Raw genomic sequence first — 72,089 nt, forward strand, 5'->3', positions numbered from 1 at the left:
ATTTACATGATTTACAAGCTAATTTCATAAATTCACAATTTATATGATGTACAAATTAATTACAATACCATAATTTACATTACAATTAATAACTAATTATAAATACATAAAATAACTTTTGTGAGCCCTATCTACATGTATTGCTGAGGAGGTGACAACCTTAAGCACTTATAACACTTTTGCAAATCTGAACTCCAAAATTCCCAGTCAAATGTCCACTGGATTTTAGCTTCAGTACCTCCATGAAGGAAATAATCTATCGCGCTAAGCATTGCTGCTTAGTGGTACAATAATATAACAAAGAAATAATGTATACAAATAAAGAAAGAATCAAGCATTCTAAATATTCAAGTATTAATTTGATTTAAAATGATATTTCTAGTATTAACTATCTTATATGCTAATTTGTTCCTCTTTGGAAGTACTAAGTTTATACAGTAATAATATTCGATATACAGATTAATTCTAGGAGTATTGTATTTTCGGTTCTTACAATTCTGAAAATTTCATTTGTACTACTTGATTCAGTTATGTTTCCATTGCCAATCTTTTTCCTCATTTCATTCAACACTTTTTAACATTTTTAATTACTAATGTTCTTAAATAATTTCAAAAATTTACACTGCCCAGGTAACCTATGACAGGTTGACTAAACTGGATAACGGGTCGTTGGCACTGGACACTGCAGTGCCTTGGGCCGTCAAGCCATGGGACGCGAAACGTCAACCACGTATGCAGTCAGTATCGCTAAAAAGCCATGATAACATATAATCGGGTATAAAAGCCATGAGTGCAAGCATAAAGCCATGAATATAGGCATAAAGCCTTACGCAGTACTGCTAAAATAATACCCTATTGGCATGCCAATCTATCTAATATGACACACGTGTCTAGGCAATACGTGGGCACATTAGTACCATTAAATGTTAATATATTGTGTTTTATGACTTCATTATTTTATGACAAATTTCAATTATAATTTATAACATTTCAATTCTATTCCTAACAGAAGTATAAATTTTTAAAATACATTTCTACATAAATTTTACCTTCATCATAATTCATATATTTATTCATTATATCATTTGTGTTGATCACAATTCACAACAATAGTTTTCATATACCATTATACTCAAAGTACTTTTCCTTTCCATAATAATGAGAACTTATGTCTCATTCATACATTAACATGATTCATTTATTCATTCATTATGTCATTCATATGATCACAATTTATAACAATTATTTCATTATATATTCCATTATGTGTATATATATTTCTTGTAACATTCTAAACTTTATTTCCTAGTGGAAGTACAAAATCTAGACTCATTTTCATTTGATGTATATATTCATGAATATCATTTATATAATTCACAATTTATCAATTATATCATCTATTTTTCCTTTCTAATTCCTTATCTAATTTATTACATCATTTTGCATGTCCCTAGGTTCAACATTTTTATTTATGTTGATTTCCAAACCACATTTCAAAATATATTAACAATGTCTCCTAAGTTCTATTTGTGATGAGAATACAATTCCCATCTACCTATTCTCATAATTTAGGTATACATTGAGTCCTTTAAGTGGGGTACCATTGACCCCATTAGCAACTTAAGTTTTTAGTAGTTACTATTCACTTGACCATTTCCCTTCAAAGGTTGACTTTTTAATTCATAATATGTACATAAATGTTTGATACATATTTATGCCACATTTTGGATTCTAAGTTTGTTGGCATTGATTGCCAACTGCAATTCAAAGCCTCCTAAAAGTATTTTCAAAAATTCAGTTTTTGTGTCCTATGTTTACTATTCCATTGGTCTAAGCTACAGTGAGAATTTGGCAAACTTTTCTTCATCAAAGTTGTTCCTTTATGTGTCTTCTATAATTTCCTTTTTGAATCACTCAATTTGCAGTTTTTTACCTCAGGTTATGGCTATTTTATCATAACTGGCTAGATTGACCTGTATCCAAAATTTCTGGGCAATTTGGTTCTGCCAGATTTGGTGTCCTAGCTTAGAATAACAATTTGAATTGGTTAGGTTCAGAATTTGAGTTTGTATTCTTCATGAAAGTTATTTTAAATTGTCTAATCTTTCTATTGATGTAAAATTTAGGTCATTTGGATATTTCTACACTGAGTTATGGCCAAATGAATAAATACTATTCATTTGGTCACTTTTACCAGGTCTAAAATTGATTACCCAGATTTGGTCAATTTTTAGGGTATTCTAAATTTGTTTTCTGGAAAAGGTTTCTTCATTAAAGTTGTGCCATTATGTGTCTAGTTTTATTTTCAATTGGCCTTGTACCAATTAAACCTACACCTCTCAAGATACCGCTGCCCAAACTTATTGGACTCACATCCGACCTTGCAGGTCCTATGAGGCAACATACCCAACCTCAAATCCAAAGCCACAATTCACTTCAATTCCTTATCAAACACATCCAAATGGTCACTAATTGACCATTAGGACTTCCATTCACCAACACATGAGCAAAACTCAAATTTGTCACAAACCCTAATTGGTCATAATTTCCATCTCTTACAAACTCATCAAATTTCAACTCTACTTTTACATATACACATCAATTGACTTTAATATACAAATTTAATTGCATTCTAACCATCAAAACCATGAAAATCCCATACCATCAAGGCTGATCAAATTTTCCATGCCTTCATATATACCTCAATTCCATAAATATTCATGTAAGCTCATCATAATTCAACTAAATTTTAACTAAAGAAGAAGGAAGGAAACTAGTTTATGCACTAACCTTGTGAGCAAAATTTTCTGTCACCCAATCTTCAATTTTCCTTCACTTTATTTGGTTTTCTTGGCTGCCAAACACCTTCCCAAGATGTAAGAATAATTTTTAGTGAAGGTAGCTATGGGTTTTAGGGTGAAATTAGGTGGGATTTGGAGCTTTAATGGAAAAAATCAATGGAGAGAAATGGGAATGGGTTTCGGCTGGATGGTAGAAGGAAGAAGATGGCAGATTTAGCTTTTATTTTTCATCCCCTTTTATGTGTTTTAAATGAATTTGTTGAATGGTGATTGGTGGGTAGACTTTAAATGACATCATCCTATGTCATAATTCCAATTTTTATTCATTTTCTTTTCTTTTCTTTCCTACTCATTTTCAATTTAATTTTTAGTAATATTTATTTATATTTTATGTCATAATAATTATTTATTTAACTGGACAAGTTGGCCAAAAATCATCTCTGAAAGATGAAATGACCAAAATGCCCTTTTTTTACTTAACAGACTAAAATTGTCTGTACCGATTTAAAAATTGTTCTAAGCATTTTCTTTGTATTCTAATGCCATCAAAACCTGAATGACTCTTCTCTGGAGTCTCAAAAATTATTTCATGAATTTTTCCCTGAGTTTAGGGCTTCTAGCTGTGAAAACAGTAACTTCCCGTTATGGTTACCCATCACTGGGGCACTTGCTCATTTAACTTCATTGTATTTTATTTCTAAAAGTTTTTCTTAATTTTTCTTATGCTTATTTGAATTATTTATGACTCCTCATTCTAGTCTAAATATAGTTCCAAACATTCTAGTTGTCCAGTTAGACATTGGTCACCGAAACAGTAAAACGTACGGACTATCTAAAGTGAGGGCGTTACAACTCTTCCCCTCTAACAAAACTTTTGTCCTCGAAATTTACCTGATGTCAGTAGTCAAGGAACTGCTACCTCCTTGCTTCTCCACTTTCTCGTGTTGCCTCTTCATTGTCTGGACCTGACTCCTCTCGAGCCTCAATAGCATATAGCCTCCTCTGAGGGCAATTCTTCATAAAATGGTCTGTGGGCTCACATCTATAATAGGCTCCAGTCAATCCCCTACATTCACCTTTATGCCACTTATTACAATGGCCACATTTTCTTGCTAGTCTTGGTGCACTCACTACTAGTATCTCTGGTTGACCTCTTTTGGGTATAGGCCTGGGTCTAGGTCTCCTACTTTGATCAGATGTTTGACTTAATTGTTCTCTCGGCCTCTTATTATTAGATTGCCCAAATTTCCCTTTTTACTGATCACCACTTCTCTTCTATTCCTCTTCATGAACACAGCTAATATATTTCTTTCAAAATTCTATCAGAAAGAATTCCCAAGTCACGTCAGCTGTTGGCACTACCTTGGTTATGACATCCCACCATCGATATGCAGCTTCTTGTAGCAATGAAACTGCACACTCCAAATTCTGTTCTGGTATGTAATGGAGCTGCTGTAAGACTCTTTCAGTCCTTTCTAACCAATACTCAGCCACTGAAGAACCGTCTTCCTTTCTATCTACAGCTCCATACTTTTTAATTTTTCCTAAAGGTGATTTCTGCAGAGGCGGTGGTGGAATAACCCAAATCATCTGTCGAATGAATTCAGTCATCTGCTCAAACAAGGCCTATTGTGGTTGTACAAGCACCTCTTGCACTGGTGGAATAGGATCTCCCCGATTTCCAACATCACTCCTAGTCAGGATACGGCTTACTACTTCTTCCTCTATTGCCCTCTGCGATTCTGAGTCCATACCTTAACCTAAAATAACCAAAGAAAACAGATCTGCATTAGTGTTATCTCGACTCTTATGAATGCAATGCATGTTATGCACATGATCTTATTCTATCTATTGATACCTAGGAACACCTAAACCGTGCTCTGATACCAATAAATATAACACCCCTCACCCGACTATAGTGTAGCCGAGCAAGGCATGCTACATTCGGTGCCGGAGCACCCTATTTTATCTTACTTTATTCCTTTAAAAATTTTATTCTCATTATATTTTAATATCAATTATTTTTCTATGGAGAAACCAGCGGAGTTTCCCCTATTTCTATTACTATTTGGCGTATTTCAGTATTAACCTGCTTGAAATTTCAACAATATTTTCACAATAATATCTCATCAGTTATTTTCATAATCATCTCATTACACATTCAATTCTTGCAACTCATTTACATATATATCCATTCATACTCAGTTTATGTATCAAAATTCTCATACTTCATAATTTACATGATTTACAAGCTAATTTCATAAATTCACAATTTACATGATGTATAAATTAATTACAATACCATAATTTACATTACAATTAATAACTAATTATAAATACATAAAATAACTTTTGTGAGCCCTATCTACATGCATTGCTGAGGAGGTGACAACCTTGAGCACTTATAACACTTCTACAGATCTGGACTCCAAAAATCCCAGTCAAATGTCCACTGGGTTTTAGCTTCAGTACCTGCGTGAAGGAAACAATCCATCGCGCTAAGCATTGCTGCTTAGTGGTGCAATAATATAACAAAGAAATAATGTATGCAAATAAAGAAAGAATCAAGCATTCTAAATATTCAAGTTTCAATTTGATTTAAAATGATATTTCTAGTATTAACTATCTTATATGCTAATTCATTCCCCTTTGGAAGTACTGAGTTTATACAGTAATAATATTCGATATACAGATTAATTTTAGGAGTATTGTATTTTCGGTTCCTATAATTTTGAAAATTTCATTTGTACTACTTGATTCGTTTATGTTTCCAATGCTAATCTTTTTCCTCATTTCAATCAATACTTTCTAATGTTTTTAATTACTAATATTCTTAAATAATTTCAATAATTTACACTGCCCAGGTAACCTATGATAGGCTGACTAAACTGGATAACGGGTCGTTGGTACTGGACACCATGGTGCCTCGGCCCACCATCCCATGGGACACGGAACGTCAACCATGTATGCAGTCAGTATGGCTTAAAAGCCATGATAACATAAAATTGGGCATAAAAGCCATGAATGCAAGTATAAAGCCATGAGTGCAGGCATAAAGCCTTGAATACAAGCATAAAGCCTTACGCAGTACTGCTAAAATAATACCCTATTGGCATGCCAATCTATCCAATCTGACACACATGTCTAGGCAATACGTGGGCACGTTAGTACCATTAAATGTTAATATATTGCATTTTATGACTTCATTATTTCATGACAAATTTCAATTATAATTTATAACATTTCAATTATATTCCTAACAGAAGTATAAATTTTTAAAATACATTTCTACATAAATTTTACCTTCATCATAATTCATATATTTATTCATTATATCATTTGTGTCGATCACAATTCACAACAATGGTTCTCATATACCATTATACTCAAATTACTTTTTCTTTCTACAATAATGAGAATTAATGTCTTATTCATATATTAACATGATTCATTTATTCATTCATTATGTCATTCATATGATCACAATTTATAACAATTATTTCATTGTATATTCCATTTTATATATATTTGTTGTAACACTCTAAACTTTATTTCCTAGTTGAAGTACAAAATCTAGACTCATTTTCATTTAATGCATATATTCATGAATATCATTTATATAATTCACAATTTATTAATTATATCATCTATTTTTCCTTTCTAATTCCTTATCTAATTTATTACATCATTTTACATGTCCCTAGGTTCAACATTTTCATTTATGTTTATTTCCAAACCACATTTCAAAATATATTAACAATGTCTCCTAAATTCTATTTGTGATTAGAATACAATTTCTATCTACCTATTTTCATAATTTAGGTATACATTAAGTCCTTTAAGTGGGGTACCATTGACCCCATTAGCAACTTAAGTTTTTGATAGTTACTATTCACTTGACCATTTCCCTTCAAAGGTTGACTTTTAATTCATAATATGTACACAAATATTTGATACATATTTATACCACATTTTGGGTTCTAAGTTTGTTGGCATTGATTGCCAATTGCAATTCAAAGCCTCTTAAAAGTATTTTCAAAAATTTATTTTTTGTGTCTTATGTTTACTGTTCTATTGGTCTAAGCTAGAGTGAGAATTTGGCAAACTTTTCTCCATCAAAGTTGTTCCTTTATGTGTCTTCTTTAATTCACTTTTTGAATCACTCTATTTGAAGTTTTTTAGCTCAAGTTATGGCCATTTTACCAAAACTGGCTGGATTGACTTGTACCCATAATTTCTTGGCAATTTGGTTCTGCCAGATATGGTGTCCTAATTTGGACTAACAATTTGAATTGGTTAGGCTCTGAATATGAGTTTGTGTTCTTCATGAAAGTTGTTCTAAATTTTCTAATCTTTCCATTGATGTAAAATTTAGATCATTTGGATATTTCTACACTGAGTTATGGCCAAATGAACAAACACTGTTCATTTAGTCAATTTTACCAGGTCCAGAGTTGGTTACCCGGATTTGGTCAATTTTTAGGGTATTCTAAGTTTGTTTTCTGAGCATTGTCTCTTCATCAAAGTTGTGCCATTATGTGTCTAGTTTCATGTTCAATTGGCCTTGCACCAATTGAACTTACACCTCTCAACATACAGCTGGCCAAACTTGCGGGACTCACATCTAGCCTTGCAGGTCCTATGAGGCAGCATACCCAACCTCAAATCCAAAGCCACAATTCACTTCAATTCCTCATCAAACATAGTCAAATGGTCACTAATTGACCATTAGGACTTCCATTCACCAACACATGAGCAAAACCCAAATTTGTCACAATCCCTAATTGGTCATAATTTCCAACTCTTACAAACTCATCAAATTTCAACTCTACTTTATATATATATATATATATATATATATATACATCAATTGACTTTAATACACAAATTTAATTGCATTCTAACCATTAAAACCATGAAAATCCCATACCATCAAGGCTGACCAAATTTTCCATGCTTTCATATATACCTCAATTCCATAAATATTCATGTAAGCTCATCATAATTCAACTAAATTTTAACTAAAGAAGAAGGAAGGAAACTAGTTTATGCACTAACCTTGTAAGCAGAATTTCTCCTCACCCAAATTTTAATTTTCCTTCACTTTCTTTGGTTTTCTTGGCTACCAAACACCTTCCCAAGATGTAAGAATAATTTTTAGTGAAGGTAGCTATGGGTTTTAGGGTGAAATTAGGTGGGATTTGGAGCTTTAACGGAAGAAATCAATGGAGAGAAATGGGAATGGGTTTCGACTGGATGGTAGAAGGAAGAAGATGGCAGATTTAGCTTTTATTTTGCATCCCCTTTTATGTGTTTTAAATGAATTTGTTGAATGATGATTGGTGGGTAGACTTTAAATGACATCATCCTATGTCATAGTTCCAATTTTTATTCATTTTCTTTTCTTTTCTTTTCTTTCTTACTCATTTTCAATTTGATTTTTAGCAACATTTATTCATATATTATGTTATAATAATTATTTATTTAACTGGACAAGTTGGCCAAAAATCATCTCTGAAAGACGAAATGACCAAAATGCCCTTCGTTTTGCTTAACAGACTAAAATTATCTATACCGATTTAAAAATTTTTCTAAGCATTTTCTTAGCATTTTAATGCCATTGAAACCTCAATGACTCTTCTCTGGAGTCCCAAAAATTATTTCATGAATTTTTCCTCGGGTTTAGGGCTTCTAGCTATGAAAACAGCAACTTTCCGTTAGGGTTACCCATAATCGGGGTACGAGCTCATTTAACTTCATTGTATTTTATTTCTAAAATTTTTCATTAATTTTTCTTACACTTATTTGAATTATTTATGACTCCTCACTCTAGTATAAATATAGCTCCAAACATTCTAGTTGTTCGGTCAGACATTGATCATCGAAATAGTAGAACATACGGACTATCTAAAGTGAAGGCGTTATACACTGTTAGTCTTTAAATAGTTATGTGTGTTGTTTTCTGATGTCTCTCTTATATTTCCATGTAGCCTCATAGTCGGAATGATGGTCCATAACACTTTAGCAAATAATATTTACATATCACTTGCTCACCTCGTGTGCCAAGTTCCTTATGAGCTTTTATCATAAGTCAAATTTGAATTCATTTCAATTCTAGAGGTAAGCAAATCTGTGTGCTAACGGATCTACTTTTTCTAGGATTCTATGATCCTATCAAGTGAGAACTTAGTTTTTCTCCTTTTTATATAATCTTATAATATTCTTTTCTTTAAGTCTATATAAGACTTCTAAAAATCTAATACAACATTTAATTTATTTATATAACACTAATCTTCTTTTACTATTATTCTATTGAATATTTCGATTCATGTTTCCTTATAAGGAAATTCCACCGATCATATGAGAAATGCTTATCTCATAATTGGCCATAGGTCTATAACCGTTATCTTTCATCTTTATTTATGACCTAGGCTTATGTGTCATTTTACACCATCTTGTTTGCTTTTGTTTAACTCATTTCTTACTGTTCTATTTGTTTCTTTTTCCATTCCACAACTTAACTTTAATTATTTTATTGCTCAATCTTATTTTCTTCCTTAACTTGACTGTTGAGTTAAGATTTAGCACCTCTTATCATCCCTAATATATTACTTTGATTTGGTCCTCTGACCATTTTAGTTAATACTTTTACTAATATTCGTAACATTTCTTTGTTATATTTGAGCCAATTATTCCAATTTTCATTTACACCTTTCTTTTATCTATCGATATTCTATAGCTCATTTTTCACTGATTTACAATCATTACTTCCTCTTGTACTAAACTATAACCTATCCTTTAATACCTTAAGAAGGGAGCCTACCGATCTATCCTTTTTCTCTTGTCCTGTACCAATCATAATCTATTCATTACGGTCCACACAATAGAATTGTGCTCTTTCTAAGAAATCCCTGGCCAATTATTCTTATCTTATCCTTGTCTTAATTAGAACATCATTTTACAAGCTATGATGATCATCCATAGCATCCTACCCCATTCAAGGGAACAAAATTTTTCTTTGTGCCTTGCTGTTATACTATTATAATACTATTTTTTGCTAAACTTTAGGTGAAAAATCCATAACAATACCAAAATAATTATAACCCCATATTTGAGACTGGATGACCTTGCCCTATCAATGTTATCTTTAATTTATGACTATACTGAAATCTTTAGTCTTATAGCAATTCCTGACATATCATAGTTAGGGTTAGATAACTGAGTCAATGACTGTAGCTATTTTATACCTATAACTTTTAGATATTCTAACTTTAGAGTTTTAAATCCTTAAGTAGGAATTTCAAACTCATTTCCAATAATAAAATTATGTCCAAGCAAAACTCTATGAAAATAGATGTCGTTTGCAACCATCCTTATCTTAGTGCACTATCGGGTAGTACGTAGCTTTACACAATAATCTTAAGTCAGTACTGTAATGTCACACCCTACCCCTCTGTAAGGCATAACATGATCCCGTAGTATACCTAATGAATTACCAACTTTGTCTACTGATAACCCATTAAATACACTATAAGGGATTTTAAAACTTTTCTTACTTTTTTTTTACAGTGGTGAGCACTATTTACAGGAGTTAAAAACCTTTTTCAACTGAAGTGATAGAACTAACACATTTAAATTATTTGGAATTTCTATAAAAATTTTGGCAGAGTGCCATCTGTATTTTGGATAAAACAGTTCTTCAGAAAACCTGTAAAAGACACTTCAATATATTTCCAAATCTCAACTCCAACATATTTCTCAACACAACATATTTCTCAACTCAAATCCACAGTGATTTTTCAAAGACTGAGATACAAGAAATATAATACAATTTTTACAAGTCAAAATAACTCATAATTTACTTTACAACTTCAATGTACAATTTTAATTTACAACTGCTCAAAACCAAAAACAATATATACATACAGTGTATATACATTATAGTACAAAATGCAAAATGAGGTATACTCATTATACCCGATAATCTCTCGCTGGATGTACTAGCAGCCTAGTTTGCTGCCCTGTCTACCTGCGACAGCAATGAAAAGCTATCGCTGAGACAATGTCTCAATGGTGCACAACATTAACCAAATACAACTTTAAATCACAAATCACAATTTATATAAATAGTGGATACTGAAAACCATAATTAAATTCAAGACAATGAATGTCATAAAGCATTTAAATTCCATTTCACTATTTATCAAAGCTCATACTAAAATAATTTAAGAATACAGTGTTGCCAATTCATACACAACTTAAGCCATGACACAATTTTCCGATCAATGCCGCATTGTACACCATGACAAAGCAATCACAACCCCACTAATCGAAATCAATGAGGAAGGGAGCTAGCTATATAATGAGTACTCATTCAATCACCTCAACTGGTAAACCAGAGAGGGAGAAAAATAAACGATCACGACTCCATAAATGGAGAAGGAAAATAAACGATCACAACCCCATAAATGGAGAAGGAATGGTATGATACTGTCATGCTAAGTGTGAACACAAAATCAATTCCAAACATTTTATTCAAATGATTCGTGAGAATCCAATAAATTTCTAAAGTCATAAATTCATTCACAAAATGGCAACACAATTCATAATTAACTTCAAATTTTCACAATCACACTAAATCAATTTTTCCATAGTTTCAAACCATTTACAATGCTTTTCAAGCAATAAGTATCCATTCAAACACATTTCCATAATTGAAAATAATAATATACAAATAGTCATAATTTATTTCAATTGAAAAATTCAAAAGAAATAACTGTTGTGCACAAACCTCTGATAACTATCTCTTGGACTTGACTCAGTGTTTCTTTCCCTTTCCCTGAGTCTTTGCTAACTGAGAAACACAATTTGAAGTGTTTCAGTACTCATTTAAACTATCTCTAACGATAATGCTTAATAATTAATTCACTGAATTCTAATATTTGCTTAGTCAACCTAAGATGTCGACCCTCGATGCATTCTAGGTAAATTAGTTTTTAATGTTATGAATATGTCATATTCAATAGTATTTTAGAGTTGGTACATGCTACCAAGTTTATTTCCGTGTATACTGCATTTTCTTGCAATTTGCTGGATTCTGGGATACTAGTTTGACCTAGCCGGACGACCTAGTTCCCTCGGTTTTTGGGTTTTGGTCAAAACCAAAAACTTGTAGACCTATGTCTTATGGAACGCGGGGCAAAATTTCAGATCATTCTGAGTTATGTAGACCAAGTTATGGTCATTTTACTATTGCTGGTCAAATTGCATCAAAATTGGTCACTTTAGTTCACTTTAGGTCATTTTATTTTCAGCCAGTTTTTGGACCCGAACTTGTGCAAGCTGTTTGACTTGCTTATGGTCATTTCTGGGCTTTGGTGTCTTCATAAGACTTGTAGATATGGGTCTTAAATATTCATGGTTAAAATTTCAGGTCGATTGGACCTGTTTTGAGTGAGTTATGGCCTAAACACTAACTGCTGCCCAAATGGTCAATTTTCAGGCCTTATTTGCACTTAATCCGGATTTGGTCATTTTTCAAGCTACCTTGCAAGCAGAATTTTGGAAAGCTTTCTTCATGAAAGTTGGCACATTTTGTGCCTAGTTTCACCTCCAATTGGTCTCATACCAATTGGAGCCACACACTTAAAGTTATAGGCCTAAAACACAAACTGCCTTATTGCATTTTTTTGCATACACATCAAGGATCACTTTTAACACTTACCAAACTCGACATTCAAACCAATTCTGGTTGTGCCACAACCTAAACATAATTTACAACATATTATAGGTCATTTTGGCAGCTTTATTATAGGTCATTTTGGCAGCTTACAATTGCATTCAATGTGCACCAACAAGTGCAGAATTTGTCCAACTCAATTTACAACAATTCATTCACCTATTCATGCTCATTTACATGTCCAACTACACACTGTCATACATGCACTCAAACTGCCATAACAACCAACACATTTTAACATCATTATTCCATAAACCAAGCATGAATTCCAGCATTCTTCAAGAGTTAGCAAACCGCCACAATGGTACACTTACATTCCATTACTTTCCAAGCTTTAAATTTCATTTTACATTTACATATACTAAGTATACATCACCCAAACAATTTCCTACACAATATACATTTAATCAATCATTTAATTCACCATTTACAAGCACAAATAAACTGCCTTCAAAGTGTTTCCATGGCTGCCAAAAGTACACATCCCCATTCAACATCAAACCTCAAAATTTTCTCCATAAATCAAACACCCATAACATCCTTACAAACTTTAACAAAGCAACAATCAAAAACTCAAACTTACCTATTGTTGGGACTTGCTAAATCTTCACCAAAACTTCTTGAAATTGCTATCAAACTCTTCCTTGTGAGGTGGGGATCAAGATTAATGAAGGAACCTTAGTGTTTGGAGGTGAAATGGAGGAGATGATGAAGCTCTTCAAATTTCGGCCATGGAGGTTTTTAGGGAGTTCATTTCGGCATGGATGAAAGAAATGAAGAAGATGATGTGTGAGTGGGAGTAATCTGCCCACTTATGATTAAATTTAATCCATAGTGCTCCACTCACCAATTATAAACTATATTATATGTTTAAATGTGTTAATTACTCCATTTACACTCCATTTTTGCTATTTACATTAGGTACCACTAAATTAATTTTTCATTATATTTTCCAAGTGTAATATTATTTATTTTTAATGGACATTTAGGTCAAAAGACAACTCGGGATGTCAAATGACCACAATGCCCCTGTTCGGGTTGCATTCCCGATTTTTCGGTAACACCGGGTTTTGTCCGTTTTTTGATTTCTCACTTTTCTTTGTACTAATTTTTTATATTTTTCTTTGATATTTCTAATGATATTTATACTTCAATAGGGGTCTATTTAAGTCCTAAAAATATTTTCCAGGGTTCCCCGCAGTCCACGGCTAGTCAACGGTCCACGCTGTGACTTCCCGGTGCTGTCACCCATCGCTAGGGTTCTCGGCTCGCTTAACTTGGTTACATTTCTTTGCTATTATTTTTCCTTTGTTTTTCTTGTATTTTCTTTTCTTCTATTTCATTATTTTATGTCTCCTCACTCATATCGAAGTGTAGTTCTAGGCATCCTAGCTGTCCAGACAATACTTGTCACTGGACAGTAGAACGCACTACCGAACTTAGAGGTGTTACAATTCTCCCCCCCTTAAATAAATTTCGTCTCGAAATTTTACTAGGCATTAGTCTCTGAACAGCTGTGGGTACTGTCTCCTCATATCCTCTTCACATTCCCAAGTAGCCTCCTGGCCTGAATGATGGTTCCACAACACTTTAACCAAGTGTATCTGTTTGTTCCTCAGCTGCTTCACCTCATAAGCCAGAATTTCTATGGGTTCTCCCTCATATGAGAGGTCTGGATTTACCTCAATCTCTTTAACTGATAGTACATGAGGTGGGTCTGATATGTACCTCCTTAACATGGACACATGGAAGACACTGTGTATCCTTGCTAGCTCTGGAGGTAATGCCAATCGATATGCCAAAGGACCCACTCTTTCCAGAACTTCATATGGTCCGATGAAATGAGGACTCAGTTTCCCTTTTCTGCCAAATCTCATAATCCTCTTCCAAGGAGAAACTTTGAGGAATACTTTATCACCCACTGCATACTCAATATCTCTTCTCTTCATATCAACATATGACTTCTGACAGTCTGATGCAGCCTTAAGTCTATCTCTGATCAATCTGATATTTTCCTCTGTCTACTGAACAATCTCTGGCCCAATCATCTTCCTTTCACCTACTTCATCCCAACATAAGGGAGTTCTGCACTTTCTGCCATACAAAGCTTCATATGGAGGCATCCCAATGCTTGATTGGTAGCTGTTGTTATAAGCAAACTCAATCAAGGAAAGTGTGTATCCCAACTACCTTTAAACTCAATCACACAAGCCCGTAGCATATCCTCCAATATCTGAATAACCCTCTCAGATTGGCCATCTTTCTGTGGGTGGAATGCTGTGCTGAAGTTCAATCTAGTTCCTAGGGCTCTCTAAAGACTACCCCAGAATCTAGAAGTGAACCTAGGATCTCTGTCAGATACAATTGATACTAGCACTCCATGCAATTTTACAATCTCATATATGTACAATCTGGCCAATCTTTCCAGGCTATAATCCATCTGAACTGGCAAAAAGTGAGCAGACTTGGTCAATCTATCAACTATAACCCATACTGCATCATGACTACTCTGTGTCCTTGGAAGTCCTGTAACAAAATCCATAGTTATTCGTTCCCATTTCCACTCTGGTACTGACAAAGGATGTAACAAACCAACTGGAACTTGATGTTCTGCCTTTACTTGCTGGCAAGTTAGGCATTTGGAAACAAACTCAGCTATATCTCTCTTCATACCCATCCACCAGTAATGCTCTTTCAGCCCTCTGTACATTTTAGTTCCACCAGGGTGCACAGCAAATGGAGACTCATGTGCCTCCTTCATAATGATCTGTCTCAATTCCACATCACTAGGAACGCACATTCTGCCCTGATGTAGCAATAAACCATCATCTCTCACAGAAAATTCAGGTTTCTTGCCTTGCTGGACTTCTTTCAGTAGCTTCTGATATTTTTCATCACTCTGAGCAGCCATTTTGATCTAATCAATCAACACTGGCTGTACATGCCATGCAACTACTATCTGTCCCTCATCATCAATCTCTAAACTGGCATGCTGTGCTTTCAATTCATATACGATGGACAAAGGAGAAACTCTGAGACTTGCCATAGTCTTGCGACTTAAGGCGTCAGCCACCACATTTTCTTTCCCTGGCTGATAGTCTATTAAACAATCATAGTCTTTAATCAGTTCTAACCATCTCCTCTGCCTCAAATTCAATTCCTTCTGGGTGCCTAAGTACTTCAAGCTCTTGTGATCTGTGTAAATGTAGCATTTCTCCCCATACAAATAGTGTCTCTAGATCTTCAGAGCAAAAACAATAGCTGCTAGCTCTACATCATGTGTTGGGTAGTTCCTCTCATGCGGTTTCAGCTGGCGTGATGCATAAGCAATGACATTCCGATCTTGCATCAGTACACAGCCTAATCCATTGTGAGAAGCATCACTATAAACTGTGTTTTCTTTACCCGGAATAGGTAAAGTGAGGACTGGAGCTTCAGTCAAACACCTCTTCAACTCATCAAAACTCTGCTGGCATTTATCAGTCCACTGAAATTTCACATCTTTCCGAAGCAGTTTGGTCAGTGGAGAAGATAACATAGAAAACCCTTTCACAAATCGGCGGTAATATCCAGCTAAACCCAGAAAACTGCGAATTTCTGTGATATTCCTAGGTGGCTTCTAATTAAGGATAGCTTCTACCTTGCTGGAATCTAACTTGATCCCTTCAGCTGACATAACATGTCCCAAAAAGGAGATTTCTTTCAGCCAAAATTCACACTTCGACAATTTGGCGTATAGCTATTTCTCCCTTAAAGTCTGCAGTACAATCCGCAGATGTCTGTCATGCTCCTCTACATTCCTCGAATATCAAAATGTCATCAATAAACACCACCACAAATTGGTCGAGATATGGTCTGAAGATAGTGTTCATCAGATCCATAAAAGCAGCTGGAGCATTTGTTAACCCGAATGGCATTACTAGAAACTCATAGTGGCCATACTGAGTTCTGAAAGAAGTTTTTGGAATACTCTGCTCTTGCACCTTCAACTGATAATAACCAGATCGCAAATCAATTTTGGAGAATACAGCTGCACCCTTCAACTGATCAAACAAATCATCAATGCGAGGCAATGGATATCTGTTCTTTATTGTCACCTTATTCAACTACCAGTAGTCAATGCATAAGCGGAGAGTACCATCCTTCTTCTTAATAAACAACACTGGTGCTCCCCATGGTGACACACTAGGGCGGATGAAGCCCTTTTCAATTAATTCTTGCAATTGTATCTTCAACTCCTTCAACTCTGCTGGTGCCATTCTGTATGGCGTTATGGAGATTGGATCCACACCAGGCATAACATTAATTTCAAACTGCACTTCTCTTTCCGGAGGTAGTCCTGGCAATTCATCAGGAAACACATCTAGAAAGTCATATACTGTAGGGATGTCCTTCAATGTTGGACTCCCCACTTGGGTGTCTACCACATGTGCCAAGTATGCTTCACACCCCTTTCTGATCATTTTTCTGGCTAGTGCAGCCGAAATGATGTTTGATGGCAATAACTGCCTCTCCCCATGTATTACCACATCACTGTACTGAGGGAGACCAAAAGTGACTGTCTTCAGCCTACAGTCAATCATGGCATGATGCCTAGCTAACCAATCCATGCCCAAGATGATATCATAATCTCTGAAGGGCATTTCAATGAAATCGGACAGAAAAGTGTGTCCTTGGATCACCAAAGGACAATCCCTATATATTTTATTAACCCTGACCTCCTGTCCTAGCGGACTTGTTACTAGCACCTCAAAGTCCATTTGTGTACATGGAATAGCAATGCAATCAATGATGCTAGCACTCACATAAGAATGGGTAGAACCCGGATCAAATAACACAAACACATCTTGGTTAAAAGTTGAGAAGGTACCAGCCACAACATCAGATGTCTCGGCCTCTTCCCTCTGTCTCATTGCATAGACTCGACTGCAGCACCGCCTTGCTCAATGTTTCATCGTGCCTTGGTCACTGCTAGGCTACCTCTACCCCTACCTCTACCTCTGCTGGGTGGTTGTGAACTTCTAGTGACAGGGCTCTGAACTAACCCTTCTGCAGTAGTAGGAGATGGTCCAACTCTGCGACTACTGGTGCAGTCCTTGGCAAAGTGTCCTATGCCTCCACAGTTATAACAGGCTCCAATAGCCTTATAGCATATCCCAGCATGATATCTTCCACAAGTTTCACATTGGCGGGAAGCGTAGGAACCTCTGGTACTCTGCTGACCAGATAGAGGAGGTTTCTGTCCTGAATATCTTCCCCTACCCCACTTCTTGCCACCTCTACCATATCCCCCATGATTCTTCCTCTTTCCAGTAGGACCACTGGAACTCTATTCTACTGATTTTCCCTCTTTTTCTGTCTTCTCTGATTTCTTTTTCTCAGGAGCTGCTTCAGACTCAATTCTTTCCAACTCTAAGGCTTGAGAAACAAGTTCAGAGAAGTTAGTGTGTTTGAATCCGACCACTTGTCATCTGATACTGGGCTTCAAGCCGATTTCAAACCTCTTGCATCTCTCCCTACTGGTAGCAAGTAAACTTACTGCATAATGGCTCAGGCGGGAAAATTCCCTTTCATACTCAGCCACTGATCTGCTCCCCTGTTTCAAACTTAGGAATTCTTGTAGCTTCTGGTCTACATAAGTATCGGGGACATATTTCTGTCTGAATTCCCTGAGAAAGTCATTCCATGTTAGCACTGCAGGTTCTACCAGACTGTGAGGAGTGGTTTTCCACCAGTCATAAGCATCCCCCTGTAGCAAAGATACTAAGTATTCAAATCTGAGCTCCTCTGTGCAGTGCAATTTCTTGAATACCCTATCCATCCTCTCTAACCACTGTTCAGCCTCTAGAGGATCTACTGTCCCCTTGAACTCTGTAGCCCCATACTTCATCAATTTGTCATACTGCATAGTAGGAGACTGTGGTTGTACCACTGGTGTCTGTATTGGGACTTGAGTAGGCACATTACCAGCCATTTGTTGGAACATTGCAGCCATCTGCTGAGCGAACTGAGCAGGGAACTGCGGTACTGTAGGGGCTGGTGCTGCTGAACCACTGACATTGTGTAGGCCTGGGCATCCCCTTGCACCTCAGCCTCAATAGATTGATCGACTGAACGATCACCCTCTTCCATAGTCAATGTGAGGATCTTAGACCTCCTGAACAAACAACACAAGGAGATTTCCTCCCGTTAGTGCATATTTATAATGTAATGTACTGTATGTATCAAACAATGATATTGAGCAATTGTACTATGAAGAAAGAATATTCAAGAAACAGGTGAAAACAGAATTTAAAAACTAGCTCTGATACCACTAAAACATGTCACACCCTACCCCTCTGTAAGGCATAACATGATCCCGTAGTATACCTAATGAATTACCAACTTCGTCTACTGATAACCCATTAAATACACTACAAGGGATTTTAAAACTTTTCTTACTTCTTTTACAGTGGTGAGCACTATTTACAGGTGTTAAAAACCTTTTTGAACTGAAGTGATAGAACTAACGCATTTAAATTATTTGGAATTTCTGTAAAAATTTTGGCAGAGTGCCATCTATATTTTGGATAAAACAGTTCTTCAAAAAACCTGTAAAAGACACTTCAATATATTTCCAAATCTCAACTCCAACATATTTCTCAATACAACATATTTCTCAACTCAAATCCACAGCGATTTTTCAAAGACTGAGATACAAGAAATATAATACAATTTTTACAAGTCAAAATAACTCATAATTTACTTTACAACTTCAATGTACAATTTTAATTTACGACTGCTCAAAACCAAAAATAATATATACATACAGTGTATATACATTATAGTACAAAATGTAAAATGGGGTATACTCATTATACCCGATAATCCCTCACTGGATGTACTAGTAGCCTAGTCTGCTGCCCTATTCGTCTGTCTACCTGCGACAGCAATGAAAAGTTATCGCTGAGACAATGTCTCAGTGGTGCACAATGTGACACCCCTTACCCGTGTACAGTATATCCGAGTAAGCAATGTCACACGGTGTTTCGGCACCTTCTATTTTAACTTAATTAATTTTTGTCATAGTTTTGAATATAGTTTATGAAATATAATTTATTTAAGCCATTTATCAAAATTATTATTTATTTGAGGTTCCGAAAATTTTAAGGAAAATCTGGCAGAGTACCGGCTAAAAATGGAGAAAACAGTTCTTCGGAACCTGTGAAAAACACTTCCAATAACCATATTCAATCATCTCAAACTCCAAATCATCACAAACTCAATATTTTTCAACATCATGTTCTCAATCATCATTTCTCAGGGTACTCATATATAAATAACAAATAAATACTCAAATTACTTCCATACATAACCATAAATCTTCATTATTTACATGAACCTCAAAATACATTACATAAATTCATTTACATATGAGAAAATAGAAATTTAGTTACAAAATACCAAAATGACACCTAGTGTCCTACCAATGCACTGCAGAAGTTGAGGTGACACGGACACTGTGCAGAACTGCAGGATGGACTCACCCAGTCTGCGGTCTACTGGGCTCACGATCTGTATCTCCAGAACCTACGCGTGGCAAAAGCAACGCGCTAAGCAATAATGCTTAGTGGTGCAATAATAAAATAAAAGAAATAGCAAGAAAACAAATATGTAGTGAATGTATATGTTTTATTCGTTTTGAATTTGTACATCATTACTTTGTCCACTTTCATTCATTTGGTTGCCCAAGTAACCTACACTAGACGACTGGACTGGATAAACGGTTAAACTGGCACTGGGTATCAAGTACCTCGGGCCGTCACACCATCGGTCACATATGCATCTCCCGGCAGCAATGTAATACTAACAAGTCAGAATAATATCAGGCACAAGGCCAAATCTCAATGCAAGGTCAGAATGGCTAAAAGCCATAAAATCACAGAATGGCATATTGCCATGTGCAGTACTGCTAACTGAACCCTATTGGCATGCCAAACTATCCAAATCAATCTTGTTAGGTATACTAGGGCATTTGAAACTTTTAAATTCTTTAATTTGTGAATTTCAAGTTTTGGTGTTACTATTCACCTCATTGGTCAACAAAAATGTTGACTTTTGGATAGAAAATAAGTACATTGACTTTGGCACTCCCAACATACCACATTTGGCATTTAAGACTTGTTGGAATTGGTCACCATTACCATTTCTCAACTTAAATCTAAGAGGGCAGAAATTTCAGTTTTTGTGACCCAACTTTATGGTTCCATTGGGCCCTGTTGCAGTGGGAATTTGAGAAAATGGTAAACATGAAAGTTGTTCCTTATTTTGTCTAGTTGAATTTTCTTTTTTGAATCACTCCATTTGGAGTTTTGAAGCTCCAGATATGGTCCAAAAACCACAGCTGGCCGGATTGTCAAAACTGCAGAGTTACCAAATCTACAGTACCATGAACAGTGACTGTGACTGCCATTTGGGTTAGGTTCTGGTCATAATTTAGGGTAGGTTTCTTCATGAAAGTTGTTTGTCTATGTATTAACTTGTTGCTGTAAAATTTCAGGTCAATTGACCATAGCTACAGTGAGTTATGGCTAAATGGACAGTTACTGTTCATTTGGTCATTTCTGCAGGTGCTGTTGCAGGGTATCCGGATTAGGACCAACTTTTGGTCCTCTTGCTTTGGTCTTTTGGGCATGGTTTCTTCAGCAAAAATGTGCCATTATATACCTAGTTTCATGTCCAATTGGCCAAACACCAATTGGACCTACACAGCCAAAGTTATGGCTGTGTAAGTGGGCTGGAATCTCAGCCACCATGCTGCTGCCTTTAGGCAGCCTACCATTCCACTTTGCCATGCCATTTTTCAATCCAATTTATTGTCAACATACCTCAAATGGTCACTAATTGACCATTAAAATGTTCTTTAACCATTTCATAAGCCAAGTCAAATTTTCATTCCTAAACCCTAGCTAAATTTCAAAGTTTTCACAATTTCCCTAATTAACTCTTTCATTATCTATATATATATGTATACACTTTAAACCTAAGCTCTAGTTCACTCTAAGTCCATCAAACACTCCATTTCTATTCCTTCAATAGGGCTGCCGAAATGCATGGCATACATACACATAATTTTTTTCATTTTAGTTACAATTCCTTACCTATTTTAAGTCCCTTAGCATAGAAATAAAGAGTTTTAGGTGTGTATATGCACTAACCTTTAAGTGGCACTTCTTGGACTTGTATTTTCCTTAGAATTTCTCCTCTTTGTGGCTGCCTAGAGCTTCCTTAGGATGTGTAGATTAATTTTAGTGAAGTGACTTAGGATTTTATGGTTGGATGTTGGGAGATTTCAAGCTCAATTTCAGCAACAATGGAGGGAGGAAGAATGGGCAAGGGTTTCGACTGGTTTGGGGAAAGAGGTGGCTGCTGGTTTTTTTTTTTTATTTCTTTGTCTCAATTATCTCTTTTATTAGTTAGTCAAATGGTTGCTTAATTGTGATCGGTTATAGTTTTCTTAATAACATCACCATGATGTCATAAATAAGCCTTTTCCTCATTTTCTTTTCTTTTCTTCACTACTCATTTTCAATTTAATTTCTAGTAATGTTTATTCATATTTTATGTCATATTAATTATTTACTCAACTGGACAAGTCGGCCAAAAATCACCTCTGAAGGCGAAATGACCAAAATGCCCTCCGTTTGGCTTAACGAATCAAAAATGTCTGTACTGATTGAAAAATTTTTCTAGGTATTTTCTTGGCATTCTAATGCCATAGGAACCTCAATAACCCTTCTCTGGAGTCCCAAAAATTATTTTATAATTTTTCCCCCGGGTCTAGGGCTCCTAGTTGCGAGAACCGCAACTTCCCTCTGGGTTACCCCTCGCTAGGGCACCGGCTCGTTTAACTTGGTTGTATTTTATTTCTAAAATTTTTACTAAATTTTTCTTATTAGTATTTGAGTTAATTTTGGTTCCTCACTTTAGTTTAAATATTTTTCCGGACGTTTTAGCTGTCTGGACCGACACTGGTCACCGGAACAGTATAATGTACGGAATTGCTACCGGGAGGGTGTTACAACTCTTCCCCTCTAATTTAAATTTCGTCCTCGAAATTTACCTGATGCAAACAGTTGAGGGAACTGTTGCCTCATCGTCTCTTCACTTTCCCAAGTTGCCTCTTCGGTGTTGTGGTGCCTCCATAGCACTTTCACCAGTGGAATCTGCTTGTTCCTCAATTCTTTTACTTCTCGAGCTAGGATCCATAGAGGTTCTTCTTCATATGTCAAATCCGGTTGTATTTCAATTTCTTCCCTGGAGATGACATGTGAAGGATCTGAGCGGTATCTTCTAAGCATGGACACGTGGAATACATTGTGGATCTTGTCCAGCTCTGGTGGTAAAGCTAGCCTATAGGCCACTGGACCCACACGTTCAATGACTTTATATGGGCCAATGAACCTAGGGCTTAACTTACCTTTCCTTCCAAACCTCAATACTTTCTTCCACGGTGACACCTTGAGGAATACTTTGTCGCCAACCACATATTCTATTTCTTTTCTCTTCAAGTCGGCATAGGATTTCTGTCTATCTGAGGCAACCTTCAGATTAGCTTTGATTAGTTTTACCTTCTCCTCAGTCTGTTTCACCAGGTCTGGCCCTACCAGTTTGTCTTCGCCCAATTCAGTCCAGCACACTGGAGTTCTACATTTCCTCCCATACAGTGCTTCATATGGGGCCATTTGGATGCTAGCTTGGTAGCTATTATTGTATGCAAATTCTGCCAGTGGGAGATATCTATCCCAACTTCCCTCAAACTCAATGACACAACTCCTCAGCATATCCTCAAGAACCTGACATATATTTCATGTTATTGTTATCATTTCAATTCAATATTTGTATCAATTCCATTGGTTTTAATTGTTTACCTTGATTACTCTTTCTGATTGCCCATCCATCTGAGGATGGAAAGCTGTGCTGAAGTGGAGTTGTGTACCCAAGCACTCATGCAACTTCTTCCAAAATCTCGATGTAAACCTTGGGTCTCGATCAGATATAATGGAAAGTGGGATTCCATGCAGTCTAACTATCTCACTGATATACAATTCTGCTAACTTCTCCAGTGAGTAGTCAGTCCTAACTGGCAGAAAGTGTGCTGACTTTGTCAATCTATCAACTATCACCCATACTGCATCATGTTTCTTTCGGGTGAGAGGTAGACCACTAACAAAATCCATGGTGACCCGATCCCATTTCCATTCAGGTATGCGTATAGGCTGTAGCAAACCCGATGGAACTTGATGTTCTGCCTTGACTTGCTGACATGTCAAGCATTTAGTCACGTAGTCAGCTATGTCCTTTTTCATACCAAGCCACCAATACTGAAGCTTCAAATCATGATACATTTTTGTACTTCCTGGGTGCATAGCATATGCACTGGTGTGTGCCTCTTTTAGAATACTGGCCTTCAATTCCCCATCATCTGGTACACACAGTCTTCCTTTGTAATACAGACACCCATCTGCCTTCGCCTCATAGTCAGTTGCTTTTCCTTCTGGGATTTTGCTCATAATAGCCATTAACTTTTTATCTGCCTTTTGCCCATCTAAAATCTGCTGTAGCAGGTTTGGCCTCAATTGCAACTCAGCCAAAATAGCTCCATCTCGAATCAAAGATAGACGGGCATTCAATGATCTCAAAGCTATCATGGATTTTCTGCTCAAAGCATCAGCAACTACATTTGCCTTCCTAGGATGGTAGTCAATCACACAATCATAATCCTTCAGGAACTCAATCCATCGTCTCTGTCTAAGGTTGAGCTCCTTCAGGGTTGGCAAGTATTTTAGGCTTTTGTGGTCCGTGTAAATGTAGCACTTTTCACCATACAAGTAATGCCTCCATATCTTCAGTGTGAAGATAATTGCTGCAAGCTCTAGATCATGGGTAGGGTAATTTTGTTCATGTGGCCTTAGCTGTCTGGAAGCATAGGCGACCACCTTCCCCTCTTGCATCAATACACACCCTAACCCATTATGTGAGGCATCACTGTAGACCACGAAGTCCTTTCCTGACACTGGCTGTGTTAACACTGGTGCCTCTGTCAACATAGCTTTCAACTTCTCAAAACTAGTTTGACACTTGTCATTCCAGTCAAATCTGACATTCTTGTGTAACAACTTAGTCATTGGAGCAGCTATTAAGGAAAATCCCTTCACAAATCTCCTGTAATACCCAGCTAGCCCTAAGAAGCTTCTAACCTCAGTTGTATTCCTGGGAGGCTTCCATTCCATCACTGCTTCTATTTTCTTGGGATCCACCCTAATCCCATCAGCTGACACTATGTGTCCAAGGAATGCAATCTCATTCAACCAAAAGTCACACTTGGACAACTTAGCGTACAGCTTCTTTTCTCTCAGGGTTTGCAGAACAATCCTCAAATGCTCATCATGTTCTTCCCTGGTCTTGGAATACACCAAAATATCATTAATAAAGACCACTACGAACCGATCTAGGTATGGATGGAAGATACGGTTCATAAGGTCCATAAATGCTACTGGTGCATTTGTTAGGCCAAAGGGCATCACCAGAAACTCATAATGCCCATATCAGGTCCTGAATGCAGTCTTGGGCACATTTACATCCTTCACCCTCAACTGATGATACCCTGATCTGAGATCAATCTTAGAAAATACTCCTGCTCCCTTCAACTGATCAAATAGATCATCAATTCTAAGCAACGGATATTTGTTCTTCACAGTCACTTTATTCAATTGCCGGTAATCGATACATAGCCTCAAAGTCCCATCCGTCTTATTTACAAACAGCACTGGAGCTCCCCATGGTGACACACTGGGGTGTATGAACCCCTTATCAAGCAACTCTTGCAACTGAGTTTTCAACTCCCTCAATTCCGTGGGTGCCATCCTATAAGGAGCAATGGAAATGGGTGCTGTACCCGGCAGTGTCTCAATAGCAAATTCAACTTCCCTTTCTGGTGGCAAACCAGGCAATTCTTCAGGAAATACCTCCGGGAAGTCTCTCACTGTGGGTATATCACTCAGGTTTGGCTTAGCCTGCCTAGTATCCATCACATGTGCTAGGTAGGCTTCACAGCCTTTTCTCATCATTCTTCTTGCAACTGTGGCTGAGATGACATTGGACAAGAAATCTGTCCTTTCCCCCACAACTGTGATCTCATTACCCTCAGAAGTTTTCAAAGAAATTCTCTTCAATTTGCAATCAACTATTGCCTGATGACGTGACAACCAGTCCATTCCCAAAATCACGTCAAACTTATGGAAGGGCAACTCAATTAGGTCTGCCAAGAATTCATACCCCTGAATCCTTAACGGGCAACCCTTGTACACTTTGTTCACCACTACACTGTGGCCCAATGGATTTGTGACCAGAATGTCTTGGTCACTCTCCCCTACTAGTATCCCCCTTTCTACGGGTAGGTTGATGCAAATGTAGGAATGAGTGGATCCTGGATCCACCAATGCATGCACAGGTGTATTGTAGAGGGAGAACGTACCCCTGATGACGTCCGGGGCATCTTGCTCCTCTTGAGCTCTAATAGCATAAGCTCTTGTAGGTGGTCAGCTGTCAGGCCTCTCTGCTGGCTCAGATGCAGGCCTTTGTGATGGTCCTACAGCCTCAGATTTGCCAGATTTTCTACCCCTCTGTGGTGCAGGGCGGTGCATGCGCTTGTGTTGGAGCAGCTGTAGTAGTTCTGCGTGGACAGTTTCTCAATTGATGCTCTGTCGACCCACATCTTAAGCAGGCACCAGTTACTCTCCAACATTCCCCCTTGTGCCATTTCAGGCAATGCGGACATGCAGAAGATGTTGGGGCTGGTCCCCTGAACCCCATCCCTGGAGAGCTGCCCACTGATGGTGTGGACTGACCTCTCCTAGGGGTGAACTGTGGCCTGGGCCCCTGAGACTGACATTGACCTTGTAGCTGACCCGAACTTTGTGCAGATGGACCTCTGAACTTCTTCCCAGGTGCAGGAGATGAGCTAGACTGACCCGGTCCCCTCTTCTGCTGTCTCTCCCTTCTGGTCTGCTCACTTATTCTTACTTTTTCAACCCTTATTGCAGCTTCCACTAACTTACTAAATTCTGTGATTCCCAAGGCAGTGAGCTGAATCTTTATGTTGTCATTTAGTCCCTCTTCAAATCTCTTACATCTTTCAGCTTCATTAGGGACTATCTCCCTTCCATAGCGGCTTAATCGGACGAATTCCTTCTCATACTCGGCCACTGATAGCTGTCTCTGCCTCAGATTAATGAACTCTCTTCTTCTCTCTTCCAGGTATACAGTACCCACATATTTCTTCTTGAATTCTGAGAGAAAGAAGTCCCAAGTTATAGCTTCTGGCTGCACTTCACTGGACACAGTATCCCACCATGCGTAGGCATCATCTTGCAACAAGGATATGGCAGCTTCCAGGTTTTGCTCTGGAGTGCAGTGGAGTTGTTTTAGAACTCTGCCTGTTCTGTTCAACCAATTCTCGGCTGCAACAGAGTCATCTTCTCTCTTACCGAAAAAGTCCACTGCTCCAAACTTTCTTAGCCTTTCCATGTGTGATTTCTGCTGTGGAGGTGAAGGTGGTGGTGGTGCTGGCATTACTCCGGCCATTTGTCTAAAGAAATCGGCCATTTGCTAGAACATGGCCTGTGGAGGCTGAGCAGGCTCTGCTTGAGCTCACGGAGTAGGTTCTCCCATGCCCCCAGTCTCAGCTGCTGCAGGTGGAGCATGACTCTCCACTTCCTCCTCAACTGCCCTCTGGGATGTAGGGTCCATATCCTATTCAAAATAAGAAAGACAAACAGATCTGCATTAGTGTCACCTCGACTATTACAAAAGCAATGCATGGTATGCACTCAATCTAGGCCCAGAAATGCCTAAACCGTGCTCTGCTACCACTAAATGTGACACCCCTTACCCGTGTACAGTATATCCGAGTAAGCAATGTCACACGGTGTATCGGCACCCTTTATTTTAACTTAATTAATTTTGTCATAGTTTTGAATATAGTTTATGAAATATAATTTATTTAAGCCATTTATCAAAATTATTATTTATTTGAGGTTCTGAAAATTTTAAGGAAAATCCGGCAGAGTACCGGCTAAAAATGGAGAAAACAGTTCTTCGAAACCTGTGAAAAACACTTCCAATAACCATATTCAATCATCTCAAACTCCAATATCATCACAAACTCAATATTTTTCAACATCATGTTCTCAATCATCGTTTCTCAAGGTACTCATATATAAACAACAAATAAATACTCAAATTACTTCCATACATAACCATAAATCTTCATTATTTACATGAACCTCAAAATACATTACATAAATTCATTTACATATGAGAAAATAGAAATTTAGTTACAAAATACCAAAATGACACCTAGTGTCCTACCAATGCACTGCAGAAGTTGAGGTGACACGGACACTGTGCAGAACTGCAGGATGGACTCACCCAGTCTGCGGTCTACTGGGCTCACGATCTGTATCTCTAGAACCTACGCGTGGCAAAAGCAACGCGCTAAGCAATAATGCTTAGTGGTGCAATTATAAAATAAAAGAAATAGCAAGAAAACAAATATGTAGTGAATGTATATGTTTTATTCGTTTTGAATTTGTACATCATTACTTTGTCCACTTTCATTCATTTGGTTGCCCAAGTAACCTACACTAGACGACTGGACTGGATAAACGGGTAAACTGGCACTGGGTATCAAGTACCTCGGGCCGTCACACCATCGGTCACATATGCATCTCCCGGTGTGCAACAGAACAGCTAACAAGCTGTAAATAATATCAGGCACAAGGCTAAATCTCAATGCAAGGTCAGAATGGCTAAAAGCCATAAAATCACAGAATGGCATATTGCCATGTGCGATCGCTAACTGAACCCTATTGGCATGCCAAACTATCCAAACCAATGTTGTTAGGTATACTAGGGCATTTGAAACTTTTAAATTCTTCAATTTGTGAATTTCAAGTTTTGGTGTTACTATTCACCTCATTGATCAACAAAAATGTTGACTTTTGGATAGAAAATATGTACATTGACTTTGGCACTCCCAACATACCACATTTGGCATTTAAGACTTGTTGGAATTGGTCACCATTACCATTTCTCAACTTAAATCTAAGAGGGCAGAAATTTCAGTTTTTGTGACCCAACTTTACTGTTCCATTGGGCCCTGTTGCAGTGGGAATTTGAGAAAATGGTAAACATGAAAGTTGTTCCTTATTTTGTCTAGTTGAATTTCCTTTTTTGAATCACTCCATTTGGAGTTTTGAAGCTCTAGATATGGTCCAAAAACCACAGCTGGCCGGACTGCCAAAACTGCAGAGTTACCAAATCTACAGTACCATGAACAGTGACTGTGACTGCCATTTGGGTTAGGTTCTGGTCATAATTTGGGGTAGGTTTCTTCATGAAAGTTGTTTTTATATGTCTTCACTTGTTGCTGTAAAAATTTCAGGTCAATTGACCATAGCTACAGTGAGTTATGGCCAAATGAACAGTTACTGTTCATTTGGTCATTTCTGCAGGTGCTATTGCAGGGTATCCTGATTGGGACCAACTTTTGGTCCTCTTGCTTTGGTCTTTTGGACATGGTTTCTTCAGTAAAAATGTGCCATTATATACCTAGTTTCATGTTCAATTGGCCAAACACCAATTGGACCTACACAGCCAAAGTTATGGCTGTGTAAGTGGGCTGGAATCTCAGTCACCATGCTGCTGTCTTTAGGCAGCCTACCATTCCACTTTGCCATGCCATTTTTCAGTCCAATTTATGGTCAACATACCTCAAATGGTCACTAATTGACCATTAAAATGTTCTTTAACCATTTCATAAGCCAAGTCAAATTTTCATTCCTAAACCCTAGCTAAATTTCAAAGTTTTCATAATTTCCCTAATTAACTCTTTCATTCTCTATATATATATGTATACACTTTAAACCTAAGCTCTAGTTCACTCTAAGTCCATCAAACACTCCATTTCTATTCCTTCAATAGGGCTGCCGAAATGCATGGCATACATACACATAATTTTTTTCATTTTAGTTACAATTCCTTACCTATTTTAAGTCCCTTAGCATAGAAATAAAGAGTTTTAGGTGTGTATATGCACTAACCTTTAAGTGGCACTTCTTGGACTTGTATTTTCCTTAGAATTTCTCCTCTTTGTGGCTGCCTAGAGTTTCCTTAGGATGTGTAGATTAATTTTAGTGAAGGTGACTTAGGATTTTATGGTTGGATGTTGGGAGATTTCAAGCTCAATTTCAGCAACAATGGAGGGAGGAAGAATGGGCAAGGGTTTCGGCTGGTTTGGGGAAAGAGGTGGCTGCTGTTTTTTTTTTTTTTTTTTTTTTTTTTTATTTCTTGGTCTCAATTATCTCTTTTATTAGTTAGTCAAATGGTTGCTTAATTGTGATTGGTTATAGTTTTCTTAATGACATCACCATGATGTCATAAATAAGCCTTTTCCTCATTTTCTTTTCTTTTCTTCACTACTCATTTTCAATTTAATTTCTAGTAATGTTTATTCATATTTTATGTCATATTAATTATTTACTCAACTGGACAAGTCGGCCAAAAATCACCTCTGAAGGCGAAATGACCAAAATGCCCTCCGTTTGGCTTAACGGGTCAAAATTGTCTGTACCGATTGAAAAATTTTTCTAGGTATTTTCTTGGCATTCTAATGCCATAGGAACCTCAATAACCCTTCTCTGGAGTCCCAAAAATTATGTTATAATTTTTCCTCCGGGTCTAGGGCTCCTAGTTGCGAGAACCGTAACTTCCCTCTAGGTTATCCCTCGCTAGGGCACCGGCTCGTTTAACTTGGTTGTATTTTATTTCTAAAATTTTTACTAAATTTTTCTTATTAGTATTTGAGTTAATTTTGGTTCCTCACTTTAGTTTAAATATTTTTCCGGACGTTCTAGCTGTCTGGACCGACACCGGTCACCGGAACAGTAGAATGTACGGAATTGCTACCGGGAGGGTGTTACACAATATTAACCAAATACAACTTTAAATCACAAATCACAAGTTATATAAATAGTGGATATTTAAAACCATAATTAAATTCAAGACAATGAATGTCATAAAGCATTTAAATTCCATTTCACAATTTATCAAAGCTCATACTAACACAATTTAGTCAAATAATTTAAGAATACAGTGTTGCCAATTCATACACAACTTAAGCCATGACACAATTTTCCGATCAATGCCGCGTTGTACACCACGACAAAACAATCACAACCCCACTAATCGAAATCAATGAGGAAGGGAGCTAGCTATATAATGAGTACTCATCTGATCACCTCAACTGGTAAACCAGAGAGGGAGAAAAATAAACGATCACGACTCCATAAATGGAGAAGGAAAATAAACGATCACAACCTCATAAATGGAGAAGGAATGGTATGATACTGTCATGCTAAGTGTGAACACAAAATCAATTCCAAACATTTTATTCAAATGATTCGTGAGAATCCAATAAATTTCTAAAGTCATAAATTCATTCACAAAATGGCAACACAATTCATAATTTACTTCAAATTTTCACAATCACACTAAATCAATTTTTCCACATTTTCAAACCATTTCAATGCTTTTAAAGCAATAAGTATCCATTCAAACACATTTCCATAATTGAAAATAATAATATACAAATAGTCATAATTTATTTCAATTGAAAAATTCAAAAGAAATAACTGTTGCGCACAAACCTTTGATAACTGTCTCTTGGCCTTGACTCAATGTTTCCTTCCCTTTCCCTGAGTCTTTGCTAACTGAGAAACACAATTTGAAGGGTTTCAGTACTCATTTAAACTGTCTCTAACGATAATGCTTGATAATTAATTCACTGAATTCTAATATTTGCTTAGTCAACCTAAGATGTCGACCCTCGATGCATTCTAGGTAAATTAGGTTTTAATGTTATGAATATGTCACATTCGATAGTATTTTAGAGTTGGTACATGTTACCAAGTTTATTTCCGTGTATACTGCATTTTCTTGCAATTTGCTGGATTCCGGGATACTAGTTTGACCTAGCTGGACGACCTAGTTCCCTCGATTTTTGGGTTTCGGTCGAAACTACAAACTTGTAGATCTATGTCTTTTGGAACGCAGGGCAAAATTTCAGGTCATTCTGAGTTATGTAGACCAAGTTATGGTCATTTTACTATTGCTGGTCAAATTGCATCAAAATTGGTCACTTTAGGTCACTTTAGGTCATTTTAGGTTCGGCCAGTTTTTGGACCCGAAATTGTGCAAGCTATTTGACTTGCTTATGGTCATTTCTGGGCTTTGGTGTCTTCATAAGACTTGTAGATATGGGTCTTAACTATTAATGGTTAAAATTTCAGGTCCATTGGACCTGTTTTGAGTGAGTTATGGCCTAAACACTAACTGCTGCCCAAATGGTCAATTTTCAGGCCTTATTTGCGCTTAATCCGGATTTGGTCATTTTTCAAGCTACCTTGCAAGCATAATTTTGGCAAGCTTTCTTCATGAAAGTTGGCACATTTTGTGCCTAGTTTCACCTCCAATTGGTCTCATACCAATTGGAGCCACACACTTAAAGTTATAGGCCTAAAACACAAACTGCCTTATTGCATTTTTTTGCATACACATCAAGGATCACTTTTAACACTTACCAAACTAAACATTCAAACCAATTCTGGTTGTGCCACAACCTAAACATAATTTACAACATATTATAGGTCATTTTGGCAGCTTACAATTACATTCAATGTGCACCAATAAGTGCAGAATTTGTCCAACTCAATTTACAACAATTCAATCACCAATTCATGCTCATTTACATGTCCAACTTCACACCATCATACATGCACTCAAACTGTCATAACAACCAACACACTTTAACATCATTATTCCATAAACCAAGCATGAATTCCAGCATTCTTCAAGAGTTAGCAAACTGCCACAATGGTACACTTACATTCCATTACTTTCCAAGCTTTAAATTTCATTTTATATTTACATATACTAAGTATACATCACCCAAACAATTTCCTACACAATATACATTTAATCAATCATTTAATTCACCATTTACAAGCACAAATAAACTGTCTTCAAAGTGTTTCCATGGCTACCAAAAGTACACATCCCCATTCAACATCAAACCTCAAAATTTTCTCCATAAATCAAACACCCATAACATCCTTACAAACTTTAACAAAGCAACAATCAAAAACTCAAACTTACCTATTGTTGGGACTTGCTAAATCTTCACCAAAACTTCTTGAAATTGCTATCAAACTCTTCCTTGTGAGGTAGGGATCAAGATTAATGAAGGAACCTTGGTGTTTGGAGGTGAAATGGAGGAGATGATGAAGCTCTTCAAATTTCGGCCATGGAGGTTTTTAGGAAGTTCATTTCGGCATGGATGAAAGAAATGAAGAAGATGATGTGTGAGTGGGAGTAATCTGCCCACTTATGATTAAATTTAATCCATAGTGCTCCACTCACCAATTATAAACTATATTATATGTTTAAATGTGTTAATTACTCCATTTACACTCCATTTTTGCTATTTACATTAGGTACCACTAAATTAATTTTTCATTATATTTTCCAAGTGTAATATTATTTATTTTTAATGGACATTTATGTCAAAAGACAACTCGGGATGTCAAATGACTACAATGCCCCTGTTCGGGTTGCATTCCCGATTTTTCGGTAACACCGGTTTTTGTCCGTTTTTCGATTTCTCACTTTTCTTTGTACTAATTATTTATATTTTTCTTTGATGTTTCTAATGATATTTATACTTCAATAGGGGTTTATTTAAGTCCTAAAAATATTTTTCAGGGTTCCCTGCGGTCCAGGGCTAGTCAACGGTCCACACTGTGACTTCCCGGTGCGTTCACCCATCGCTAGGGTTCTCGGCTCGCTTAACTTGGTTACATTTCTTTGCTATTGTTTTTCCTTTGTTTTTCTTCTATTTTCTTTTCTTGTATTTCATTATTTTATGTCTTCTCACTCATATCGAAGTGTAGTTCTAGGCATCCTAGCTGTCCGGACAATACTGGTCACTGGACAGTAGAACGCACTACCAAACTTAGGGGTGTTACATGTAATCTATAACTTACAGTATAAACATCAAGAACATTGCATAGTTACTACGATACATTCCAATAGATCATACTTTCCTATATTTTATCTTTTTTGAATTCACTAAAATTCGAAACTTATTCTGATTACAATATCCATTGATAATTACTAATAATAACATATTTGCCCTCATCTAAAGCAATTATATTACTATAACTTACTTTTAGGTCCTCGTGCCTTATATTAAATAGGCTAACTAATTAGCTTTATAAATTATGTGTGCTAGCAAATACTTTTCGCTGACAAACTCTTCCAAAACTAATTTCAATTACACTTATTATCATAATCCTTATCTTAAAGGACTAATCACTGATGCATCAAAATTTATTCCCATGTAAGGGAATAACAACATAACATATAATTTTAACACTAAGATACACTCAAGTAGTGCTGGGATTAAATAATAACTAATTGTTTCCTCTAAAAATTAAAACTTACCAACAGCTACATCCGAAGTTTCTGTTCTTTCTCCTTGGCGCATAGTAGACGCTCTGATTGGTGCGCTACTATATTCGGGTTGATTCACTATATTATGGTTGTGAGGAGTACCAACTCTATTTCTATCTCAACTCTGACTGACTATCTATGAACTCTAGAGAGCAGAGCAGTGTGCTCCGGTACAACCTCTAGCAAAATGTCCAAGCTTTCCACAATTGTAGCAGGCTCCAATGGCCTTACGATAAATGCTCCCATGTAATTTGCCACATACATTACAGATAAGTTAGGGTAGGAACTTCTGATTCTTTGCTAACTGGTTCTATATTGCTTCTACCCTGAAGATCTACCTCTATTATATCCACGAGTTTGGAGTTCCTTAAATTCTTTTCTCTTTCCCAATTTACTGCTTGAGTTGTGAGCACCAGGTTTATCACTCTTCTCTATTCCATGTTGCCTTGGTTGTAGTTGGGTCTTTACTTAGGCTTGGGCTGACAGACTATCAGCCATTTGTTGAAAGAAAGTGGCTATTTGCTTGGCCATTTGTACAGTAATTTGTACCGGTGGACTAGTACAATCGGATTTTCAACACTCTAAGGAGCTGGGGCCTCCCCTTGTGCCTCAACTATAACTGGTTGTTCTATCAGTTTATCTCCCTCTTCCATTTCTATTCACAAAATACTCTTTTCCTGGGACAACCTACATAAGGAGATTTCTCTCCGTCAGTTCATATTTATGATGCAAATGTACTATATGTATCAAACATTTGAGCAGTTGTATTTACCAACAAAATATTTCAAATTCACAGTTTAAAATTTATTTTAAAAGCATTGCTCTGATACCACTAAACATGTCACACCCTACTCCTCGTAAGATATAACACGATCTCGTAGTACACCTAATAAATTACCGTACTTCGCTTACTGGTAACCCATTAAATATACTACAAGGGATTTTAAAACAATTTTTAATCATTTTTATAGTAGTGGGAATGTTAAATATTTATCAAAAGCAAATTGAAATGTTGGTCACGGATCAAATCCTCAATTAAAATCTGGTGTTATGATTTTTTTTCAAAATTTTGGCAGAGTGCCGGCTGTATTTTGAGAAAACATTTCTTCAAAACTTGAAAAGAAAAAACACTTGCAATATGTTTTCTCAATCACAACTTCAATAAACTCAATTTCATCTCTCCACACAATTCAATCCCAACAATGAATAAATCATTTACAGCAATCAACTCAGCTCATTTTTAAACCAACACTGAACATCTCAATTCAGAAAAGGAAATAATTTATCATTCACAAAATATAAAAATTTAATTATTTACATTGATTACAAAACTCAAAAATAAATTTAAATATTACAATAATTTGCATTTTAATTACATACCTAAAATAATATTACAAAAGTTCTTCTACAACTGGTCAAGTAAATTACATACATATAATTACATGCATACATCAAAATCTATGTACAAGGGTATACCTATGATATACCCGAAGCTAATCCGAATGTGTCTTCGAGGTACTGCTATCGAAAATCTCACTTGGCTGCTCTATCTTTACTTTCACCTGCGACAGCATACAAAGCTATCGCTGAGTGGTGAACTTAGTAGTACACAACTATAATTTAAAATGTAATACAATATGCATTAACAAAATTATAGCAAATAATTTGGAAATATTGAAATCCATCAAAATTTCAAAAATCAAAATATTCATTGTCAACAATATATATCATTTGTTTAACCGATCTTGATTAATAAATTCAATTTATCAAATCATAACTGAACCTTTAAAGTAGTTTCAGTGATTTATGGAAATAGATATTAATTTCAATCAAATTAAGTATGCTCGAATCACCTTTAAAATCACAATTCCTTACTATTCAAAAAACCATTCTTTATCTCACTAACTATGCAAGACTAATCCATAAGGGCCATCTTCGGGGCGATTCTAACTCCCTATGGTCAGGGAGGTCAAATCGGGATTCTAACTCTCTACGGTCGGGGAGGTCAAATTATCGTGCACAGTACACACCACAATAATGCAACTTCTGAAAGGGCCAATGAAAAACTTATACCCAACCTCTAATAAGAGGAGAATCTAAGCCTGTGCACGTACCATGATAGTCAAAACAAAGCTAACTCCATTATCTCCACAACAAATGAGGGAGACGGGTAATAACCTAATCAAGCATCTATAGTGAGATATAAAACAATATCACGAATTTATTTGTCCTTTTTGTGAGCATAAATCACAACACAATTTAATTCAAAGTCAATTCCAATATCTAATAATTTTTATGCTCATCACAATTCAAAAAATAAATTTGTATTTTTCCTTGCAAATCCCATTTCAATCACAACTTCCAAACTGAATTCATTCAATCCATATCAATAATAAAATCATAAGTTAATCATTTTCCCACAATTAAACTCATTTATGCCATAACACATTTTAATAATCATTGAAATAAATTCAATAATTGGTAAACATTGTCACACCCTACCCCTCCGTAAGGCATAACACGATCCCGTAGTATACCTAATGAATTACCAACTTCGTCTACTGATAACCCATTAAATACACTACAAGAGATTTTAAAACTTTTCTTACTTCTTTTTTACAGTGGTGAGCACTATTGACAGGTGTTAGAAATTTTTTTTTTTTAAACTGAAGTGAAACCAAATAGCACATTTGAAGTATTAATAATTTCTGTAAAAATCTTGACAGAGTGCCATCTATATTTTGAATAAAATAATTCTTCAAAAACCTGTAAAAAGCACTTCAAATATATAATTCCTCAATCCCAAACTCCAATAAATTTGTTCAATACAATAAATTTCTCAACATTATTAATTCAGTTCAACAACCAATTTTTCAGTGTTTCCAAAAGCTGAGATAAGTAAATATTCCACAATATTTTTACAAGCCAAAATAATTTACAATTTTAGTTTACAACTGCTCAAGACCAAGTACAATATATACATACAGTGCACATACATTACAGCAAAAACTACACAACATGGTATACTCAATAGACCCGGTGAAATCTCAAAATGTAGCACAAGCAACCTACTCACGCTCTCACTGCCTTTACTGCGATAAAGAATGAAAGCTATCACGAGTAAAATTTACTCAATGGTGCACAATAACAATTTAAAATGCGGTATATAAAACTTTTATTGACAATTTACAATCCAAACAATTCACAATTTTTCAAAGCTCATATAATACAAATTTGATCAAACAATTGAATAACATAGTGTTGCCAATCAATAACACAATTTGATCAAATAACTGAATAACACAGTTTTGTCAATCAATAAAACAATTTGATCAAATAATTGAATAATACAGTTTTGCCAATCAATAACACAATTTGATCAAATAACTGAATAATACAGTTTTGCCAATCAATAACACAATTTAGGCCATGACACAAATTTTTCCGAACATGCCGTGTGTACATCACGATAAGGCACACTCACCCCAATAATCGGAATCAATGAGGGAGGAAGCTAGCTAGATAATGAGAACTCATCCACACTCACCTCAGACTGGCAAGTCAAAGAGGGAGAAATATAATCACACTCACCCCATAAAATGGAGGAGGAACATAGTAATATTGTCATGCCAAGCGTGAATCAAAAAAATTTCAAATCACAATATTTAAATATTTCATACAAACCACATATCATATTTTATCTCAAAATTTCCATTTGCAAAGTAGGCAACACAATAAATTTCAAATAAAATTCCTAAAGTCAAAACAATCAAAAATTATTCATAACTCATTTCTCCAAATAAATTTTCTAGTAAAAACAATGAATATAAAAAGTATTGTACACAGACCTTTGATATATGCCTCTTGGCCCTGACTCAGTGTTCCTTACGCTTCTCAATATCCTTTTCAACTGAAACACACAATTTAAAGTGTTTCAGTTCTCAATGAATTTGTTTCTAATAATAAAATCTAATATTTGACTTTTTTTAGTACTATTTCCTTCAATTCATTTCATTAGTCAGCCTATAATGTTGACCCTTGATGTACTCTAAGTGAGTCAATTCTAATATTACCAATTTCATTTCCAAGTGTATTACATTTTATTATAATTTATCGGATTTCGGTGTACTATTTTGATCTAGCCGGACGACCTAGTTCCCTCGATTTTCGAGTTTCGGTCCAAACTAAAAACTTGTAGGTCTATGTCTTATTGCATGCAGGGCAAAATTTCAGGTCATTCTGAGTTATATAGACCAAGATATGGTCAATTTACCAATGCTAGATAGAATGCACTAAAATGGTAGGCTTAGGTCAATTTTAGGTCACTTTTGGTTCGGTTAGTTTTAGTACCTGAACTTGTGCAAGCTATTTGGCTTGGTTCTACCCATTTCTGGGCTTTTGTGTCTTCATAAGAATTGTAGATCTATGTCTTAACTATTCATAGTAAAAATTTCAGGTCATTTGTACCTGTTTTGAGTAAGTTATGGTCAAAATACTAACCGTTGCCCAAATGGTCAATTTTCAGGCTTTCAATTCACTAATCCGGATTTGTTCATTTTTCAAGTCACCTTCTAGGCATAATTTAGGTAACATTTCTACATGAAAGTTGGCCTATTTGGTGTTTAGTTTCACTCTCCATTGGCCTCATACTAATTGCATTCACAGTTTGGCACTTATGACCTAATTTAGGTACTATCATCAATACACAACCTGCAGAAAACACTTACACTTCCAATTTGATATTTCTTCTCCTCCTCATTACTTCAATATTAAATCAATGGCACTTATATATATATATATATATATATATATTGTACACAATTCCAGCAAGCATATTGGGTAGAAAACTCAAGTGCTCAATGCACACAATTCACCATTCAAGCCCAACATTCACTTCCACCAAAATTCAACATATCTCAATATCAATATTACACATACACTTCAATATACTCATACTTCAATATCACTTACACATGCTGCTCATAATTTAACACTATCATATTTCATTAATAAACTTCATATTCACACACAAATTCATGATATTATAGGCTGTCAAACATGGCAGTTTGCCAAAGCATAAAGGTCCCATTTCAAACCCTTAATTCAAGCACTAAAATGCACATACTTGGACATTAACCTACTACAACTTTTGTTTGAGTTAATCAACCTTAATTCCCATCCAATACATATAAGAATAAGTCATAAACCCTGCATTTCCATAGCTGCCAAAATTAAGGTTCACCAATACTCATCATTTCCTCAATTTTTCTTAGCAATTCAACTTACCCAAAGCTCAACACAAGGATTATTGAAGGAAAATGGAAAGATTAAGCACTAACCCCAACTTGAGCTTGACAAATCCTTGAAATTTCCTCTCCTTTTTGCTACCTATAGGTTACCCATGGTGTAAGGATCATTTTTCATGAAGGAAGCTTGAAGAAATAATGGCTTGATCATGGAGAACTTGAGCTCATGCATAAAACGGCCATGGTGAATTTGGGAGGATTTCATTTTGGCCATGGATGAAAGCTTGAAGAAAATGAGACGGTTTAGTGGAACAATCTATCCCAATTACTTATATAGGTGGCTCAAGATGAGAGTTAGTGGAGCACTTAGCAATAACTTAATGGTTATTTATTTAAAGTTTTCAATTTTTACAATTTGGCCGCCACACTTTCACTATTTACACAATGTATCTCCTTTTAATTTTTCATGACATTTTCAAAGTGTAATATCATTTACTTTTAATGGAAATTTAGGTCAAAAGGCAATTTAGGATGTCAAATGACCACAATGCCCCTATTCGGGTTGCATTCTCGATTTTTCAGTAATACCGAGTTTTGTCGTTTTCTCGATTTCTCATTTTTCTTTGTACTAATTAATTAAATTTTCTTTGATATTTCTAATGACATTTATACTTCAATAGATGTTCATTTAAGTCCTAATAATATTTTCTAGGGTTCCCCGCGGTCCAAGGCTAGTCAACGGTCCACGCTGCAACTTTTCAGTGCGGTCAATCATCGCTATGGTTCTCGGCTCATTTAACTTAGTTTCATTTCATTGCTATTATTTTTCCTTTATTTTTCTTGTATTTTCTTTTCTTGTATTTCACTTCCTTATATCTCCACACTAATATTTAAATATAATTCCAAGCATCCTAGCTGTCTGGACAAACACTGTCACCAGAATAGTACAACGCACTACCGAACATAGGGGTGTTACAATTCTCCCTCCCTTAAAATAAATTTCATCCTCGAAATTTTACTTAATGGCCATCTTACGATATTCACACGTTTATTTTCTTCTTTCTATATGATCGAATAATCTTCTATCCTCAGAATTTGTTTAAAACATCTAACAATCTAATATAACATTTACTTTGTTTATATAGCACTAATCTTTTCATACTATCGTTCCGTCTAATATTTCGATTCATGTTCCCTTTTTGAAAGACCATTGAGGTCATGTTAAAATTATTTATCTAATCATGGGTCCTTTGACCATTCTAGTCAATAATCTTACTCACATTCGTAACATTTTTTTGTTATATCTGAACCAACTGTTTAAATTTTTACTTCCACAACTCTTTTTATCTATTAATATTCTATAACTTACTTCCTTTTGTACTGAACTATAACCTTTCGATAATCTAATTTTTGAGTTTTAACTCCCTAAGTAGGATTTTCAAACTTATTTCCAATAATAAAATTCTGTCCTGACATAACTATACCAAAATAGATGTCATTGGCAACTATTCTCATCTTGGTGTACTATCGAGTAGTACGTAGCTCTACACAATAATCTCAAGTCAGTACTGTAATCTGCAGCTTACAGTATAAACATCAAGAACATTTCATAATTATTACGATACATTCCAATAGATTAAATTTTCCTATATTTTATCCTTTTCAAATTTACTGATATTCAAATCTTATTCTGATTACAATATCCATTAACAATTACTAACAGTAACATCTCTACCCTCATCTAGAGCAATTCTATTACTGCAACTTACTTTTACGTCCCCTTGCCTTACATTAAGTAGGCTTGCCGTTTAACTTTATAATTTATGGTGTGTTAGAAAATACCTTTTGCTGATAAACTCTTCCAGATCTAATTTCACTTATTATCACGATCCTTATCTTAAAGGACTAATCACTAATGCATCAAAATTTATTCCCCTGATGATCCGCCTTTGTCATATTCCTGAGCTCGAGGCTCCTCAAATTCTTTTCTCATTCCCAAATTACTGCTCGAGCTCTGACCCATAGGTTTCTCCCTCTTCTCTATTTCACACTGCCCTTGTGGGGGTTAGGTTTGTACTTAGGCTTGGGCTGACAGATTATCGGCCATTTGTTGAAAGAAAGTGGCCATTTGCTGGGCCATTTGTGCAGTAATTTGTACCAATAAAAATGGTACAGTCGGGCCTTTGACACTTTGTGGAGCTGGGGCCTCAACTTGTACTTCTGCTATCACAGATTGTTCTATTGTCTCATTTTTCTCTTCCATATCCTTCCTATACAGCCAACACAAAGAGATTTCCTTCTGTTAATGCATATTTATAATGTAATGTACTATATGCGTCAAACAATGACATTGAGCAGTTGTACTATGAAGAAAGAATATTCAAATTACAAGTCAAAACAGAATTTAAAAACCTTGCTCTGATACCACTTAAACATGTCACACCCTACCCCTCCGTAAGGCATAACATGATACCGTGGTATACCTAATGAATTATCAACTTTGTCTACTGATAACCCATTAAATACACTACAAGAGATTTTAAAACTTTTCTTACTTCTTTTTACAGTGGTGAGCACTATTGACAGGTGTTAGAAATTTTTTTTTTTTTTAACTGAAGTGAAACCAAATAACACATTTGAAGTATTAATAATTTCTGTAAAAATTTTGGCAGAATGCCATCTGTATTTTGAATAAAACAGTTCTTCAAAAGCCTATAAAAAGCACTTCAAATATATAATTCCTCAATCCCAAACTCCAATAAATTTGTTCAACACAATAAATTTCTCAACATTATCAATTCAGTTTAACAACCAATTTTCCAGTGTTTCCAAAAGCTGAGATAAGATAAATATTCCACAATATTTTTACAAGCCAAAATAATTAATAATTTCAGTTAACAACTGCTCAAGACTAAGTACAATACATACATATAGTACACATACATTACAACAAAAACTACACAATATGGTATACTCAATATACCCTGTGAAATCTCAAAATGTAGCACAAGCAACCTACTTTGCTGCCCTGTCAGTCTGTCTACCTGCGACAGCAATGAAAAGCTATCACTGAATAAAATTTACTCAGTGGTGCACAATAATAATTTAAAATGTGGTATGTAAAACTTTTATTGACAATTTACAATCCAAACAATTCATAATTTTTCAAAGCTCATATAACACAAATTTGATCAAACAATTGAATAACACAGTGTTGCCAATCAATTACACAATTTGATCGAATAACTGCATCACACAGTTTTGTCAATCAATAACACAATTTGATTAAATAACTGAATAATACAGTTTTGCCAATCAATAACGCAATTTAGGCCATAACACAAATTTTTCCGAACATGCCGTGTGTACATCACGATAAGGCACACTCACCCCAATAATCGGAATCAATGAGGGAGGAAGCTAGCTAGATAATGAGAACTCATCCACACTCACCTCAGACTGGCAAGTCAAAGAGGGAGGAATATAATCACACTCACCCTATAAATGGAGGAGGAACATAGTAATATTGTCATGCCAAGCGTGAATCAAAACAATTCCAAATCACAATATTTAAATATTTCATACAAACCACATATCATATTTTATCTCAAAATTTCCATTTGCAAAGTAGGCAACACAATAAATTTCAAATAAAATTCCTAAAGTCTAATCAATCAAAAATTATTCATAACTCATTTCTCCAAATAAATTTTCTAGTAAAAACAGTGAATATAAAAAGTATTGTGCATAGACCTTTGATATATGCCTCTTGGGCCTGACTCAGTGTTCCTTACGCTTCTCAATATCCTTTTCAATTGAAACACACAATTTAAAGTGTTTCAGTACTCAATGAATTTGTTTCTAACAATAAAATCTAATATTTAAATTTTCTTGGTACTATTTCCTTAAATTCATTTCATTAGTCAACCTATAATGTTGACCCTTGATGCACTCTAAGTGAGTCAATTCTAATGTTACCAATTTCATTTGCAAGTGTATCGCATTTTATTGCAATTTATCGGATTTCGGTGCACTATTTTGACCTAGTCGGACGACCTAGTTCCCTCGATTTTCGAGTTTCGATCCAAACTACAAACTTGTAGGTCTATGTCTTATTGCATTTGGGGCAAAATTTTACGTCATTCTGAGTTGTATAAATCAAGATATGGTCAATTTACTAATGCTAGACAGAATGCACTAAAATGGTAGGCTTAGGTCATTTTTAGGTCACTTTTTGTTCAGCCAGTTTTGGTACCTGAACTTGTGTAAGCTATTTGGCTTGGTTCTGGCCATTTCTGGGAGTTGGTGTCTTCATAAGAATTGTATATCTATGTCTGGACTATTCATGGTAAGAATCTCAGGTCATTTGGACCTGTTTTGAGTAATTTATGGTCAAAACACTAACTGTTGCCCAAATGGTCAATTTTCAAGCTTTCAAGTCACTAATCCGGATTTGGTCATTTTTTAAGTCACCTTTTAGGCAGAATTTAGGTAAAATTTCTGCATGAAAGTTGGCCTATTTGGTGTCTAGTTTCACACTCCATTGGCCTCATACCAATTGGGTTCATAGTTTGGCACTTATGACCTAACTTAGGTACTGCCATCAATACACAACTGCACAAAACACTTACACTTCCAATTTGATATTCCTTCTCCTCCTCATTACTTCAATATTCAATCAATGGCACTTATATATATATATATATATATTGTACACAATTCCAGCAAGCATATTGGGTAGAAAACTCAAGTGCTCAATGCACATAATTCACCATTCAAGCCCAACATTCACTTCCACCAAAATTCAACATGTCTCAATATCAATATTACACATACACTTTAATATACTCATACTTCAATATCACTTACACATGCTGCCCACAATTTAACACTATCATATTTCATTAATAGAATTCATATTCACACACAAATTCATGATATTATAGGCTACCAAACAGGCAGTTTGCAAAAGCATCAAGGTCCCATTTCAAACCCTTAATTCAAGAACTAATATGCACATACTTGGACATTAACCTACTACAACTTTTATTTGAGTTAATCAACCTTAATTCCCATCCAATACATATAAGAATAAGTCACTAACCTCGCATTTCCATGGCTGCCAAAATTAAGGTTCACCAATGCTCATCATTTCCTCAATTTTTCTTAGCAATTCAACTTACCCAAAGCTCAACACAAGGATCATTGAAGGAAAATGGAAAGATTAAGCACTAACCTCAACTTGAGCTTGACAAATCCTTGAAATTTCCTCTCTTTTTTGCTGCCTATAGATTTCTCATGGTGTAAGGATCATTTTTCATGGAGGAAGCTTGAAGAAATAATGGCTTGATCATGGAGAACTTGAGCTCATGCATGAAACGGCCATGGTGAATTCGGGAGGATTTCATTTCAGCCATGGATGAAAGCTTGAAGAAAATGATATGGTTTAGTGGAACAATCTATCCTAATTACTTATATAGGTGGCTCAAGATGAGAGTTAGTGGAGCACTTAGGAATAATTTAATGGTTATTTATTTAAAGTTTCCAATTTTTGCAATTTGGCCACCACACTTTCACTATTTACATAATGTATCTCCTTTTAATTTTTCATGACATTTTCAAATTGTAATATCATTTATTTTTAATGGAAATTTAGGTCAAAAGGCAACTCGGGATGTCAAATGACCACATTGCCCCTATTCGGGTTGCATTCTCGATTTTTCGGTAATACTGAGTTTTGTCATTTTTTTGATTTCTCGTTTTTCTTTGTACTAATTAATTAATTTTTCTTTGATATTTCTAATGACATTTATACTTCAATAGATGTTCATTTAAGTCTTAAAAATATTTTTCAGGGTTCCCTGCAGTCCAGAGCTAGTCAACAGTCCACGGTGCAACTTCCCGGTGCGGTCACCCATTGCTATGGTTCTCGGCTCGTTTAACTTAGTTTCATTTTATTGCTATTATTTTTCCTTTGTTTTTCTTGTGTTTTCTTTTCTTGTATTTCACTTCCTTATATCTCCACACTAATATTTAAATATAATTCCAAGCATCCTTGCTGTCCAGACAGACACTGTCACTGGAATAGTAGAATGCACTACCGAACATAGGGGTGTTACAAACATAATACATAAAGAAACTAAAATTCGTTAACCAAATAAAATATGCAAAACTTTAATAATATAAAACTAGTTGTGCACAAACCTCTTTGTTCACTAGTTGACTCCAAATTTTGATTTTTTCTTGAAGATCCCTTTCCAGTCTCTTTTTCAACTGCAACACACAGTTTATAGTTTTTCAATACTATATCTCATAATAAATCCATTAATTTATTTCATGCCTACTTAATTGTAGCCTTAAATTTGCTTAAAATGGTATCCTTTGAATTTTGCATTTTGGGTCTCTATTCATTGCACTATTTAAGTCAAAATATTGACTTTTTCCTACTAAATAGGTTTATTAATTCTAATTGTACTCATATACCACATTTTGGGTGTCAATTTTGTTGGCATTGATTGCCAATTAAATTTCCAAACTATCTAAGTAAAATTCCAAAAATTCAGTTTTGGGTCACAAGTTTATATTATTCCATTGGTCTGTCTATAGTGTAATTTTGGCTAAATGTCCTTCATTAAAGCTGTTCCTTATTGTCTTAGCTTTATTTTCCTTTTTGAATCACTCCATTTGGAGTTTTGTAGCCCAAGATATGGCCATTTTCCTAAGGCTGGCCAGATTGATATCTACCCAGAATTTTGGGCACAATTCTGGTTCTGGCAGTTTTGGTGTGCCGACTTCAGCTCACTTTTTGGATGGGCTATGGTCAGAATTTGGGTTTGTGTTCTTTGTAAAAGTTGTAATGCTATGTCTCAACTTTCCATCAGTATAAAATTCAGGTCATTTGGACCTTTCTACACCAAGTTATGGCCACTGATTATTTGGTCATTTTTGTATAGTGGTAGTGTGCCGATTCCGGGTTTAACCTAATTGTTCACTATCTTAATGTCATTTTCTGGGCATGATTTCTGTATGAAAATTGTGGCGTTATGTGTATACTTTCATATCCAATTAGCCTCATACCAATTGGGGTGGTAGAATTACAGTTTTGGTCCTTGAAGTGGACCAAGGTCAAACTGCCCAATTTGGAATAGCATCACATTCCATTCCCAATTCAATTCCAACCATTCAAACACATGCCAATTGACTCCAATTGACCATTTCAAGCCTCAATTAGGTCAATTGACAACAATTCCCAAAATCCCTAATTTTTTCTCAATTTTTCATGGCTCAAGAACCCTAATTTTTCAATTAACATAATCCATAGAATTTAAGCACACCAATCACCTCTACAACTTCAATTAAGCTAGTTTACTCTTTTAATTCAATCAAAATCCATCAATTTCAATTCCCTAATTGGCTGGCCAAATTTTATAGGTTACCAATCATGCATGATTTTTATCTTTTCCAACATAATTACTTCATTTTTAGCCTTAATTTCAAAGTCTAAATGTAAAGAGTAGCTCAAAGTGCACTTACCTTAATTTGTGACTTTTCTACTTCTTCAAATCTTCTTCCCTTCCTCTTTTCTTTATTGCCACTATTCTTGCCAATGTCCAAGAACAAGATTTAATTAAGGGATTCAGGGAATTTATAGAATAAAATCAAGCTTTTGAAAGCTTGAGATGGGTGTTAATGGTGGAAGATGAAAGAAATGAGAGAGGGTTGGACGGCCACTTTTGGAAAAAGAGTGAATTCTATTTTTTTTTTCTTTAAATTGGCCCTTTTTTAGCGGTATTTATCCACAAATTTCAATAATTAAAAATTATAATATAGTGTCATGTTTACCTCGCTAGGATGATGTCATCAAAAATTTCTTTTAATTTCTTTTCTTTTTCCTTTCTTTTTTCCATAGTTCTTTAATTTAATTCTATAATTTGAAATTTTAATTTCTCACATGTTATTGGACAGTTAGGCTATGAGTCACCTCTAGGGGTGAATTGACCAATTTGCCCCTCACTGGTCTGATTCAGTTTATTAATAATTCAGTATTTCTTTCGAAACCCTAACCTAATTATTTGATCTGGTTCTCTATCTTTTTTCTATGATTTTCACATTTTTCGTAGCTTTGCAATTTTTCATAGGCCTGCGGTGTCACAATGCCCCGTACAAAATTAGGGTTTTGACTGATCTAGCAGTCTCTTCCCGGTGCGGTTACCCATCGCTGTGACCCTCGGCTCATTTAAGCTTTTATGTTCTATTTTTCTTATCTGTATTTGACCTTCTGGTAATCACTATTAATTTTTGTTCAGGGCTTTTCTAGGTGATATAAGCATATGTCTAGACATCCTAACTGTCCAGACAGACACTGATCACCAAAATAGTAAAATGCATAGATTGCATAATATAAGGGTATTACAAATACAAATTGCGGAGGTGATTTTAGACTGTGGCAGATCTGGTCAAAACTACGTCAGAGCACTACTGCGGTGGCTACTGCTACAGCTATGACTAGTCTCCAGTACCTATGCGATGGAAAACCAACGAGCTAAGCCAATTGCTTAGTAGTGCATAAATTCAAAATAAAGATAACTAAATAATCAAAAATAATAATTCTATGTAAAATTTCATAAAATCTAGGTCATTTATAAATTTATTGTACTTTGGGAACAATTAGAATTATTGGGATCTTATCTGTTCATTTCTCTTATCTTCAGTCTTAATTATTTTATAGCAGTGCCATCTTCAGTCTTAATTAATTTGTAACAGTTCCCAAGTAACTTATAACAGACTATAAAGGCTGGATACATGAGAGTATACTGGTTAGACATTCATATATCTACCCTGTATACAACTGTCATGTTAGGCACAAGGCCAGTGGGCAGGCTTTTAAAGCTACAAATGAAATTAGGCACAATTGCCAACGGGTAGGCATAAAGCCTGTAGAACAATTATATCATACATATTTTATCAATCAATGATTATTCATATGGGCAGTACTGCTATCTATAGTCCCTAATTGGTATACCAATCGATCCAAGCTATATACATAAGCCTAGGTATACTTTAGGCAATTAAGCATTATTAATTACTTATTAGAAATTTTCATGTCAATTTGTAGTGAGAAAGTAGGTCTCACATACCTCTTTCATGTAATTTAGTGTTTAGCAACTTATTAGGGTTAAGTCCCTACCATATAATAAATTGTTTCATGAGCCTTTCTTTAGGTTCAGTTTAAGTATCTTAAATTTATCTATCAATTTGATCAATATGTGGCCACTGTTTGTGTAACACCCCTATTTGCATAGTGTGGTCTATTTTACTGTTCTGGTGACCGGTGTCGGTTCGGATAATTAAGAAGATTAGAACCATGTTTAAGACACCTAGAAAAGCCCTGAATGGAAATTAATAGTGATTACCAGATAGTTAAGTATAAATAAGAAAAACAACGCATAAAAAGTTAAATGAGCCGAGAGTCACAACAATAAGTGACCTTACCGGGAAGTGAGTGTGAGGTCAACTGTAATCCTAATTTTGAACCAAAAAAATTGACACCGCGGTCCTAAGGACTATGGTGAAGCTAGTGGAAAAGAGAAAATCACAGAAAAGGGTTGATAAGTAGGTCAAATAATTTGGTCAGGACTCCAGAAGAAATACTGAATTATATGCAAACCGGATCAGACCGGCGAGGGGCAAATTGATCAATTCACCCCTAGAGGTAACCCATGACCTAACTGTCCAATAAAATTGGAAAAATAAAAAATTCAAAATACAGAATTAAATTAAAGAAGAATGGAAAAATAAGGGAAAAAGAAAAAGAAAAGAAAAAGGACTTATTACATCATCAAGATTACCTCACCCATGACATCATAAATGGATTTTTAAATTTGTTAAAAATTTAACTAAGTCAAATAAGACATAAAAAAATAAAAATTAAAAGAAAAAAAATCACTTCTTCTTCACCCCACCATTCAGCCGAACCTTATCCCTCTCCCACCTCCATTGAAACCTCCATTAAAGCTTGGTTTCATGCTTGATAAATATCTCAATTAACCCTAAATTTCCTAAATTTCCCCCACAAACCTTGCTTTTACAACTAGCCAAGAAGATTGAAGAAGAAAAAGAAAGGAGAAAGTGAAGGATTTGAGCAACTGAAATTCAAAGTAAACGTTAGTAACTTGAACTTGTAAATTCTAATTAAATTTATGTGTTTATGGTTGCATAAACTTAAAAATTATGAAAAATGCAAACAAAACAAATTGGAGGGAGTAATTGGGAATTTTGGCCAGCTTATAAGGGGATTGAAATTTGCTTGAATTTGATGAAATTAAAGTAGTAGAGAAGTTGAATGAAGTAGGTAGATTAAGTTTATGCACTTTAATTTCATTGGTGCATGAATTGCTTAAATTAGGGTTCTTGAGTTTAGAAATTGGGGAAAAAATTGACAAAAATGGACAATTGATGTAATTGACCCTAATTGAGGTTAGAAATGGTTAATTGGGACCAATTGTGATGTGTTGGAATGAGTTGAAGTGAAATGCAATTCGGATTAGTGAAGAGTCCCAACTTGGCAGTTTGACCTAGGTCCTTTTCAGGGCCCAAAACTAAAATTCTGCTAACCCAATTGGTGTGAGGCCAATTTGGAATGAAATTTGACACATAAAGAAACAATTTTCATTTAGAGATTATGCCCAGAAAATTACATTAACATAGTGAACAATTAGGTTAAATCTGAGTATTGTGCTCTGCCACTGTATAAAAATGACCAAATGAACAGTGTTTATTCATTTGGCCATAACTTGGCCTAGGCAGGTCCAAATGACTTGAATTTTGTGGAATTAGAAAGACATGACATAGTACTACTACTTTCATGAAGAACACCAACCCAAATTCTGCCCATAACCAAGTCAATTTGCCACCCAAAGTTAGTTGCCCAAAAGTGCCAGAACCAATAAAGTGCCCAGAAATTCTGGGTTGAACCAATCCGGCCAACCTTAGAAAAATGACCATATCTTGGGCTGCAAAACACCAAATGTAGTGATTCCAAGAGGGAATTAAAGATAAGACAATAAGAAACAACTTTGATGGAGGACACTTAGCCAACTTTCCACAGTAACTAGACCAATGGAACAGTGCAAAACAGGGGACCAAAACTGAAAAATTGAAATTTCTCTTAGGAGAGTTAGAAATTGAAATGGCAACCAAGACCAACAAATTTGACATTTAAAATATGATATGTTGATGTAATTGGAATTCACATACCTATTAAGCATGAGAAAGTCAACATTTTGACTTGAATAGTGCCATGAATAGTAACTCCGAAATGCAAATTTCAAATAACATTAATTTAAGCATATTAGGGCTAGAATTTAGTAGACATGAATTTATTTATTGGATTTATTATAAGTTATGATACTAAAACACTACAAATTATGTGTTTCAGTTGAAAAGGCTACTGAGAAAGGAAAGGAAACATCAAGTCAAGGCCAAAAGGTAACTTGTACGAGGTTTGTGCGCAACATATAAACTTTCCTTGAATGTTTCTTTGCAATTTGTGTTGAATGAATTATGAAAATTAAATTATGACTTTATTTGTACTGAAAAATGTCATTGAAAAGAAAAATGTGTTATTGACCCAAAATGTTTAGAAAATAAAGTATATGTGAATAATTGGCATTTGAATGTCTAGAAAATTGTTAAAATAGTTTGAAACCACAGTGTCATGACCAAATGTTTGAATTACTCACTAGCTTGACTGGTGGGAGAAAATAGTTTTGTATTCCCTCTTTGGCTGAAGTGTTGTGGTGTGTGCCAGTAGAGGAAGAAATTTGAATGGGTACCCATAGATTTGAGCTAGCTAGCCTTGGTATTCCTCATAAGCCTTTGGCTATTGAGATGAAAAATATATTGATGGCATGATATGACTGTGTGATTTTATAAAAATTGTTTTATGGCTTCTGAAGTGAAAATTTCTTTGATTAAAATTTTAAATTGTTTTTTGTATCTGTTTATCAATTCTAGTATTGTATTTGGACTAATCATAATTTAATATATGCATAAATTGGTATTTTGTTATGTTGTGCACCATTGAGTAATTGTACTCAGCGATGGCTTTTCGTTGCTGTCGCAGGTAGAGAGACTGGTAAAGTAGCCGAGTAAGCTGCTAAGGATCGAAAGTACTTTACTTTTGGATTTTTGTTGGGTATTAATTTATACCCTTTTGTACATATTTATTTTAATGTATGTGACTGGATGTATGTTTTGTAAATGGGTCTTGAGCAATTGTACAGTAAATTTGTAATAGTATTATTTTTGGATTTGATGTTTGTAAATGAACCTTGTGAATGTAAATTAATTATTTTAAATGCAATGTGGATGAGTTTAATTAATTATTTTGAAATATTATGAATTGTGAAAATTTTAGTTGAATTGTGTTGATTTGAAATGTATTGATATATTGGAGGTTGGGGTTAGTGAATGGAAAATCATTGGAAGTGCTTTTTTACAGGTTTAAAATTTTTGGTTTTACTTAATTATAGACTGCACTCTACCGAAATTTTTATAAAATTTGCAGAAAAATAAAATTTGACAAAATTTTTACCTAACATTTAAACTTCAATTAAAAGTTTTTAAAACCTGTTAAAAGTGCTCACCACCTACAAAAGAAGATAAAATTATTTTAAAATCCCTTGTAGTGTATTTAGTGGATTATCGGTAGGCGAAGTTCGATAATTCATTAAGTATGCTGCATGTAACACCCCTATGTTCGGTAGTGCGTTCTACTATTCCGGTGAACAGTATTGTCCGGACAGCTAGGATGCCTAGAACTACACTTAAATATTAGTGAGGAGACATAAAATAATGAAATACAAGAAAAGAAAATACAAGAAAAACAAAGGAAAAATAATAGCAATGAAATGTAACCAAGTTAAACGAGCCGAGAACCCTAGCGATGGGTGATCGCACCGGGAAGTTATGGCGTGGACCGTTGACTAGCCCTGGACTGCGGGGAACCCTGGAAAGTATTTTTAAGACTTAAATAAACATCTATTGAAGCATAAATATCATTAGAAATATCAAAGAAAAATTAATTAATTAGTACAAAGAAAAATGAGAAATCGAGAAAATGACAAAACTTGGTATTACCGAAAAATCAGAAATACAACCGGAATAGGGGCATTGTGGTCATTTGATACCCTGAGTTGTCTTTTGACCTAAATGTCCATTAAAAATAAATGTTATTACAATTTTGAAATGTCATGAAAAATTAAATTGTGACACATTATAAGAATAGTGAAAGAAATGGGGGATAAAAACTAAATTATGAAAGTTAACATTAAAAATTTCTTTTAATCCTATTAGTGCTCCACTAACACTACTAAAGTGGACATTTAATCACCATGTGGACAGCAGATCATTCATCTTCCTCACCTTGCCAAGACCAGTCGAAACCAAGAAGAAAGAAAACCTCCATGGCCAAAGCTTCCAAGCTCCATGCAAGCTCCACTCTCCCATCTTCAAGCCATGATCCTTACATTTTCCTTCAATAAAGTTATTCTACACAACTTGGGCAATAGATAGGCAATAAGAAAATTAAGTTTTAGTGAGGTTTTGAAGAATTTCAAAAGTGGTAAGTATGTATTTTTTATTCTTGTTTCATTAAACCTTGAATGGATGTTATGGGTAGTTGATTTGTGGTAGGATTTTTGAAGTTTGATGAGTTAATGAAGAGGTACATTTTGGCAGCCATGGAACTTCAATAAGAATAGTTTATATTTGCATGTAAATAGTGGTTTGAATAATGATTTATAGGTTTGATTGTATGGTACTTGAATTCCATGTGTAAGGTATGATTTTGGAAGCTTGGAAACTAATTGAAGGAGATGTACAAATCGGCAACTTTGAAGTGTAGATCAAAATGTGTTGTTTTATGGTTTGTTTTATGGAATTATATTGTTGAAGTATGGTGCTTGTTATGGCAGCATCTATATGTGTATAAAGGTTTGAATTTGGACATGTAAATGAGCTATGTCATGTGGTTAAATTGTTTGTAATTGGACTTGGAAAATTTTGTACTATAATGTGCATATTGAGAATGGTTATAAGCTGCCAAAATGACAAAAAATGAGTTGCTAAATGTGTTTATGTTATGGTACAAATAAAAAATGACATGGAAGAGTGACTTGGTAAGCATAGGATGTGTAATTGATGAGTGATGAACAATGTACAATAGGGCAGTGTATGTTTTGGCTTAGAACCTTGAGTGTGTGGCTCCAATTGGTATGAGACCAATTGAAGGTGAAACTAGGCACAAAATGTGCCAACTTTCATGAAGGAAGCTTACCAAAATTCTGCTTAGAAGGTGACTTGAAAAATGACCAAATCCGAATTAGTGCTTTGAAAACCTGAAAATTGACCATTTGGGCAGCAGTTAGTGTTTTAGCCATAACTCACTCAAAACAGGTCCAATTGACCTGAAATTTTTACCATGAATAGTTAAGACATATATCTACAATTCTTATGAAGACACCAAAGCCCAGAAATGGCCAGAAACAAGCCAAATAGCATGCACAAATTCAGGTCCAAAAACTGCCCGAACCAAAAGTGACCTAAAAATGACCTAAAGCCACCATTTTGGTACATTCTGTCCAGCATTGGTAAATTGACCATAACTTGGTCTACACAACTCAGAATGACCTGAAATTTTGCCCCATGTGCAATAAGACATAGACCTACATGTTTTTAGTTTTGACTGAAACCCGAAAACTAAGGGAACTAGGTCATCCGGCCAGGTCAAATTAGCATACCGAAATCCAACAAATTGCAATAAAATGCAATATACATGGAAATGAATTGGGTAATATGTACCAACACTAAAAGGCTATTAAATATGACACATTGGTAACATTAAAACCTAATTCACCTAGACTGCATCAAGGGTCAACATCTTAGGTTGACTAAGAAAATAATAGAATTCAATAAATTAAGTATTAAGCCTTATTATTAGAGACAGTTTAAATGAGTACTGAAACACTTCAAATTGTGTGTTTCAGTTAGCAAAGACTCAGGGAAGGGGAAGGAAACACTGAGTCAGGGCCAAGAGACAGTTATAAGAGGTTTGTGCACAACAATTATTTCTTTTGAATTTTCAATTGAAATAAATTATGACTATTTGTATATTATTGTTTTAAATTGTGAAAAATTATTTGATTGATATTTGATGGATACTTATTGATTGAAAAGCATTGTAAATTGTTTGAAACCACACCTATCATGTATATTGATTGAATTCCTCGCTAGCTTATTTAGTGGGATGAATTGAATTCCCTCTCTGGCTGAAGTGTTGAGGTGTGTGCCTGTTGAGGACGAATAGAATGAGTACTCATATTATTGCTAGCTAGCTATGTTATTCCTCACTAGCCATCGGCTTTTGGGATGAATTGAATTCCTCACTAGCCATCGGCTTTTGGGATGAATTGAACTTTGGAACATGATTAAGCTGTGTGTGTGATTTATTGATATTTATTGTGATATTATGAAATGGAGTTTAAATTCTTATTGACATTCATTGTCTTTGAATTTAACTATGGTTTTAAGTATCCACTATTTATATGACTTGTGATTTGTGATTTAAAGTTGTATTTGGTTAATGTTGTGCACCACTGAGACAATGGCTCAGCGATAGCTTTTCATTGCTGTCACAGGTAGATAGACTGACAGGGCAGTAGACTATGCTGCTAGTACTACACTAAGAGATCATCGGGTATATTGAGTATACCATATTTTGTATTTTGTATTGTAATATATGTTCACTGTATGTATATAGTGTTCTTGATTTTGAGCAGTTATAAATTAAAATTGTACATTGAAGTTATAAAATAAATTATAAATTATTTTGGTTTGTAAATGTTGTGATATATTTCTTTTATCTCAGCCTTTGAAAACACTAAAAAATTATTATGGATTTGAGTTGACAAATGTTGAGAAACATATTGTGTTGATTAAATGTTGGAGTTTGAGATTGAGAAATATATTTAAAGTGGTTTTTATAGGTTTTTGAAGAACTATTTTATTCAAAATACAGATGGCACTCCGCCAAAATTTTTACAGAAATTACTAATAATTCAAATGTGTTAACTGTTTCACTTAAGTTCAAAAATATTTTTAACACCTATAAATAGTGCTCACCACTGTAAAAAGAAGTAAGAAAAGTTTTAAAATCCCTTGTAGTGTATTTAATGGGTTATTAGTAGACGAAGTTGGTAATTTATTAGGTATACTATGGGATCATGTTATGCCTTACAGAGGGGTAGTGTGTGACATGTTTAAGTGGTATCAGAGCTAGGTTTTAAATTATATTTTCACCTGTAATTTGAATATTCTTTCTTCATAGTACAACTGCTCAATGTCATTGTTTGATACATACAGTACATTACATTATAAATATGCACTAACAGGAGAAAATCTCCTTGTGTTATTTGTTCATGAGGTCTAAGATCCTCAAATTGACTATGGAAGAGGGTGATCGTTCAGTCGATTAATCAATAGAGGCTAAGGTACAAGGGGATGCCCCAGCCCTACACAATGTCAATGGTTCAGCCGCACCAGCCCCATCAGTACCGCAATTTCCTACTCAGTTCACATAGCAGATTGCTGCAATGTTCCAACAGATGGCTGGTAATGAGCCTACTCAAGTCCCACTACAGACACCAGTGGTATAACCACAGTCTTCTACTAGGCAGTATGACAAGCTGATGAAATATGGGGCTACTGAGCTCAAGGGGACAGTAGATCCTCTAGAGGCAGAACAGTGATTAGAGAGAATGGATAGGGTGTTCAAGAAGCTACATTGTACAAAGGAGCTCAGGTTTGAATATTCATTATCTCTGCTACAGGGGGAAGCATATGACTGGTGGAAAACCATTCCCCATAGTCAGTTAGAACCTTTAGTGCTAACATGGAATGATTTTCTACGGGAGTTCAGACAAAAATATGTCCCTGATGCTTATGTAGACCAAAAGTTGTAAGAGTTCCTAAGTCTGAAACAGGGGAGTAGATCAGTGGCTGAATATGAAAGGGAATTTTCTCGCCTGAGCCATTATGCAGTAAGTCTACTTGCTACCAGCAGGGAGAGATGTAAAAGGTTTGAAACTGGCTTGAAGCCCAGTATCAGATTACAAGTGGTCGGATTCAAATATACTAACTTCTCTGAACTTATTTCTCAAGCATTAGAGTTAGAAAGAATTGAATCTGAAGTGGCCCCTGAGAAAAAGAAATCAGAGAAGTCAGAAAAAAAGGGAAAGTCAGTAGAACAGAGTTCCAGTGGTCCTACTGGAAAGAGGAAGAACCATGGGGGACACAGCAGGGGTGGTAAGAAGTCCGGTAGGCGAAGATATTCAGGACAGAAACCTCCTCCATCTGGTCAGCAAAGTACCAGAAGTTCCTACCCTCCCCGCCAATGTGAAACTTGTGGAAAAAATCATGGTGGGGTATGCTACAAGGCTATTGGAGCCTGTTATAACTATGGAGGCACAGGGCACTTTGCTAAGGACTGCTCTAGTACTCGCAGAGTTGGACCACCTCCTACTATTGCTGAAGGGTTAGTTCAGAGCCCTATCACCAGAGGTTCACAACCACCTAGCAGAGGTAGAGGCAGGGATAGAGGTAACCCAGCATGCAGCCAAGGCACAATGAATCAATCAGAGCAAGGCAGTGCTCCAGTCAGAGTCTATACAATGAGACAAAGAGAAGAGGCCAAGACATCTGATGTTGTGGCTGGTACCTTCTCAACTTTTAATCAATATGTGTTTGTGTTATTTGATCCGGGTTCTACCCATTCTTATGTGAGTGCTAGCATCATTGATTGCATTGCTGTTTCATGTACAAAAATGGACTTTGAGGTGCTAGTAACAAGTCTATTAGGATAGGAGGTCAGGGTTAATAGAATGTATAGGGATTGTCCTTTGGTGATCCAAGGACATACTTTTCTATCTGATCTCATTGAAATGCCCTTCAGAGATTATGACATCATCTTGAGCATTGATTGGTTAGCCAGGTATCACGCCATGATTGACTGTAGGTTGAAGACAGTCACTTTTGGTCTCCCTCAGTACAGTGATGTGATAATACATGGGGAGAGGCAGCTATTGCCATCAAACATCATTTCGGCTGCACTAGCCAGAAAAATGATCAGAAAGGGGTGTGAAGCATACTTGGCACATGTGGTAGACACCCAAGCGGGGAGTCCAGCATTGAGGGACATCCCTACAGTATATGACTTTCCAGATCCATTTCCTAATGAATTGCCAGGATTACCTCTAGAAAGAGAGGTACAGTTTGAAATTAATGTTATGCCTGGTGTGGATCCAATCTCCATAACACCATACAGAATGGCACCAGCAGAGTTGAAGAAGTTGAAGGCACAATTGCAAGAACTACTTGAAAAGGGCTTCATCCGCCCTAGTGTGTCACCTTGGGGAGTGCCAATATTGTTTGTTAAGAAGAAGGATGGCACTCTTCACTTATGTATTGACTACTGACAGTTGAATAAGGTGACAATAAAGAACAGATATCCATTGCCTCACATTGATGATCTGTTTGATGAGTTGAAGGGTGCAGCTGTATTCTTTAAAATTGATTTGCGATCTAGTTATTATCAGTTGAAAGTGTAAGAGCAGAGTATTCCAAAAACTACTTTCAGAACTCGATATGGCCACTATGAGTTTCTGGTAATGCCATTCGGGTTAACTAATGCTCCAGCTGCTTTTATGGATCTGATGAGCACTATCTTCAGATCATATCTCGACCAATTTGTGGTGGTGTTTATTGATGATATTTTGATATATTCGAGGAATGCAGAGGAGCATGATAGACATCTGCGGATTGTACTGCAGATTTTGAGGGAGAAACAACTATATGCCAAATTGTCAAAATGTGAATTTTGGCTGAAAGAAATCTCCTTCTTGGGACATGTTGTGTCAGCTGAAGGGATCAAGGTAGATTCCAGCAAGGTAAAAGCTATCCTTAATTGGAAGCCGCCTAAGAATATCATAGAAATTCACAGTTTTCTGGGTTTAACTGGATATTACCGTCGATTTGTGAAAGGGTTTTCTATGTTAGCTTCTCCACTGACCAAGCTGCTTTGGAAAGATGTAAAATTTTAGTGGACTAATAAATGCCAACAGAGTTTTGATGAGTTGAAGAGGTGTTTAACTGAAGCTCCAGTCCTTTCTTTACCTACACCGGGTAAAGAATACACAGTTTATAGTAATGCTTCTCACAATGGGTTAGGCTGTGTACTGATGTAAGATTGGAATGTCATTGCTTATGCATCACGCCAGCTAAAACCGCATGAGAGGAACTACCCAACACATAATTTGGAGATAGCAGCTATTGTTTTTGCTCTAAAGATCTAGAAACACTATTTGTATGGGGAGAAATGCTACATTTACACAGATCACAAGAGCTTGAAGTATTTGAGCACCCAGAAGAAATTGAATTTGAGGCAGAGGAGATGGTTAAAACTGATTAAAGACTATGATTGCTTAATAGACTATTAGCCAGGGAAAGCAAATGTGGTGGCTGACGCCTTAAGTCGCAAGACTATGGCAAGTCTCAGAGTATATGACTTGTGATTTGTGATTTAAATTTGTATTTGGTTAATGTTGTGCACTACTGAGACAATGGCTCAGCAATAGCTTTTCATTACTGTCGCAGGTAGAAAGACTGACAGGGCAGCAGACTAGGTTGCTAGTACTACACTGAGAGATCATCGAGTATATTAAGTATACCATATTTTGCATTTTGTATTGTAATGTATGTTCACAGTATGTATATAGTGTTCTTTGTTTTGAGCAGTTGTAAATTAAAATTGTACATTAAAGTTGTAAAATAAATTATAAATTATTTTGGTTTGTAAATATTGTGATATATTTCTTTTATCTCAGCCTTTGAAAACACTGAAAAATTATTGTAGATTTGAGTTGACAAATGTTAAGAAACATATTGTGTTGATTAAATGTTGGAGTTTGAGATTGAGAAATATATTTGAAGTGCTTTTTATAGGTTTTTGAAGAACTATTTTATTCAAAATACAGATGGCACTCAACCAAATTTTTTACAGAAATTACTACTAATTCAAATGTGTTAGCTGTTTCACTTAAGTTCAAAAAAATTTTTAATACCTGTAAATAGTGCTCACCACTGTAAAAAGAAGTAAGAAAAGTTTTAAAATCCCTTGTAGTGTATTTAATGGGTTATCAGTAGACGAAGTTAGTAATTCATTAGATATACTATGGGATCATGTTATGCCTTACAGAGGGGTAGGGTGTGACACTGCAGGATCATGTTATGCTTTAGAGAGGGTTAAGGTGTGACATGCTTTAGTTGTATTAGAGCAAGTTTTTAATGTATGTTTTGACTTGTGAATTTGCATAGTTTCTTTAATAAGTACAACTGCTCAATGTCCTTATTTGATACATACAGTGCATTACATTATAAATATGAGGGAAATCTCCTTGTGTTATTTGTTCAGGAGGTATAATACCCATGAATTGAAATGGAAGAAGCAGATCGCTCAGTTGAGCAATCTATAGAGGCTAAGGCATAAGGGGAAGCCTCAACCATTCAAATGTAAGCGGATTAGTGGCACCAGCCCCACCAATGCCGCAGTTTCCTACACAGTTTGCCCAGCATATGCTTGCGCTATTTCAATAAATGGCTGGAAGCATGCCTACTCAAGCTCCACTTCAGACACCCATAGTGCAGCCTTCACCTCCAGCCAGACAGTAAGACAAGCTACTTAAGTATGAGGCTACAGAGTTTAAAGGTACAGTAGACCCTTTAGAGGCAGAGCAGTGGCTAGAGAGGATGGATAGAGTTCTTAAGAAACTGCACTACACATACGAGTTAAGATTTGAGTATGCAGTGTCACAACTATAGAGGGATGCATATGATTGGTGGAAAACCATCCCTCATAGTTTGATGGAACCTCCAGTGCTGACCTGGGATGACAAAAATATGTCCCAGATACTTATATGGACCAGGAGCTACAGGAATTTTTAAGTCTGAAACAAGAAAGCAGAACAGTGGCAGAATATGAAAGGGAGTTCTCCCGCCTGAGTCACTATGTAGGGAGTCTACTTTCTACTAGCAGAGAAAGATGTCAGAGGTTTGAAATCGGTTTGAAGCCCAGTCTGAGGATGCAAGTGGTTGGATTCAGACATAATAACTTTTTTGAACTTATTTCTCTAGCACTTGAGTTAGAAATAATTGAGTTGAAGGGGCACTAGTGAAAGAGAAGATAAAGAAAACAGAAAAAGAAAAAGTGAAAAGCTAGTGGATCAAAGTTCCAATGGCAATACTAGAAAAAGAAAGAACTTTGGGGGATCAAGTAGAGGTAAAAAGTCTGGAAGGGGAAGATTTTCAATGCAGAGATCCCCTCGATCTGGTCAACAGACAATCAGAAGTTCTCACCCCACCCCACCCCCCCCCCCCCCCCCCCGGCCCTTGTGAGACATGTGGCAAGATCCACGGTGGGATATGTTACTGGGCTTCAGGAGCCTATTTTAACTGTCAGGGCACGGGACATTTCGCTAAAGATTGTATTAGTGCCCGTAGATATGGGCCACCTCCTACTACTGTAGAAGGGCCTGTACAGAGTTCTGCCACTAGAGGTTCACAACCATCTAGCAGAGGTAGAGGCAGAGGTATGGGTACCACCTCAGGCAGTCATGGTACAGCAAACCAATCAGACTAAGGCAGTGTTCCAGCCAGAGTCTACACGATGAGACAGAAAGAAGAGGCTGAGACTTCTGACATTGTGGCCGGTAACTTCTCTATCTTTGATCAAGATGTATTTGTACTGTTTGATCTGGATTCTACCCATTCTTATATTAGTGCTAGCATCGTTAGTTCTCTTGTTGTTCCATGTCTTAAAATTGATTTTGAGGTGCTAGTAACAAGTCCATTGGGACAAGAGGTCAGAGTCAACAAAATGTATAGAGATTGTCCTTTGGTGATCCAAGGACATATTTTTCTGTTCAATCTGATAGAAATGCCTTTTAGAGATTATGATATCATCTTGGGCATGGATTGGTTAGCCAGGCATCATGCCATGATTAACTGTAGACTGAAGATAGTCACTTTTGGTCTCCCTCTGTATAGTGATGTGATAATACATGAGGAGAGATAGTTATTGCCATCAAACATCATTTCGGCTACACCAGCCAGAAAAATGATCAGAAAGGGGTGTGAAGCATACTTGGCACATGTGATAGACACCCAAGTAGGGAGTCCAGTATTGAGGGACATTCCTACAGCATGTGATTTTCCGGATGTGTTTCCTGATGAGTTACCAGGATTACCTCTGGAAAGAGAAGTGCAGTTTGAGATTGATGTTATGCCTAGTGTGGATCCAATCTCCATAACACCATATAGAATGGCACCAGCAAAACTAAAAAATTGAAAATACAGTTGCAAGAGTTGCTTGATAAGGGCTTTATTCGTCCTAGTGTGTCACCTTGGAGAGTGCCAGTGTTGTTTGTTAAGAAGAAAGATGGCACTCTCCACTTGTGTATTGATTACCGGTAGTTGAATACGATGACAATAAAGAATAGATACCAATTACCCCGTATTGATGACCTGTTTGATCAACTAAAGGGTGTAGCTGTGTTCTCTAAAATTGACTTGAGATTTGGCTATTATCAGCTGAAGGTGCAAGAGCAGAGTATCCCAAAAACTGCTTTCAGAACTCGATAAGGCCATTATGAGTTCCTGGTTATGCCATTCGGGTTAACTAATGCTCCAGCTACATTTATGGATCTGATGAGCACTATCTTCAAACCATACCTCGACTAGTTTGTGGTGGTATTCATTGATGATATCTTAGTATATTAGAGGAATGCATAGGAGCATAATAGCCACCTGAGGATTGTACTACAGACTTTAAGGGAAAAATAGTTATACGCCAAATTTTCGAAGTGTGAATTTTGGATGAAAGAAATTTTTTTCTTGGGGCACATAGTATCAGCAGAGGGCATTAAGGAAGATCCTAGTAAAATTGAAGCTATCCTTAATTAGAAGCCACCTAGGAATATCACAGAAATTCGCAGTTTTCTGGGTTTAGCTGGATACAACAGCCGATTTGTTAAGGGGTTCTCTATGTTGGCTTCCCCACTCAACAAGCTGCTTCGAAAAGATGTGAAATTTCAATGGACAAATAAATGCCAGCAGAGCTTTGATGAGTTGAAAAGGTATTTGACTGAAGCTCCAGTCCTTAACTTACCTACCCCGGGTAAAGAGTGCATTGTTTAAAGTGATGCTTCTCACAATGGGTTAGGCTGTGTACTAATGCAAGATCGAAATGTCATTACATATGCATCACGCCAGCTGCAACTGCATGAGAGGAATTATCCGACACATGACTTGGAGCTTGCAGCTATTGTCTTTGCTCTTAAGATCTGGAGACACTACTTATATGGGGAGAAGTGTTACATCTACACAGATAATAAGAGTTTGAAGTATCTGGGCACTCAGAAAGAGTTGAATTTGAGATAAAAAAGATGGTTAAAACTGATTAAAGACTATGATTGTCTGATAGACTGTAACACCCCTCACCCGACTACAGTGTAGCCGAACAAAGTGTGCTACATTCGGTGCCGGAGCACCTTATCTTATCTTACTTTATTCCTTTCATATTTTGATCTCGATATATTTTAATATTAATAAATTTTTCGACAGAGAAACCAGCGGAGTTTCCCCTATTTTATTACCAGTTGACGTATTTTACTATTTACCTGTTTGAAAGTTTCAATAATATTTTACAAATAAAATCTCATCAATTATTTCATAACCATCTCATAATTCACATCTCATTCATATATCTCACTTTCATATTCATTTCCATGCATTATCTATATATTTCAAATCTGTCTTTGAATCCATACAATCTCATTCATGCTCAAATCACATAAGTAAAATTTTCAAATTTCTTTAATTTACATAATTTCATAATTTACATGATATATAAATTAATTACATATGAAAAAGCTAATTTATTAAATTACATTACATTTCCATTAATTACCTGCTCATAATCTACATTATAATACAATATCTAGCATTTTATACTAAATACAAAATATGATCTATATGGGCCCTATCTACATGCATTGCTGAGGAGGTGACAACCTTGAATACTCCAGCCACTTCTGCAGATCTGGACTCCAAAAATCTTAGTCAAAGTACCTGCGCGAGGGAACAAATCCATCGCGCTAAGCATTGCTGCTTAGTGGTGCAATAATATAACAAGAAAATAAAATATACAAATAAAGAAAGAAAGAAGCATAATTTGAATATTTAAGAATCAATTTAATTTAATACAATGTGTCTAATATTAATTATCTTTTGTTCTCATTTGTTTCGCTTTGGAAGCGTTTAATTCCAAAATTCACAGTGATAATGTACAACATATAGAATTAATAAAAATACTCAGATTATATTTATATGGCAATAGAAGGTACATTTAAAATATTTAGTTAAGTTATACCTATTTTTGCAACTCTTTTGTCATTTTACTTAACAATTTTATGTGGTTTGGATCATTTCATAATTCTAACTAATTCTTTGAAGTCTTATTAACTCATTTATTTTATTTCAAAAATTTTTCCTAAATTTTTCTTATTAATATTTGAGTTAATTATGGTTCCTGACTTTAGTTTAAATATTTTTCCGAACGTTCTAGCTGTCCGGACCAACAATGGTCACCGGAACAGTAGACTGTACGGACTAGCTAAAGTGAGGATGTTACATAGACTATCAGCCAAGGAAAGCTAATATAGTAGCTGACGCCTTAAGTCGTAAAAATATGGCAAGTCTAAGAGTTTCTCCTTTGTCCATGGCGCATGAATTGAAAGCACTGCAAGCTAGTTTAGAAGTAAATGACGAGGGATAGACAGTAGTTGCATGGCATGTATAGCCAGTGTTGATTGATCAGATTAGAATGGATGCTCAGAATGATGAGAAATATCAAAAACTACTAAAAGAAGTTCGGCAGGGCAAGAAACCTGAGTTCTCAGTGAGAGATGATGGTTTACTGCTACACCAGGGTAGAATGTGCGGTCCTAATGATGTTGACTTGAGACAGATCATTATGAGGGAAGCATATGAGTCTCCTTTTGCTATGCACCCTGGTGGCGCTAAAATGTATAAAGGGCTAAAGGAGCATTATTGGTGGATGGGTATGAAAAGGGATGTAGCTGATTTTGTCTCCAAATGCCTAACTTGTCAGTAAGTGAAGGAAGAACATCAAGTACTAGCTGGTTTATTACATCCATTGCCAGTACCTGAATGGAAATAGGAACGTATAACAATAGATTTTGTGATGGGACTTCCGAGAGCACAAAAGAGCCATGATGCAGTATGGGTTATAGTGGATAGATTGACCAAGTCTGCTCATTTTCTACCAGTCTGAATGGACTATAGAGTAGAGAGATTGGCTAAACTATACATTGATGAGCTAGTGAGACTGCATGGATGCCAGTATCGATTGTGTCAGACAGAGATCCTAGATTTACTTCTAGATTGTGGGGTAGTCTTCAGAGAGCCCTATGAAATAGATTGAACTTTATCACGGTGCTTCGACCCACAAACATATGGCCAGTTTAAGAGGGTAATGCAGATATTGGAGGATATGCTACAAGCTTGTGTAATTGAGTTCGAAGGTAGTTAGGACACACACTTGCCTCTGATTGAGTTTGCTTACAACAACAGCTACCAATCAAGCATTGGGATGCCTCCATAGGAAGTTTTGTATGGAAGAAAGTGCAGAACTCCCCTGTGCTGGGATGAAGTAGGTGAAAGAATGATGATTGGCCTAGAAATTGTTCAGTAGACAGAGGAAAAAATCAAACTAATTAGAGATCGACACAAGGCTGCATCAGACCGTCAGAAGTCCTATATTAATATGAAAATGAGAGATATTGAATATGCAGTGGGTGATAAAGTATTCCTCAGGGTTTCCCCTTGGAAGAAAATTATGAGATTTGGGAGAAAGGGGAAACTGAGTCCTTGTTTCATTAAACCATATGAGGTTCTGGAAAGAGTGGGTCCTTTAGCATACCGATTGGCATTACCCTTAGAGTTAGAGAAGATACATAATGTCTTCCATGTGTCTATGTTGAGGAGGTATCGATCAGACCTATCTCATGTACTACCAATAGAGGAGATTGAGGTGAATCCAGATCTTTCATATGAGGACCAACCCATTGAGATTCTGGCATATGAGGTGAAGCAGCTGCGGAACAAGCAGATACCATTGGTTAAGGTGCTGTGGAACCATCATTCAGGCCAGGAGGCTACTTGGGAGCATGAGGAGGATATGAGGAGATAGCACCCACAACTGTTCAGAGACTGATACTAGGTAAAAATTTAGAGATGAAATTTATTTTAAAGGGGGGGAGAATTGTAACACCCCTATTTGCTTAGCCTAATATATTTCACTGTTCTGGTGACCGGTGTCGATTCGGATAATTAAGAAGATTAGAACCATGTTTAAGACACCTAGAAAAGCCCTGAATGGAAATTAATAGTGATTACCATATAGTTAAGTATAAATAAGAAAAATAGTGCATAAAAAGTTAAATGAGCTGAGGGTCACAGCGATGGGTGACCTTACCGAGAAGTGACTGCGAGGTCAACTGTAATCCTAATTTTGAAAGGGGAAAATTGACACCATAGTCCTAAGGACTATGGCGAGGCTAGTGAAAAAGAGAAAATCACAGAAAATGGTTGATAATTAGGTCAGGACTCCAAAAGAAATACCAAATTATATGTAAACCGGATCAGTCCAGCGAGGGCCAAATTGGTCAATTCACCCCTAGAGGTGACCCATGACCTAACTGTCCAACAAAATCGGAGAAATAAAAATTTTGGAATATAAAATTAAATTGAAGAAGAATGGAAAAATAAAGGAAAAAGAAAAAGAAAAGAAAAAGGACTTATTACATCATCAAGATTACCTCACCCATGACATCATAAATGGATTTTTAAATTTGTTGAAAATTTGACTGAGTCAAATAAGACATAAAAACATAAAAATTAAAAGAAAAAAAAATCATTTCTTCTTCATCCTACCATTCGGCTGAACCTTGTCCCTCTCCCACCTCCATTGAAACCTCCATTAAAGCTTGGTTTCAAGCTTGATAAATCACTCAATTAACCCTAAATTTCTCAAATTTCCCCTATAAACCTTGCTTTTGCAACTAGACAAAAACATTGAAGAAGAAAAAGAAAGGAGAAAGTGAGGGATTTGAGCAATTGAAATTCAAAGTAAAGGTTGGTAACTTGAACTTATAAATTCTAATTAAATTAATGTGTTTATGGTTGCATAAACATAGAAATTATGAAAAATGCAAACAAAACAAATTGGAGGGAGTAATTTGGAATTTCAGCCAGCTTATAAGGGGATTGAAATTTGCTTGAATTTGATGAAATTAAAGTAGTAGAGAAGTTGAATGAAGCAGGTAGATTAAGGTTATGCACTTTAATTTCATTAGTTGCATGAATTGCATAAATTAGGGTTCTTAAGTTTAGAAATTTGAGAAAAAATTGAGGGAAATGAGGTTATACATGGTCAATTGGGACCAATTGTGATGTGTTGGAATGAGTTGAAGTGAAATGCAATTCGGATTAGTGAAGGGTCCTAATTTGGCAGTTTGACCTAGGTCCCTTTCAGGGACCAAAACTGAAATTTTGCCAACCCAATTGGTTTGAGGTGAATTTGGAATGAAATTAGACACATAAAGACACAATTTTCATTCAGAGACTATGCCTAAAAAATGACATTAAGATAGTGAACAATTAGGTTAAATCCGGGTATTGTGCCCTGCCACAGTATAAAAATGACCAAATAAACAGTATTTGTTCATTTGGCCATAACTTGGACTAGGCAGGTCCAAATAACATGATTTTTATGGCATTGGAAAGATATGACATAGTACTACAACTTTCAAGAAGAACACCAACCCAAATTCTACCCATAACCAAGTAAATTTGCCACCCAAATTTAGTTGCCCAAAACTGCCAGAACCGATAAAGTGCCCAGAAATTCTGGGTTAAACCAATTCGGCTAGCCTTAGAAAAATGACCATATCTTGGGCTACAAAACTCTAAATAGGGTGATTCAAGAAGGAAATTAAAGATAAGACAAGAAGAAACAACTTTGATGAAGGACACTTAGCCAACTTTCAACAATAACTAGACCAATGGAATAGTGTAAAATAGGAGACTAAAACTGAAAAATTGAAATTTCTCTTAGGAGACTTAGAAATTGAAATGGCAACAAAGACCAACAAATTTGACACTCAAAATGCGATATGTGGGTGTAATTGGAATTCACATACCTATTAAGCATGAGAAAGTCAACATTTTGACTTAAATAGTATCATGAATAGTAACCCCGAAATACAAATTTCAAAGAACGTTAATTTAAGCATATTAGGGCTAGAATTTAGTAGCCATGAATTTATTTATTGGAATTATTATAAGTTATGATACTGAAACACTAAAAATTGTGTGTTTCAGTTGAAAAGGCTACTGAAAAAGGAAAGGAAACATTGAGTCAAGGCCAAGAGGCGACTCGTACGAGGTTTGTGCACAACATATAAACTTTCCTTGAATGTTTCTTTGCAATTTGTGCTGAATGAATTATGAAAATTAAATTATGACTTTATTTGTACTGAAAAATGTGATCGAAAGGAAAAATGTGTTATTGACCCAAAATGTTGAGAAAATAAAGTATATGTGAATTGTTGGCATTTGAATGTTTAGAAAATTGTTAAAATAGTTTGAAACCACAATGTCATGATCAAATATTTGAATTCCTCACTAGCTTGACTAGTGGGAGGAAATAGTTTTGTGTTCCCTCTCTGGCTAAAGTTTTGAGGTATGTCTCTGTACAGGAAGAAATCTGAATGGGTACCCATAGATTTGAGCTAGCTAGCCTTGGTATTCCTCATAAGCCTTTGGCTATTGAGATGAAAAATATAATGATGGCATGATATGACTGTGTGATTTTATAAAAATTGTTTTATGGCTTCTAAAGTGAAAATTTCTTTGATTAAAATTTTAAATTGTGTTTTATATCTATTTATCAATTCTAGTATTGTATTTGGACTAATCATGATTTAATATATGCACAAATTGGTATTTTATTATGTTGTGCACCATTGAGTAATTGTACTTAGCTATGGGTTTTCGTTACTATCGCAGGTAGAGAGACTGGTAAAGCAGCCAAGTAAGCTGCTAAGGATCGAAAGTACTTCACTTTTGGATTTTTGTCGAGTATTAATTTATACCCTTTTGTACTTATTTATTTTAATGTATGTGATTGGATGTATGTTTTGTAAATGGGTCTTGAGCAGTTTTACAGTAAATGTGTAATAGTATTATTTTGGATTTAATGATTGTAAATGAACCTTGTGAATTTAAATTAATTATTTTAAATGCAATGTGGATGAGTTTAATTAATTGTTTTGAAATATTGTGAATTGTGAACATTTTAGTTGAATTGTGTTGATTTGAAATGTATTAATATATTGGAGGTTGGGGATTGAGATTGGAAAATCATTGGAAGTGCTTTTTGACAGGTTTAAAATTTTTGGTTTTACTCAATTATAGGCGGCACTCTGCTGAAATTTTTACAAAACTTGCGAAAAAATAAAATTTGTTAAAATTTTTACCTAACATTTAAACTTCAATTAAAAGTTTTTAAGACCTGTTAAAAGTGCTCACCACCTAAAAAGGAAGATAAAACTGTTTTAAAATCCCTTATAGTGTATTTAGTGGGTTATCGGTAGGCAAAGTTCGATAATTCATTAAGTATACTACAGGATCATGTTATGCTTTATAGAGGGTTAAAGTGTGACATGTTTTAGTAGTATCAGAGCAAGTTTTTAAAGTATGTTTTGACTTGTGAATTTGCATAGTTTCTTTGATAAGTATAACTGCTCAATGTCCTTATTTGATACGTACAGTGCATTACATTATAAATATGAACTGACGGAGGGAAATCTCCTTGTGTTATTTGTTCAGGAGGTATAATACCCTCGAATTGAAATGGAAGAAGGGGACCGCCCGATTGAGCAATTTGTAGAGGCTGAGGCACAAGGGGAAGCCCCAGCTCTTCAAAATGTAAGCGGATCAGTGGCACCAGCCCCACTAATGCCACAGTTCTTGCACAGTTTACCTAGCAGATGAATGCGATGTTTCAACAAATGGTTGGAAGCATGCCTACTCAAGCTCCACTTTAGACACCCATAGTACAACCTCCGCCTCCAGCCATACAGTAAGACAAGCTGCTTAAGTATGGGGCTATAAAGTTTAAGGGTACAGTGGACCCTTTATAGGCAGAGCAGTGGTTGGAAATGATGGATAAAGTTTTTAAGAAACTGCACTGTACAGACGAGTTAACATTTGAGTCTGCAGTGTTACTACTGCAGGAGGATGTGTATGATTGGTGGAAAACCATCCCCCATAGTTTGATGGAACCTCCAGTGCTAACCTGGGATGATTCCCTTCGAGAGTTTAGACAAAAATACATCCCAGATGCTTATATGGACCAGAAGCTATAAGAATTTTTAAATCTAAAACAAGGAAGTAGAACAGTAGTAGAATATGAAAGGGAGTTCTCTCGCCTGAGTCACTATGCAGGGAGTCTACTTTCTACCAGCAGAGAAAGATGTAAGAGGTTTGAGACCTGTTTGAAGCCCAGTCTGAGGATGCAAGTGGTTGGATTTAGACATAATAGTTTCTCTGAACTTATTTCTCTAGCACTTGAGATAGAAAGAATTGAGTCAGAAGGGGCACCAGTGAAAGAGAAAATAGAGAAAACAGAAAAAGAAAAAGTGAAATGTAACACCCCTCACCCGTCTACAGTGTAGCCAAGCAAGGCGTGCCACACGGTGTGCTAGAACACCTAATCTTATCTTATTTTGTTTCAGTTCTTAATTTATTTATTCAAATCTTTATCTAAGGTTTAGGCATTAACATTGTTTATTAAAGTCTGACTAATGTGGTAAATACCATATGATTTCACTAATCATAATCACAGTCTCATTCATAATCACACTCAACTCTTATTTCAAAATTCTCAATTTCATCAATGTACATAATTTGCAACTAATTACATAAAATCACAGTCTACATGTTATACAGTTTAATTAAATCACAGACTTATTCAATACAAATTCTTAATTTGAATTACAACATAAGAAATAATTAAAATATACAAAATACATTATATGCTTAATGTGAGCCCTATCTACATGCATTGCTGAGGAGGTGACAACCTTGAACTCTGACACTTCTGCAGATCTAGACTCCAAAAATCTCAGTCAGCTGCCTACTAGTTTTACCTTCAGTACCTGCGCGAGGAAACAATTCCATCGTGCTAAGCATTTCTGCTTAGTGGTGCAATAATACAACAATGAAATAATATATACAAATAAAGAAAGAAATAAATCATAATTCGGATACTCAGGAATCAATTTAATTTGGTATGGTATTTCTAGTATCAACTATCTTATATACTAGTTTGTTCCTCTTTGGATGTGCTAAGTTTATAACCTTTCCGTAATAATACCCAGTATACAAATTATTCTAACTGTATTATATTTTAAGTCTCTACGGTTTTGCAAATTGTATTTTTGTTATATTTCTATTGCTAATTTCTTTTACTCATTTCATTCAATACTTAATTTAATTGTACTGAAATTTCATTATACTTAACTTAACTGCCTGAATTGAATAATGTTTTAATTAATTGCCCGTGTAGCCTACACACCGACTAGACTGGATAAACGGATATAGCACTGGGTACCTAGTACCTCGGGCCATCACACCATTGGTCACAATGTAACACCCCTATTTGTATAGCCTGGTATATATTACTGTTCCGGTGATTGGTGTCGGTCTGGATAATAAAGAGAATTAGAACTATGTCTAAGACACCTAGTTAAGCTCTGATACCACTAAAACATGTCACACCTTACCCCTCTGTAAGGCATAACATGATCCCATAGAATACCTAATGAATTACCGAACTTCACCTACCGATAACTCACCGGAACAGTAACATATACCAAGCCACGCAAATAGGGGTGTTATACACAAAGTATCTCCCAGTGTGCAAATAGTGGATAAAATAGCACTGGGTATCTAGTACCTCAGGCCATCACACCATCAGCCACAAAGTCTCTTGGTGTGCAAACAGTATGGCTAAGAAGCCATATAATCAGTCAGTAAGGCAATAAGCCGGGTATCATAACATAATCTGTATAGCCATAGGCTATTAAAATCACAGTGTGGCATAATGAGCCATAAAATATAGTGTGGCATGAAGCCATTTACAATACAGCTATCAGAACCCTATTGGCATGCCAACCTATCGAAACTAGTCAACTAGGCAAACTAGGGCATATTACAAGGTTACATATTTAATTCTTTATTCTTAGGGTTTATACTTCTTTATGCCTTTCACTGGTCAACGAACATGTTGACCTTTTTATACATCATCGATAAGTTGATTCTAGTATCAACATATCACAATTTGCATTTCAGTATAATGCCAATATAGTACATTGTACATTTTTCACAAGTTGGCATTTATTGCCAATTTATTTCTAGGCTTATTGTATAGTA

This window comes from Hevea brasiliensis, chromosome 9 (genome assembly GCF_030052815.1).
Source record: "Hevea brasiliensis isolate MT/VB/25A 57/8 chromosome 9, ASM3005281v1, whole genome shotgun sequence".
NCBI classification, from domain to species: Eukaryota; Viridiplantae; Streptophyta; class Magnoliopsida; order Malpighiales; family Euphorbiaceae; genus Hevea; species Hevea brasiliensis.